This window comes from Alligator mississippiensis, chromosome 1 (genome assembly GCF_030867095.1).
Source record: "Alligator mississippiensis isolate rAllMis1 chromosome 1, rAllMis1, whole genome shotgun sequence".
Classification (NCBI taxonomy): domain Eukaryota; kingdom Metazoa; phylum Chordata; order Crocodylia; family Alligatoridae; genus Alligator; species Alligator mississippiensis.
In genome coordinates, this window is record NC_081824.1 from 24,198,751 (window position 1) to 24,270,839 (window position 72,089).

Here is a 72,089-nt window from a genome sequence, read left to right on the forward strand (position 1 = left end):
GCACAGGTGAAAAGGGGTGAGTGTGCAGTGATGAAGAAAAGAGTGGGACTGGGGCTGGGGCAGGTGCTGAACAACTAAGGTGGGGCATGGGACTGAGCAAAGAGTAGCTTATCTGGGGGGCATGACTCTGACCACTGCACACACCCAGGGAGAGACAAGGGCCGTGTGCCTGGGATCTGTGCTTGGGGTGAGGCGGGCTGTGGCTGTGGGCTGGGGCCAGGGCTGCACCAGGCTCTTCCCAGTGGGCCAGGCTGCACTCAGGGTGGTCAGTGGCGGTGCTCAGAAGGGGATTACCTGGGGGGCTGCGGCCATCCCAAAATTCACTGTAGCCCCCCAAACTGCTCTCTCCCACTCCTGCCACCACCAGCTCTGAGCCCAACCCCAGCCCGCAGCTCGCCCTCACCCCATGCACAGATCCTGGACACGTAGCCCCCATGCCCTTCTGGAGTGCATGCATCAGCAGGAGCCACCACCCCCTCCCCACACTAGGTGTCCCACTGGATGAGCTGCCTCAGCTGTGCACTCCCTCCCTTAGTGCTGTGGTGGGGGGCAGATTGAGGCCCCAGAGGTGAGGGGGCAAGTCGGGCATAGGCAGGAGCAGTGGCTGGGTTGAATCAGTCCTGCCTGTGCCCTGCTTCTTCCCTCACCACTGGGGCCTTGTTCTGCCCTTCTATTGCCCTTCCCCATAGACTTACCTACTGTGGGGGGCATGCATACACATGCTCACATGCACTCAGCCCTCACAAATAATACTCAATATGTAGAACAAACAATTTCAAACTGCTTTTAATTTTTCTAGATGCTGAGATTTTCCAGTGTGGAAGAAAAATAATCCCAGAGGTTGCTATCCTTGCTGATATTTAACTATAAATAACATTACTTAAGACAGGGGTGTGTGTGTGTGTGTGTGTGTGTGTGTGTGTGTGTGTAACATTACAACATAGGCTTTATGAGTAGGTAAGATAAAAGATACTTGTCTAACACACATTCTGGGAGTGCCTTAAGTAAAAAAAATAAAATAAAAAGGTGCCTGGAATGTCAAAAAGGAAGCTTTGAATGAAGATTATAGACCTTGGTTAAGTACAGACAGTCAAAAAATCCAGAGGCTGAATTGATTCAATCTTTGCAGGTTAGTCCAAACTGAGTAGATTGAGCCAAAAAGAAAGTGAACAAACATTCATTTCCAATTCCAGAAATGCAGCCACATGCCTGCAGTGGCTCAGGCCAGAAATTGGGGGGCACTAGAGCATGCCTTCAAGCCACTGTCAAAGGGAAAGAAGGAGAGAAGCCCTCCAAGGCTTTCCCCCACTCCATGGGCAACTGGTGCCTCCTGAGTCGGGGGAGGCATCAGTGGCCGGTCACCAACCAGTGGCCAGTTGCTGAGTGTAACAGGAGGCCTACTCAGGGCCGCTTCCCCTGCGGCCCCCCAACCTGTTTGAGCTAACCACCCACCTTCTCGCCCACCACGCCTTGATGGCAATTAATTAATAGATGTTACTAAGTGGGAGGCTGCCCATTTCCTGCCCTGATGCCAGAGGGTGCTATCTGTGGCTCCTTTCCTCCCCTACACTGCAGCCCAAGCCTCACAGATGGCATCTAGCTGTTATCACAATCACCAGCCCCCACACTAAGCCCCAGAATCCTCCTGATTGAACCCCTCCTGGATTCCTCCCCTCAGGAGGTCTCATCCACCTTCGTACTAGGCAACATAGCTCCCTGAACTGGCTCCCCTTCAGGTGTGGTCCCCCCCCTGGGACCTTTGGCTCCTCTAGCCTTGGCCCACGTCCAGGCCAGTCAGAACCCCAGACATGCAGCTCTTGGGCATTCCTCATGGTGGGCCCCTGGCCCTTCAACCCTTCCGGTCCTGGTCCCAGCATGGACCAGTCAGGGGAAGTTCAGACACACCTGAGTCTATGGCCTTTTCTCTCCGAGGGTCCACCCTCCAGGCCCTCCAAACAAAAAGTAACCCACCCAGTCATGGGGGCTAGGAGTTAAGGCACCCTGACCCACCTTTCACTGGGGTGGTAACTGGCCTGGCATTTCCTGGGGACTCCTATGCACTGAGAGCCCCACCAGGCCACCCACTCCCAGCAGGATGCTGTTTTAGGTCGTACCCAGGACCAGGAGCCTCCTTTCCATCCATCCCCTACAGCTCCTCCCTTATCTCCAGATGATACTAGCAGCTCTCCAGCCTGGCAATATTGTTGCCTAGCCCCTGCAGCAGAACTGCCCTGTTTATATGGGCAGCTCCAGTTCCAAAATGGCTGCCCCCATCAGGCACCTGTCAGCTGCTAGCTCTAGGCCCTTAAAGTGGTAGGCACAGCCAGTGCTCTGCCACACTAACCCCTGAAGTGCTAGCGGCAAAACAGAAAGTGCTGCTGGTGCTTCTCTCATTGCCTCTATTCACTGGCCAGTGAGGGCCAATATCAGGGGGGAGGGAGGCATGTGCACCCCTGTGCACTCCCTATGCATCACCTATGCCCCACTCTCTGCTTGAATGGAGGGGGCATGGCCAAGGCCCAGCCTGGGGCCAGCATGCTGAGTCCAGGGGGAGGGGAGCTTGAAACCCTCCTCCCTGGCCTGTATGGGACTCCAGCCTGGATCTGTCTCACGAGGGGCACCTCTGCCACACTTATCCCCCACTCCCTGCTCCTGGCCCAGGCCACCATGCTGAGGGAGAGAAGGGGGTTTTAAATCTCATCCCTGGCCCACAGTGTAACCCAGCCAAGGTCTGATGGGAGCAGCCCCTGCCAGGCTTTTGCCTTTCAGCTCTAAGGCAGGAGGAGTGGGATTTAAACCCCTTCCTAGGCCACACACGGGACCCCAGCCCTGGTTTGCCTGGAGGCGCAGGCCCTGACAGACTTCTGTTCCCAACTCCCTGCTTGGGAGGGGGCAGTCCCTTCCAGGGTTTTGCCCCCCCCCCTCGAGCAGAGAGTGGGGGGGTATCACCACACTCCACCCAGGGCCTCACAAGCTTAGGTGGGGAAGGAGGTATTAACCAATTAGTTCAAAATAAAGAGCAAGACCTTTGTAAGAGGGGGCAAGTCACCACATTTATTGATTAAGCGCTTAGTACAAACACACATATACACCTATTTCTGTTCTGTGCTGGTATATATTACCAGTTTCATTGGTGCTCAAGTCAACTTAGTGGCCAGCTAAGTTGATCACTAGTGGGAGTCAGGCTTCTGTCAATCTGTCTTGTCAGGTGAACCGATGCTCCATAATGATATGCAGAACAAGACCCAAAATCAACATGTCTCACCCCATCTTTTATAGTCTTGTCAATTCATGCAGTCCTCTGGGCATTTGCTGTATTATCACTGTGTTCCTCCTTGAAGGTTGATTGATGTTATTTTCTCACTGTTCTAGGGTGAATTCTTCTTGTTTTGGTCTTCCATCTTTTTGCTTTCTTCAGCTAGTCACCAACTGGTATTTTCCTTTTCCACAAACACACTCTCACCCATTCCCTCACACATGCAGCATACAAAGGAGCAAAAGGTTGAGCACTTATGTCAAGCTACAGAGCAATACAAAATGGAGTTTCTTAAGGCAATGTAAAATTCAAGAAAATACACACAAAAAAGCATCAAGATAATATACAAGATTAAGGCAACAGGCAAAAGTCTATCTACATGTTATTTACCTAATGTAAAGTTGGTATTTATGCCATTTGCATAACAGAGGGGATTTATACCACTTCCTGGCTGCACAGGAGCACAGCCCGGGTCTGCCTCAGGGAGGAGGGAAACAGCCCCTGCCAGACCCTTGCCCCCTACTCAAATAGAGAGTGTGGGGCATGGCCATGCCCCAACTGGGGGCTGCAGGCTGCAGCAGGGATGGAGGGGGTTCAAATCCCCTCCCTGGCCCCTGACCCCAGCCAGGGTCTCCCTGGGGGGACAGTCCCTGCCAGACTTCCCTGCCTCCCCTGCTACTCTACTGGAGGGGGGAGGCATAGCCACACCCCAGCCTGGGGATCACATGCTCAGGCGGGGGTGGTTTCAATCCCCCTCCCTCTCCCCTCTGCCTCAGTGTGCCAGCCTGGCTGGCATCTGACCATGCCCCCTGCCCCTCCACTCAAGGAGGGAACAGGGGAAAAGACGGTGAGGGGCTGCTCCACCCCTGCCAGGTAGGCCCCAGCTGTGGTTTGAAGACAGGTTTCCCACTCCCTTCTCAGCCATCCAGAACAGTGATAGTGCTCCAGCTAGGGAGCAGAGTGGTGGAGCCAACCCTGCTGGCTTGAAGCAGACAGCACAGCCCAGGGCTGCAAGGCATCCTGGGATGCTGGGGTACTGTGAGTTAACTCGAACTGGGAAGGAATGTGGGACAGTTCCGTAAACTAGTTTGACCTAAATCAGGTAAGTCTGATACTACATCCTACCAGGTTTATCTTAAACCAGTTTTGGCCATTTTGAAAGTGGTTTAAGTGCATTGAATTTCTGTTCTGTTACAGTTGAAACCAGTTTCTGATCACTTGAACCACTGTATGTGTAACTTACGTTCCTAACCCTTACCTAGCTAGTTACAAATGAAAGTCATTGTATAATGACGGATGTATATGCATCTCTTTTTTGTGGTTGTTTTGAAGTTACCATAGCTGCACAAATCTGGACTTGGTATTACTGGCATATTAGAAATGGAGGAAAACTGTTAGCCACAGTCAATGGAAAGCACCATTATTCATGAAGTGTACAAACTAATTAATAAGGTAAAAAAGCACAATCAGCATTTTCAGTAGGAAACAAAAAATTAGATGGAGCTTTTCAAAGCAAGACACAGGCTGGATACTTTGAGCATAGCAGTTTCCTACACAATACAAAATACATACAGTAACTAAATGTGCCATTTAAGAATGATCATAATAAGAAAAAGAAAAATATTTTTTTCATTAACTAATGGGTTTAGAGTCATCTTAATTTAATTTATAATTGAATTTAAAACTAGCCATGTTCAACAGGTGCTAAAAGGTCAAGGATTCTCTTACCTCCTTTTAAGATTCAGTTTTTCTTTAACTTAAATTCCTTAGGAAATGTTTAAGCTATATCAAAATAGTCTGACTCTCTATTTATGGAGGAGCATTACATTAAGCCACAGATAATAATAAGGAACACTGAAGGTGTAACATTTTAATCAACATATTTATAACAACAAGATATGCCTTTTTGCATCTCCACAAAGTAGACAGCAGGTGATTCTCGACCAAAGTGCCTTGGCAGCCTGGGGTGCTGCAAGATCCTTTTTAGGGTGTTGTGCAATATTAGCAGTTAGTTGGGCAAACACCCACCTGATTCACAAGATAAATTCAGAGATTCCAAATAGGAATCCATAGTGTCAAAAACACTTGTGGTCTTTCTGAGTTGTTTGCAACAGACAAATTGCTCTGCTATGTTCCTGTAGCCAAAAAAAATAAAGCTAGGAGATGGCATTCTTAAGGGGGTGCCTTGAGTCTAACAAAGGATACCTTGAATCTCAAAGGGTTGAGAACCACTGGATTGGTCCTTACTCAGACAGAACTCCCATTAAAAAGTTGATAGTTTTCCAAGAGTAAGGGCAAGAGAAAAAGTAAGCCTGGTTCCTCCAAATACTTACACAGGTGGTTAAGTTTAAGTAAGGAGGAGGTCAATGTGTTCAAGCTTAAGAACACAAAGTGTGCCATGGAGCAAAAGGGGGCAATTTACATGCATGAAGATATGAACATGGTTAAATCTTCACAGCATCAGGGTGTAATGAACATGAATCCTATACAGGGCCTATACAGAAATCGTTGTAAGCCTTTGTGCAAGTATGCTGATTCTGTATTTATGCAGCTGCATAAATCAGTGTTTCATTGACTATAACAAGTTGTCAATGTGAAAGTCAAATGATTAAAAATGCCAAGCCCTTTTGCGTTCATGGTTCTCAAATCTGGTCCATAATTTAATATAATGTTTCACAGTAATCTGTATACATGTATATGCACAGGCATGTACATATATCATTTATATAATATTTAAATGTAATTGATACATACTAAGGTATACTTATAACTATCTTATGATGAATATATCATTAAAATGTGAGGTGAATACCAGATACAAGATATGCAATACACAATATATCTTATACAATATGTAAGATATCAAAAATAGATCACTGTACAATTATTTCTATTTTATATATAGAAACACGCACACATATATATACACACATACATATGAATCTGTGTGTTTATATTCTAGATTTAAAGATGATCTCTCTAAATTATCTTAGTAGAATAACCATGTATATCTGGGGGTTTTAAAAAGCATCATTTACTCTTCTAGATTTTAATAATTTTACAGCAAAGTTGCTGTTTGTTGCCATTTACCTGATTAGCTTTTAACTGTGCTGACGTGTACTGGATGGTCAGAAAAAGAAAACAGAGTGGAAATGACAAAACTGCCCATGTTTTGCAGAAGTTCATATTCAGTGCATGCAATCTGCAGTCCCCAGAGACAAGAAGAGAAAAGAGCAGGTCTGTAATGCAGCTGCCAATTTAGTGATCAAACCCATCTGATAGCAGTCTGGCCAGATCTGGTGTCCAGATAAAAATGGTATTCATGCTAACCATCTGCCTACAGGTCAATAGGGACAAAAATTAAAAATAATTACCTCGAATGAATGAATATACAATGACAGTCCTGTGTGAGGTATGATATCATCACTGCACACACATATATTAATAAAAAGCAGTTGTGCTTTCACAAGAATGCTGTCAGCTCCTTTTTTCAAATTATTAGCTCTAATTCTTTTGTTACCTGTATGATCCACAAAGCAGTTTAAAAATACGGGTGCTAACAGATTTTTTCTCTCAGAATTATATCTTTTGTTTGTCAAACTTATAATTATTAATAATCATCCCTTTTCCTTACCATAGTGGCTTTTATTCAAGGATGTTGATGTGTTTTTAAAGCATGGCAGGCATCATTATTATGTTCTTAAGAATTGTTAACAAGAGATTTATTTGGCACTTTAAATAATTATTGGCTCCTCATAGTTATAGCATGGGCAGTGTCATGAACTTTAGTGCAATATACCCTCGGAGCAGCGCTGAGGCTGGGAAGTATTATCCAGATTTACAGATAAAGCAATGAAGCACCAGAAGATGACAGGCTGGTCTAACTTTGTATTGAAACCAATGCATTCAAACTAGTACAAAACCTTGTGAGGAATTCTTCATTAGGTATAAAAGTGCTCTCATAAAGTTTTAATTTAAGTTTATTTTAATGGAAAAAATAAAAAAAATAAATAGTAAAATGATTTAGTTAAATCCATGTCAGACTGTTGGTGAACTACCCCTAAGACCAATATCTCTAGAGGATTTTAGGAATCAACATCTCATTGGTTTTACATATCAGTAGGAGTTAGGTGCCTGAATACCTGAGAGAATTTTAGTCTAGGGATTCAATTAAATAAAAGACTTACATTATCTATAAGTTAGAAGTGGCAGGAAATAACTAGGCAGTACCTGGGTCCAGCCTCTAAAAGGAAACTATAATCAGAATGATGTTATGAATTGCCTTATCTAACATTTAGATGTCTCTGCCTAATAGTCTCAGGGGTATTCGTTGTAGCCATGTTGGTCTATGGGCATATGCAGACAAGGTTCTTTGGGAAATCCAATATCTTTAATTAGACCAACTAATGATGGTATTAAAAAAAAAACAGTGCCTGCCTAATAGTGGTATTCAGAAAATGAATCCAGTTTCTTGGTTCTCCATGTCTTGAATGGAGCCACCTAAGAACCATGTGGTCTGGATTCACAGCAGCCAGCATGCTAGCCAACAGATTGTATGGAAGAAGAATCTACCCTTTTCTACTGGATGTAAGCAGCATTTAGGGTATTTCCTGAAGCTCCAAACTCGGGGTTTTTCTTAATGTGGAATTCACATTTCAAAACCCACCATGTAGCTTAATCCCCTAAATTCATGGCCTAATTGGGCTCATCTACACATCCATTAATATGCTTTTGCTAATGCACATTAAATCTGGTACCTCCATTGTTACGTACCAGAAGAAGGCACGTTAGCTTATTTTAATGTGCATTAGCAAAAGTGCACTTTTTGTGATTCTAATGCACATAAGCTAATGCACATTAAAGCACATGTGTAGATGCACCCATTGAATGGCAACTGGAGAAGGGACCACCTGCCTTTTTTGAGCCCAGTGGTCACTTGTTGAAGAAAGGGAGAGCTAGTTTCTAGGCCCAATCAGCTAGAGAAGGTTTGAACCCAGAGCCCCCATTTCCACAGGAAAATACTGTAACCACCCTGCTGTGGCTTAGATTGGGCTAATGGAACCCTGTATCGCTCCTGTTGAAACTAAACCACTGTTCACAACTACAAGAATCCTGGATCCAGAAGGACAGTAGTCAAGAGGGAGTTTGACTCTGTAATCCAGTGAGGGGGCCTTCTCTGGTGAGGGACTGGGGTCTGCACTTTGGTCCCTGGGACCAAGTACAATTACAAATTGTGCATTAAATAGTTATGGATAAAATGGCTAAACAAAATTTTAAAATTGCCAAACAGGAGTCTCCCTTCAGGGGAACAGCCTTCTCACTTAGTTACAAAGCGAAATGCTGCTTTGTTTGCTGTCATGCTTAGCTGCCCAGCCTCCTTAAGCCAGTGATTAATGCACTCTTCTTATAAAAGCAGGATATGGATTCAAACCTCCTCAGGCTGAGGACAACTAGAACCCAGATTTCTGAATTGTAAGCCAAGCACACCAAATTTGAAGCTGCCAGGTAGATGGGTCCTCCCTTTTCTTTAATGTGTATATCTCACATGATCTCATTCAAATAGCAAACATACTAAGCTTGCTCAGTAGCTATGTTTTCAAATGTCTAGGTCCATTCTCATTTCAACACTAGAATGGCTGGGTTTGTGCTTATGTAGCTAAGACTTAACATATAGTTGAACATTTAGGAAGGATTTTGCTGAACTGTACTGTATAGAAACATGCGTAAATCCAGAACTCTTCCGGGTATATTCAACTTCAGCCAGTGCCCACTGTAAAAACCAATGTCTAAAACACTTACAGTCTGAGTATGTTTTCTAAGCATTAGAAAATGGATGAACTGCAGAACATTTGCTTTTCTAAGTTTTCAAAGTATCCAGCAGATAGAGATGCTTATTTGAAAGGATATTTTCCTTCATATATTTGTTAGCCTGCAAATACTTTCGTCCGAGCTGATAAATAAATAAATAAATATATGATGCCTTAAAATGGCCTGCAAAATTGGGGCCAAAATTTAATCGCAACCATTTTTCTTGTGAAATGCCCTCCCCCCCACCAACTCCCATCAAAATGCTAGTAGTGTATCCCTTGGTATTTGCTGGACAGAGCCAGGAACCTCAGAAATAAACAAGAACACTAAGCCATCTTAACCAAATATTTCAAGTTTCTGAGAGGTTTCACTTTGAGCTGTAAAGGGACTGGATTGACTTGTTTCTTCTTATATGAGATTTAGATTTGGTTCCAGAGGTGGAGTGAGCTCCTGCAGCACCCTGGGCTGAGTGCAAGCACTAAGGAGGGAGGGGAGGGAAAGGGTCTTACCTTGCCTGACTCTCTCTACACTGTGATGGCAACTCCTGCAGCTGTCTTAGCATGTGCTCATGCTGTTGCTTCTCTCAGATGCAGGCTTATCAGGGATAACCAGAATGCTCCTCCAGAAGTCTTTGCTACAGCAGGTGCAGTCCTGAGCCACACAGCCAAAGAAGTCAGGTAGCCCTGTGCCCTATAGAATATGGGAGGTGAGGGGCTGAGTTGAATATCATCCCTTCTCCAGATTTATGCCACAGTAGGTACAGCTCCAGACCCAGTAGAGTGTCTTGATAGGCGGACAGCGAACAGAACACTATGAACAATACTTGAGAATTGCACTTCAGAGCTGGTGCTGTCAGTATGAAATGAGCTTGCCTCTCAGGCACAAGAGTACAACTGCAGCCCCATACACTATGGACCTCAGGACTGCCCAGCTTCTATATGGCTGAGTTGGGCATCTTGGGGCTGAGTCTACCATACCAAAGGCTCCTGGTGTGGGGGAGAGTGGTTGATTCTGGCAGCCCCTCTAAGGCTTGACTCTGCTATGAGGACGATTAAGTTATCTTCTGTTTTTATCCTTAAAATAAAAAAGTAAGCTGAAAACCTTTTGTAGTATGGGATCTCTGTTTTCATAGTCACCAAGCCACTAACCATATAGTCACTCATTCTTTGGTTGGCTGTAATTATTTTTCAGGAAATGGAAATCAGGAAGTTTTGACTCTGCTAGATTTAATGGGCTAAATTCTACTCCTCCTACTAGATAACTAGTATCTTGGCTTACGTGATAATAATGGCTAGAGAGGCATTCAGCTTCATCTGGAGACACCTAGGGCATTTACACACATACATTTGTCTGCTTCAACATGCTGGAGATCCAGTGCATCAGAGTAGATTCGATTAATCAAGTCTGCTCTGTATGCCAGCTAACCACCTAGCACTGTATTGCATACATTTGTATAAATGTCAAAATGCATATTAGCACTGAGAAAATGGCAGTGGTGCGCTTTTGAACTAAAACACTTTTGATGTGTTTCAGTTCAACACCACCCCATTTTCTCAATGCTGACATGCATTTCACCATTTATACAAATGCATGCACCACAGCGCCAGGTGCTTTTAACTGCGGCACAAACATGTACAAAGGTCTCTAGTTTTCTTAAACTTTCAGTGAAGAACTAATATTGAGCTAGTACATACCCAGAGATGCATTCTACTTTGCCCTCCAGAACCATTCAGTTCTCCCAGTTACTGGACGGTGCTTAGAGAGATCCAGATACAGTGGGGACTTAGCTGCAATGGGGAGGACTGCACCCTTTTGTGAAACTGGATATATGCTGAGAGGTATCATAAGAGAATGTGATTTCATGAGAGACTGGATAGTAAAGTGAGCTAGTGTCACAGAAGGCTTGGTGGGCTAGAGGCTGGAAAAGGCCTTGTGTGTGAACTTGAATGAGTATATACAATTTTCCAAAAATTCTGTAATTCAAATTGCACAAACAACATTGGAAACAAGGGCTTGGCCCCCAGGGCAACATTTACCTCCCTGAGCTGCCCACCCTCTTGATTTCTTCTTCTATCCCATCATGCTTTTCCTCTTGGCAGCTGAGCAGACTAACCTTGATGTTGTTCTCATTCCTGGTTGGCTTGTAGCCTGATGACTAGGATGTTGTTCTGTGATGCAAGAGGTTAAGGTTATAATCCATAGAGGGGGAGGTGGCACTAGAATTGGAGTCTTCCATGTGTTAAGTAGGTGCTTTAACTACTGGGCAGAAGGTAAGCACTAATACCAATTTATTATTAAACAATTGTTAATTGTGGTACTTGGCCATCCACAAGTCTGATCATTTGAACAGAATTCTGTGTTCCTGCATCAAAGATGAGTTGTGACACACCATAAATGGAGTTAGATGCCTCTAGGGCACCACTGAATTGCTCTTGAGTGTACGCACTAGAGACATACTTAGTTACATAGTGCAACAAATGCAGCTGCATGAAGAATTTAGATATAAAAGTACAGTTCAGGATGCTAGACGTGTGATACAGAATGTCACTGAGAGCTTAGATGCCAAATATTTGTGTGTCTCTTATACACATTGGCAGTGAAACTTCTGTTCGTTATTTATACTGTAGACTGTCCAACTGTGATTACTTAGCTAGGGTTTACCTGGGCAAATGGTTCCTGGAACCATCATTTTCCTGTCCCATACAGTATAGCATTCCTAATCAGAATATCGGAATAATATAACCTATCTGTTTAGCAGCCAGTAGTGACAGCAGGTGCTTCTTACTTTTGGGGGCTCAAATGGAGACTTTTTAAGTTCTTTACAATTTGGAGGACTCGGCAGCATCAAAATGATATGAGATATTTGTGGCCAACCTTCCATTGTTTAATTGCTGGCATAGAAGAGAATCTGAAGATATTTTTATTCAGTGTTACAGTCTACCCATCTACACCCATTATTGCTCAATACCAATGCCCAAGGCACCATTTTTGGCTAGCTAATGCATGGGCATCCCGCCATCCCAACAGATGGGTATGAGTGTAGACAATCAAGAAAGTATGTTTTTTCATCAAATAAGGTTGTTTGGGCCATTTTCTCCAGCTGACATTTTCAAAACAGCTGTAATCCACAAGTATGTGTGTTTCTGATTAAGAGCTCTGTAATATTAGCAGCTAGAATCTCTGAACTACACAAATTGTCCATAAATGGAAGACCAGCCACTGCCATCAGCTTATGTGTATTATAATTTGGGTAACTTTACATTACATGTAAAATTGAGTGGTCTCATGAAAAATGAAAAGTTCCCAATTTTGCCTCTGGGAAAGAGGCTGTAGTGGAAGAAGGTAAAATGAGAATCTGGATCCTGAGTTACAAATTGAACCTGACTGTCTTTTACACACCAGACAGGTATGAAATGGAGAACCACTTAACTTCTTCTGGTTAAAGAAGGAGTTCAAAGGTCATGATACCTGGCTTATGTTCCAACTCTGCCACTGACTCACGCTGCAACCTTGTCTGAGTCACTCAGTTATTGTGCCTCTATTTGTCCCAGATGTGAAAGTGAAATTAAAAAAAAACCCAAAACCTCCCTCTACTTTCTAATGAAGGTAGCTTCAAGATTTAATTCACAAACATCAGTCAAGTCCTTTGAGATCTTTGGGTGATTTTCAGTCAGTCCTTTCCTGTTAAACCAAATCACATTCCTGTTAAACCAGTATGGCATTTGGATCTGCACATAGAACCATGTGACAATTATATTCCTGGGAAAGGACTGTACCCAACACCAGGAGGGAATGAAATGCATGGCACTGACTCAGCTGCCAGGATAACAGAACTAGTTATGCTGTTTTGTAAGGTAATAATGTGCCATAAGAAGTTTTATGCTCTAGATTGTTACTGTATACTGCAATGATTCTGTGTTATGGATGATAAAAATAATATTTTATGTCACTACAAGTACGGTGTAATCTCCCAGCCACCTCAAAGGTTGGGAGAAAATTGAGATTTTCTCAATGTTTTGTTTTCCTTTCTTTCCCTCCATTTCTATTTCCCCTTTCCCTTTTTCTGCTTTCTCATGAAATAGATAAGTTAAATTTACCCCTTTTGCAAAGTAGTATAGTTTTACTTCAGTAACAGATTTTCTTAACTTTCCCCATTAATTCATATTCCAGGACTGATTCAAGTTTTCTTTCTGCAAGCATAGGGTCTGAAAAGAGTGCTCTTACATTTCCAAGTTTCTAAATCCCCACAGTGCTTGGTCATATGTTCCTGCCTTAGTTAAGTTCTGGAACATGAATACATATTAATCAAGAGTCATAGAATAATAGAATTATAGAAAATGAGGGTTGGAAGGGACATCAGGAGGTCATCTAGTTCAGCTCCCTGCTCAAAGCAGGACCATCCCCAACTACATCATCCCAGCTAAGGCTTTGTCTGTCTAGATCCAGTGCTTTACCACTCTCTTGGTGAGAACATGTTTGCTAATATCAAACCTAAACTTCCCTTTCTGCAACTTGAGACTGTTGCTCCTTGTTCTGTCATCTGTCACCACTGACAACAATCTAGCTCCCTCCTCTTTGGAACTACCCAACAGGTAGCTGAAGGCTGCTGTTAAATCTTCCCGCAATCTTCTCTTCTGCAGACTGAACAAACTCAGTTCTCCGAGCCTCTCCTCACAAGTCCTGTGTCCCAGCCCCCTTACCATTTCCATTGTCCTCTGCTGGACTTTCCAATTTGTCCACATCTTTTCTGTAGTGGGGGCCCAAAAGACACAGTATTCCACATGTGGCCTCACCAGAGCTGAATAGGGGAAAATAATCACTTCCCTCAATCTGCTGGCAATACTTCTGCTAATACAGCCCAAAATACTGTTGGCCTTCTTCACAACAAAAACACACTGTTGACTCATATTCAGCATATAGTCCACTGTAACCTCCAGGCCCTTTCTGCTGAGCTGCTGCTTAGCTAGTCAGTTCCCAGCCTGTACTGGTACATGGGATTTTTCCAGCATAACTGCAGGACTTTGCACACTTCATTATTGAACCTTATGAGGTTTATTTTGGTACAATCCTTCAATTTGTCTAGGTCTCTCTGAATCCTAGCCCTGCCCTCCAGTGTGTCTACTACTGCCTCCAGCTCCATGTCATCTGCAAACTTGCGGTGGGTACACTCCATCCCATCTTCCAGGTCGTTAATGAAGAGATTGAACAAAATCAACTCTGGGACCAATGCCTGGGGCACTCCATTCGATACTGGCTGCCAACTAGACATTGAGCCATTGACTGTTACCGTCTAAGCCAGATGATCCAGCCAGTTTTCTATCTTACAGTCCATTCTTTTACTCCATACTTCCTTAGCTTGCTTGGTTAGCTAGCTTGGTTTTGAGAGACCATACTAAAAACCATGCAAAAACCATACTAAAATCAAGGTATATCACATCCATTGGTCTTCCCACATCCACAGGGCTAGTCATGCAATCATAGAAGGCAATCAGGTTTGTTAGGTTTGCCACTGTTGGCTGATCATCTCCTCCCCAAGTCATCAGGCATAATTTGCCCTTGCTGAATCCATGCTGACTGTTCCTAATCACCTTCTCCTTCTCCAAGTGCTTAGAAATGGATTCCTTGTAGACCTGCTCCATGATTTTTCCAGGGACTGAGGTGAGGCTGACCAGACTGTAGTTCCCTGGATTCTCCTTTTTCTCTTTCTTAAAGATGAGCACTATATTTGCCCTTTCCCTATCATACAGGACCTCCCTCAATCACTGTGAGTCTTCAAAGATGATGGCCAGTGGCTCTGCCATCACATTGGCCAACTATCTTGGCACACTTCTGGCCCCATAGATGTGTGCACTTCCAGATTTTCTAAATAGTCCCTTACCTGTTCTTTTGCCATTGTTGGATGCTTACCTCTTCCCAAGGTCAAACTGTGACTTGTCATTAATGGTATGCTTTTTAGGGTCAAGCTACAGACCTTAAACTCACATTGTAGGGTAGTACTAGTGAAGTTGCTGGAGTTCACCATTAGTGAATCTGACTACATTGAATAATTGCATGAAAAAAACACTTTTTTTTGCTTTAACAGACCTGACAGAAATGAAATATGCAAACTAATAGTTAATATCATAATGAAGCACAAAGAATTGTAGTTCAAATATTAAATGATGTGGTAGGCAGTGTTCCCTCTAAGCTGTGTGGTGTGTGTGGCCGCGCAGGTGCATCTGGCAGCGTGGCATAAGCATGCTGGTGCGGCCCTGCATGCCACACAGCTTAGAGGGAACGCTGGTAGTAAGACTAGTAAAGTAGTTACGGTTTAGTTCACAGCTGTTTTTTCTGGTCCAGAATTTTTACTTGGCAGCTTACACAATTCATTACAGAAAATACTGCAAAATTTAGTTTTGTAATTTTTTTTTAAGTTCCAACACTTTTAATGTCTCTATTTCTTATGAATATTATGGTCTAACAAATGTTCTTACTAATCTTCATTTTTCTGTTTAAAATTTTCAGGTATTAAACTAGAACAGTAACTCTTGTAAGCTCATCGGACAGAAACTACACTGAGCCTTATGCAATAAGACCTTGACCCCAGAATTTAGATCTTACAACATCATATTATAGTCTTGTTATTGAATCACATTTGCCCTCTTTTAAAAAGAGGGGAGGAGTTTGCTGAAGGAATATAACTGCAAGTGTTAACAAAAATGTAAAAATCATCCAAAAGCTCAGGTTCTGCTCATAATAACCTGTCACTAGGTATCTATTTAATTCCAGCTGAGGCAAGGGAAAAATTGTGGGCCATTCATGGAAGCCCATGCTAACTTTGTGCTCTTTCTGTAAAGCCCCCCTCTCCGCTGATTAGTTGAGGGGCCCCAGCAGTCCCTCTCCTTGCTGGTGATTGTCCAAGGGGCCAAACCCATGGTATAATTAAACAGAAAACCTGTGGAAACCTTTAATGCATTAATCTAAGCAATCAATTAAATCTACATTGAAATATTTTATGAAAATAAAGCTATGCACAATGTCAGTTGAAACTAATGTCATCTTAACTTTATTGGCATTCTGCAACAAGTTTAGGAAGTAGTTTTAGGAAATGCATGTTTAATCACAAGCGATATTGGTAGCTGAATGTTTGAAAATATTAAATACATTTGTGAGTGTGGGTGAAAAAAAAGAAGATAAAAGGTGCTCAATGCAATGAATGTTAAGAAGATCTAACAATGAAGTGATTAATATTTTTATAAATAAAATTAACCATGCATTAACTCTGCAGCTCAATACATCTGAAGGCCAAATGTTGCACAGGAGCCCTTTTCCCCAAACCCAAGGATTTTGAATGCAGTATTGACCCACATCATACTAAATAATGCTAACCTTGATAGAAAGAATCCATCATATTACTTGTTAATACTAGCATGCAGCATTCACTGTCAGTTGCAGCTGACATCTTCTGTCTCTGCAGTGTGAACACTTGTCTGTACATTGAGATCTCACTGAATTGATTGGAAAGGTAAGGCAGCATCTTGTCAGGTTGTAGAGATGTGGAAAGCGGTCACAAACAGAATCCCAAAACACAGTCCCAGTCCCAGGCATCTGGCACTCTAACAAAGTTCACATAAGCAGCATGTTCATTGTCATGCTATTTCCCCCATCTATGGACTGATTTCACTAGCTGAGGGTCAAAACTCAGAACAGGCACCTAGTTTGGGTCCAAAATCCAAACAGAACTAACAAAGGAAGCAGACAGTTGTTTAAACCATGGTGTATGTGATAGATTGTACTTGTAATACTGATTCAACTTCACAACCATTGCCTGGAACAGTTTTCATCTCCTCTGGTTTTCATGTTGACTGTTTGAAAGCAGTTGTGATGCCATGTCTTCAACCCAAATTGTAAAATCCATCAATTTGTTGTGTGCATGGTACCGGCCTACAAGCCATTTTAGAAGCTCCAAGATCACATTTCCAGCCACAAACATCACTTGATTTTCAGTGTCTCCCCATCTTAACATCACATAGTTTAAGCATGAACTGTGTGTTGGGTGTAATTTCCAGCTCCTCACTTACAAGTTGTGCGTAGTACCTCATATCCTTGGCCTGGTAACAAACAGCATTAAACCATGAATTCCACCTTGTAACCACTGGCTCTGGTGGAAATGGCACATTCTCATGCAGATGCCTGCTTCAATAGGCAACAGAATCCTTGTACCAGAGCTTACAGCCTGGACAATGTTTGTAGACTTTGTTAAAGAAGGAAACCAGGCTATCCACATCAGGAAACTGCATGCAGCAGATGTCACTTACTAAAAACAGAATGTGTGCATTGCAGGTGACATGAATTGCATAGGGCAGCATTCCTTGGAGCACACTGGAGAAAGCTTTGCACATATACATGGCATTGTCAGACAGAAATGGTGAGATCTTGTAAAAATCTAAGCCATAGTTTGCAACAGCTTTCACTACAGCTTGCACTACAGTAGAAAAATTGACAGCTGTGAGGTGAACTGACTCTGCTTGAAACACAGGCGGGTCACATTTTGTAGGCCCCAAAAGGGCCTCCAAGAAGCCCAGAGGCCTTTGGGTCTGGGTTTTGAGCTTTCCACATAGTATAAATTGCAGACAGCTGCTAACTTGGCATGAGTAAAAAATATATATATATATATATGTTGTGTCCATGACCATGACTTGTTCATGGCACAAAGAGGAAGTCTGAAAATACCTTGTCCAGGTGACCATAACCAAAACAAGAAGTTGACCAACTAAAATAAAGAATTTTGGTTTGGGAAATGAAGAACAGTCAATTGCAAAGCTTACCCCCACCTAAAAATGATAATATTACCTAAGAATAGAAAATTAAGGTTAAGGTTAACCATATATAGCAAGTGGAAGCAAGCTTATTAATATGCATTAAAAAGTTGCTAAACTAATTATATGATAAGAAATGCAGTAACAATAAGGTATATAAGAAGAAGAATTGGATAATCCTGCCTAAGGCAGAGAATTGGATGAGATGGCCTATGGAGGTCCCTTTCAGCCGTAGTTCAATAAGGTATATAAGAAGAAGAATTGGAATCTCACCTTGGAATACGCACTCCTGAAGACCAGAAGAAATCTGGTCATCAATTCATGATTTTACAATGTGCAGAACTCAGACATAGGAGTCAAAAGCAGTGAACAAGACTGCTGGCCTGATCACCCAGTCACGTTGCATTTGTAATACCTTGGGGTGGTAAGTATGTTGTATTGTTTTTGCCTAACTACAGTAATAGAATTGTAACTACTGCAGCTATTTTGTTTTTTCCTTGGCGTTGTATAGTAGGGTTCAATAAAGTTGCTTATAGTTAAAAATAAACTTGCTTAGTCCCTATACCTGGTACGAAACCCATAATAGTGTCACTGGAAGCATCAGTCTGTTCAGGTCCCATGCACAAATAAAATGGACGGGACATAGTCATCTTGAGAATCTGTGGCTTCATTTGCTACAATCAAGATGACTTCACATTCTGCCAATGCAGCTTTTGTAGACTGTACATGCAAAGTAATGATGGCCAGTAGATAGCCTTGGAGAAGCCTGTTCTCACATGGAAAACATCAACCATTTGGCACGTTTGTCTTCAAGTATTCACTTCATTTAAGATTATCAATTTTCTGCAGAGGGAAGTCTGTGGTCATCAGTGTTTCAATTAGTGCAAATGTAGCCTCTCATCTTGTCAGACTGCTTTCATTAGCCCTTTTAAACATCAAGGACATGGTCATTTATATCTTGCTCTGTCCTTCACCCCTGCAGCAGCCTTTGTTTCACATGTAATTTGAACAGTAAATGGCGATCATTACTGGTTTGCCTTGCCAGAACTAGTCACATTGCATGATGATTCGAACAGTTTGCCACCATCTGCATGCAAGCTTCCTGCAGTGTACTGCCTTACATGATCCATAGCTGAAATATTCCTAGCTTTATGGAAGTTTCTTTCACTCATCATCTTCAGACAGCATTGATTGCAGTGCCCCTAGCTGTTTGAAAGATGGCGCCGAAACCCTCTCACTTCCCTGGCTCGTGCCTTTACAGAGCTCATGTCACTGGCTCAGTGCCTCATTAACTCTCTTGGTGAAACCAGGTGCTCTGAGTGCAGGGATTGCTGCCCTTTCCTTTGTGCTTTGTTTTTTTTTTTTCCTGGTGATTCTGCACCAGAATCCTGGGGATCACTGTTTTAATGGGGTTCACAGAAACCGATTTTTTTGTGGTTTCTGCAAAAAAATCATTTTTCTGTGAAATTTTCTGTGAAATCATGAACAGGGTAGATCTCTACGTATCAGACACTAACAATTATTAAAAATAGAAAAGATAAAGAAAAATAACAAACCTGATGACACTTTCTCAACACCCATTTTCTTCAGTAGAACCTAAAAATGCTCATCTCTCAGCAGAAGCAGGCCCTCCTTGGACAGCAAATGAACAACCTGGACATTGTTTAAGCTTTTCAGTAAGTTCTTATAAATACATAAATACATTCTTGTTCATATGTACAATGTGGGGGCCGAGAGGGGACCGAGGATGGGGAATCCTCAGGAACGCTAGCTGGGGTTGCGGCTGCGATCCCGTGACGGGCAGATGGGTACTCTGTATCACCGGAGCGGAATTAGGCACAGACGGGACACGTATCAGTTGGAAAAAACAGAGATGGCTTTACTTACACTGTAGAGTCATATGCAGCGCAGGCAAGAAGTGACTTCACACTTCTATCGTAGTTGCAACAATTCTAATCTCTAGTCATTAATCGAGGAGCTCTTGTAGACCGGGTAGCTCGGGTCTAACTCGGGCATGCAACACAGAGGATACGTCGTAAGGCTTCGATGACGGGGAGTCGTTGGCAGGTGATCAAACTGCCGGAGTTCCACTCCAGGGGGAATCGCGGAGTTCTCTAACTAGGGCGGAAACGTCCCTCACCTTTTATACGGCTAGCGAGCCAATTGCCAGCCGCCACGTGGGAATAATTTAACATCGGCCAATCGTGTTATGCAAATCTGCATATCCTCGGCGGGAACTCTATCCACGCCGGAACTCTTCACCATGCCGAGAATTCCCCTGCCTTACCGTGCCTTGTGCTGGAAAGTTCCACTGTGTCGAGGCACTGATCCAAATCAGCTCTGACATGCCCCCTTGCCGAAGACACAGCTGGGACTTGAAGCACGTGCACGCCGTCCAAATTATCGCTCCTTTCTAAAGATAACCAGCTATATACAAAAGTATACAACGACAGTAGTTCGTCCTCTACGGATCAAACCAAATAGTAACCAACACACATACACATACACATCAATATATTGGTCACAAAAAGTTCAATGACGAGGAGTTCAATAGGTGTCATGGAGGAGTCACATGTCAGACGACCTCTGCATCTCTCTTTCTCTCTCTGGATCCGCTTCTGACACGTATCTCGAACCTCGGGTAAACACTGTAGAAAAAAGAATTCTTAGACACTGTTAATCAACCTATATAACACTATCCATATGGAGAGGTAATCAGATCTCTTCTCTCGGTTCCCCACTCTCCTTCAAGCACATGACATAGGTGCTCGAACTCGACTCAGCTCCGGACGGCTCTTGCACGCCCGCAGATGCACCGTCACGAATGACGATCCACACACGGACGCTGAGTGGTCTTGTCCTAACACGATGAGGACGTTCCGGAGTTGCCGTCTGGATCCTTCGAACACTGGAAACCCAGCTCATGGTCCAACTGCCATTGACCCTTGTCTCCCAGGATCCACAGCTGTCACTTCATGAGTCTGGAGTGGTGTAACAGGAAACCAAACATAATCCTCTCCTCTTTCATCCTCTGCGGCGGTTGCCACACTCGCTCTGGGTCATTCGAAGTCCCTGTGTCTGACTTCATGAGCGCTTGCAATCGCGGAAGCTGTTGCAGAAGGTTGCAGGCCGGTTGGCTGGCTAACGGGTTGAGGAGGACTCAAAGGACGGTGGCATTCCTCCCTCCATACACCTCAACGCAAGCCTCTATGCTGTCAAAAGTCACCGGAACAGTTCCAGGGTTTCGTAGGTGGCGATGCAGCCAAGGTCTCTGCTGCTGGGTCGGTGTCAGTCCCAGCGCATGCTCCCTGGGGTTCCAGGAACCGTACAAGCTTCCTATCACCGCCAGTAGGATCTGCTCTGCGCTGATCCTCGCTGGACGACCCTCATGCCAGATGTGGGGCTTGTGATCCACTTGACCCGCGATGAGTGCTGGGAGTGGAACAGGCCAGTGAATATTATACGTTAGCCAATCTATATCGGTGGCGTGTCCTCCACTCCACAAGGCTTGTCGAGTGAAGAAACTAGCCTCCTCCAGATCAAGCACATCAGATCCAAACTCCACGACCAGACGTCCTAACCATACAGCCAAGGTCTCATCGGGCTTGATCCTCGACTCTTTGCACAGTTCCTGTAGCTCAGTCCAGATTCTAGTGTAATGGGTAGTGTAGATTATCTCCCTCACTCGGCTGCTTGCTGCTGCAGAACACGTAGCCGCTGTTGAGGCTGCCGCTGCATCCGTGGAGAGGGGCGGATGTCCTCCACTCACTGCCCCCTCCCCGTGGAAAGGAGGCAGGGCTGCCGGACATCACGTCACGTCAGTGGGCAGGGTCGCCGGCCGGGTTCCCGCCGATTCTCCCGAAGCTCCTCCCTTCTCTTCCAGTTCCATGCAGCTCGCTCCTTCCTCGGCGCCATCTTGGAGTGGCGTCGACTCGGGGCTTCTCTCCTCTGCCACTTCTCATGCCGCCGGAACAGCCGCAAGCAGTCGGGCTTCCAGGTCTGCATTCTTCCGCAGCAAAATTGTCACAGCGCGGAACAACACATCTAACATTCTCTCTTTTTTATCCCTCGGGGCTACACACGTATCCAGCGGGGGGCTGAACCGGTTAGCCATCGTTGGCTCTTCACCCTCCCATGCGAGCTGCACACAGCGAGCGAACTCTTGGCTGAGAGCCAGGCTCACGTCTCCCGATCCCCATTTGGCAAGGGGTGCGGTGTTCCCTCTCTCCTGGGGCCTGAACAGGACTCTCTCGCTGCCCATCACACACCCGAATGCCTCGGGGTGCAGATGTGCCTCCCATACTTCCGATGCCTCTTCTCCTTTTTCCTTCAGTGAAAGGTAGCCATTGATAAACCTCTCACCCACTCCGCCCGCCTGGTGATACGCGATGTAGGCGCCTAGTTCCTCGGAGCTGGCCACGTGGCATCTCCCGCTACTCTAGGGGCAACTTCTCACTAGCACCTGCTCCATTAGATCTTCCCCAAATCCTGACTTCAATACTATCGATCCTAATTCCGATCCCGCTGATCCTGTCCGTGACGCCAGTCCGGACCAGGATCCTGTTCGTGACGCCATGTGGGGGCCGAGAGGGGACCGAAGATCGGGAATCCTCGGGAACGTTTGCTGGGGTTGCGGCTGTGATCCCGTGATGGGCAGATGGGTACTCTCTATCACCGGAGCGGAATTAGGCACAGACGGGACACGTATCAGTTGGAAAAAACAGAGATGGCTTTACTTACACTGTAGAGTCGTATACAGTGCAGGCAAGAAGTGACTTCACACTTCTATCGTAGTTGCAACAATTCTAATCTCTAGTCATTAATCGAGGAGCTCTTGTAGACCGGGTAGCTCTGGTCTAACTTGGGCATGCAACACGGAGGATATGTCGTAAGGCTTCGACGACGGGGAGTCGTTGGCAGGTGATCAAACTGCCGGAGTTCCACTCCAGGGGGAATCGCGGAGTTCTCCAACTAGGGCGGAAACGCCCCTCACCTTTTATATGGCTAGCGAGCCAATTGCCAGCCACCACGTGGGAATAATTTAACATCGGCCAATCGTGTTATGCAAATCTGCATATCCTCGGTGGGAACTCTATCCACGCTGGAACTCTTCACCATGCCGAGAATTCCCCTGCCTTACTGTGCCTTGTGCTGGAAAGTTCCACTGTGTCGAGGCACTGATCCAAATCAGCTCTGACATACAATACATGTGAGGAAAGCAGCATCCATCTACTTATTATTACTTTACTTCTGACTTCTGTTGATGGTGCTGAATATCCTTGGTGAAATTCATAGAATCATAGAGAAATAGGGCTGAAAAGGACCTCCATAGGCCATCTCATCCAACTCTCTGCCTGAGGCAGGATTATCCCTAACCAAATCATCCTTTAAAAATCCATCATTTAACTTCATCATAAAGCTACAGCCAACCATGACCCAAACAAAAGACATAACACCCTAACCAGCCACAGGTCAAGCAGGGGGACCATGGTGGCCAATGGCCAGCTTCTGTAAAGTTTGCTAATATATGCTCAAGAGACCATGGGTAGAGGGCCATGCCACAGAGGAAGACAAAAAACCCCCAGTCCCATGTCTTTACTAACTTTTTCACCTAAATTGTGTTCTCTTCTCCTTCACAACTACCCTTGTCCTTGCTAACAGTATTTTTTTGCCATTTTCAATGAATCCCCAAGTCCAAAACCATTAACACATTTGCTATCCCCAGATCCCCTTAGGGCCACTCTCCCTCTATTATCCTTTTTCTCTCTGTTTTGCCAGAGTGGGGAGTACATGAATTGTTTTGTGATGAGAATAGAGGGAATATATTATTTAAAAAATGTGAGAATTTCTGATAGCAGTATTTTGGATGAAATGTATAGAACTGAAACTAGTACCAGAAAGGAGGGAGAGTGACAAAATGGAACATTTAAAAGTAATGTTAGGGTAGGGATTCTCAGTTCCTTTTCAGACTACCTACAGGACTGCTTTACAGGTGGTTTCATGCAGGTAGAACCATACATATACACAGAGCTCTCTTGTGTGTGATTCTGCAAAGGTGGAGGGGTTTACCTGTGAAGTGCAGCCCACTGGACTATGGCAATTAGGCTGATAATACTTAATATAACAGCTTACTATGCCAAGGATGGAAAGCTGTCAGGAATGAGTGTCAGGATTTACTTTTATCATGTTAATGTTTATGTGCAGGAAGAATTGATCAAACATAAAATCAAAAACTTCAAAAATAAACTTCAGGAAAGGCTTGGCTTTTGTTTTTTCTGCTGACTGAGAAGATGGCTGAGTGAAGAATCTGGTTTGTTTGATCATGTATGGACACATAATGCTTGTAACTAAAAAAGGCCACAGACAAAGGCTGAGAAGCTATTTATAATATTTTTACAGATTTTTTTCCATATATAGTTATACAGGATTTTTCAGGAGGCCACTGAAACACAAACACACTCAAACTTCTCCCCCATCACTGCTTCTAGCTTTATTTAGTCACTAATATAGAAAGATATACCGCTGTGTATGTAGATATACACACCCTTCTTCAGGCATAGGGAGAGTCTGTGGTGTTACATGTTCTCCATGGTGGAATAGAAGCCAGTATGCAAAATGCAGGTCTGTGAAAATGCAAATGTGTGGTAGTGAGGATCGGAGGGAATGGGAGACAATAGGTAGGAGACAGGTAGGTGGTGGGAGGAAGTGGGGAATATTGAACTGGTGATAGAATATAGCTGGTAAAATTCTCACACTTATTGTCTCCTATTCCCTCTGATCCTCATTACCACACATCGTCAGTGACTTGGATGAGGGAGTGAAGTGTGCTCTGTCCAAGTTTGTGGATGACAAAACTGGGGAGAAGTGGACAAGCCGGAGGGCAGGGAACAGCTGCAAGCAGACCTGGATAGGTTGGACAAGTGGGCAGAAAACAACAGAATGCAATTCAACAAGGAGAAATGCAGAGTGCTGCAGATCATGCAAACATGGCAAGATCTTAATCCATTTGGTGTGTTCTGGGCCTGAGGAACTTTGCTTCTGGTGAAGTTTGTAAGGTTCAGTGCTTGTTTGAAGGCTAGGATGGGTGGTTCTGGGAAGACCGCCTTAAAAACAGGGTCTCTTTAGTATAGGTTGCAATTGTTTGAGGATTTTCTGTACGGGTTCAAGGGAGAGGTGTTATGTCATAACTAGTGGTGTGAAATTCATGGCGGGTTTTCTTCTGTACTGCAGCAATTCTTCAGTGCAGCAATTCTTCATGTGTTATCCGGGTGGTTCTTTCAAACATATGATCTATCTCTCTGGAAGAGTGTCCTTGTTGGGTGAAAGCCATTTTAAGATTGGTGAGGTGGTAATCCTGGGTGTTCTCCTCAGTGCAAATTCGGTGGTATCTGAGGGCTTGGCTGTATATCACAGCTTTCTTGGTGTGTTTGGGGTGATTGCTGGTTCTGTGAAGATAGTTACGTTGGTCTGTGGTTTCTTGTATAATGTCAGTCTGTATTTTACCATTGTGGATACTGATCATTGTGTCTAAAAAGGAGATGCTGGCGCTGGAGTATTCAAGAGATAGTCGGATGAAGGGATGATGACTGTTGAATTTCTGATGGAACTGAATCAGGGATTGCAGGTTTTCAGTGCAAAAAATGAAGATGTCATCAATATATCTTAAGTATAGCAAGGGTTTGATGGTGTAGTCCTTGAGGAATTGTTCTTCAAGGTGGTTCATAAAAAGGTTGGCATACTGTGGGGCCACTTTGGTGCCCATAGCTGTGCACGTGGTCTGGAGGAAGTGTTGGTTATTAAAAGTGAAATTGTTGTGTGTGAGGATGAAGTGTATAAGGTCAGTAATATCTTTGAATCTGTACTCTGAGTTGTAATCTTGGTCTTGTAGATATATAAGGCAGGCTTGGATGCCATCCTGGTGTGAGATGTTGGTATATAGGCTGGTAACATCCATGGTGGCTAGGAGGGTGTTGCTGGGAAGGGGGTCTATGTTTTCAAGTTTCTGTAGAAAGTCCGTAGTGTCTTGGAGAGAACTTGCTGTTTGGGTGACAAGCGGTTTTAAGATTGGTTCAACTTGTATTTATAAGTACTATCCTGCTGCAGAGTTAATTCTTTTCCTGCAACCTAATAGGGGCACACGTGTAGATGCAACATGTTTACTATGAAGCTAATTAGTCCACTCCACAGTAAATATCTCATGTACACACACACACTTTTGGAGTACCTGGTGTTGGTCATTATCAAAAAGAAGAGTCGAATAGATGGACCAATAGTCTGGTAGAGTACAGAAACAATAGGCATTGCTGTATGTGATAGCAAAACACATTATCATTTTATAAAGTTGCAGTTATGTGAGTGGTGGACTGCACAGTTGTTACTGCATAGTACCATTGCTGCACAGTTTTTTTCTGATGCAACTGCACAGTAGCGATGAGCTACTGTTTAGTACCTCATTACTACTACACAGTATAATCCCTGCATGGCTAGTGTCCGGCAATGCTACTGTGCAGTAGCTTGTTGCTATTGTGAAGTAGCGTTTCATATAAACAAACCCTAAAAGAGGGAAATATGGATTAAACGAGGCATTTTCATGGCCCCTATCACTCTATCTTTGAGTGGCAAGAGCTCAGGTTCAAAGAGATTAGGCAACAGATCTATGGTTCCATAACAAATACCTGACAAAACTGGAAGGAAACCAAGATTTTCTGCTTCTCAGTTGTCGTCCTTTTACATGCACAGTCTAGAGATTCAGTTCTGCTAGCTACATAAACAGCAGCTGGTAAGTACTTTAGGTGAAAGTTTAATTAAAAACTCATTCAGAACGAATACAGGGAGAAATTGGCAAAACATGTTCTCAAAATTGTCCCCCAGTGCTTAAATTCTGAAAAAAAACCCCAGTAAAATAATGTAAATCATAATTAACTATAGCAGAAGGATAATGTACAAGACAATTTCTAATTTAAATCTGTCCTGAGTGGGCCATAAAAGAGTCAACTATATATTAGCATAGGAAAAGTCTGAAGAGTTGTGGGTGGAAGAGAGACATGTGTCCTCTTGTGGGAGAGGTGTCTGTGTTCCAAACCAAAGGAGCAATGTGCATGAATCAAGAATATTCTAGAAGCTGAGTTAAGCCATAAAATGAGAACTCACATTTAAACTCCATATGGCTGAGTGCAGGTTGTGATACTTAAAGTTCAGTACACAAAAGCTTTATAACAGCCCCCATGGTTGCATCTACACTGATAAAAAGGGGATTTGTTAGCAAATGATTCACTGAGAATTAAATTAACCAGGAATATCATGCAATGTAAATAGTTCAAGCAGCTATAGGGATACATATGCTACATTGACAAGGAAGGAAGAGAAAGGGACCCACTTGTCAAGTTCTTATGGCCATATGAGGACATATATGGAGTAGTTCTAACTTTCAGGTTGATTTCACAATCCAGGTCCTCCTATCTATTTTACCAGGAAAAGACATTTTTTAGAATCTTTCTTGCCAATACAAAAGGCGGCCTCACCAGAACAACTAAGGATTGAAAGGAGAAACTGTCTTCTCTTTTCTGGAGGCTGGTGCTTCTAGTTTAGGTGAAAGTTGAAGCACATTGTCTATGCCATGAGGGCATGGTCAGATCCAGGATTTTTTGAAGAGGAGATGTGGGAGCAGAGAACAGTGATGAACAGGGCTAATGGGTCTAAGGCTGCGACTAACGGGGCTTAGGCCCCCCAGATGCAGGCAGCCCGGACTTCTGGGTGGCTGCAGCAGGGTGGGAAGGGTGCACACAGACAGAGATGAGCAGCTAGAACCCGCAGGCAGCCAGGAACTCAGCCTAGCCCGGCTGTGTGTGGAGTAGCACCCAGCAGGTAAATGTGTGGACGGGAAGAGGTGTGGGAGAGGGAAGGGGCGTGGGAGGGCCAATCAAGGCCCCCATGGGGGGTGGTGAATAGGGCCCTAGGGTGGGTTGTGGGATGCTCGGAGCCTGGGCAGCTCAGCCAGGGACGTGGGGGGGTGGAGGAGGTTCCTGGCGCTGAGTGCACCCCTGGGGCAGGCACAGGGGGCACGTGCCCCCCAGATCTGTGGGGTGGGCTGCCACTGTGGGATGGGCTCTGCACTCTGCTTCCCATGCCCCAAGAGTGGCACAATGCCACATGCTCCTGTGCAATGGTTGCACCACCTGTCCAGCAGTGGGAGGAACATGGCATCACGGGCTTCTTGGTGCACTGGCAGCAGGGTGCAGACCTCAGTCCACAACAATAACCCACCTCCACTCCACAAACAGATCTGGGGGGCATGTGCACTGTGCCTGCCCTGGGGGTGCATGCAGTGGTGAGAGCCTCCCCACCCCCACCCCTGGTTGAGACTCCCAGGCACCGAGTGTCCCATGACCTGCCCTGGGGCCCTGCTCACCCCAGCCCCTGTCCCTGCCTCTTCTCCACTCCCACCCTCACTACAGGGGCCTCGATCTGCACCCCCAGCCCTTCCCCACAACAGGCTTAGCTGGTGGGGCAGGGTGCATGCACGCGCATACAAAAGCACACACTCACCCAGCCCCCTCCCCACCAAATCATATTTTCTTCCTCTGCCTATGTGCAGGGGTGGCTGCACCCCAGTCCCGCTTCCCTGCCTCAATTGGGACAGGTAGACCATGCTGAGGGAGCAGCAGCTAGGGACTTTTTTATAGTCCCCGAATCAGGTAAGAACTTCCTTTCTGCTCGCCCTCCTTCCCCTGCATGTTCAGCAGCACATGCCCTCCCCACTTTTACCCTCCTGCTTCTCCCTTCTTACTCCCACTTTCACTGCTGCCACTGTCTCTGCTCTCTCCAGCTGCTCTGGAAGCAGAAAGAAGCTCCTGTTCTACTCTAGCCAAAGTATGCAGGGAGCTGGGGTCAATCCAGGGTGGCAGCAACCATGGCAGCAGGCAGGCTCTCACCCCCTGCACCTTCTCCCAGACTAGTGGGAAAGACCCCGGGTAGGCTGAACAGGGAGGGGGAATATGCCTGCTGCTGCTGTTGCTGTCCTGAGCTGATCCTGACTTCCCACACAGTCTGACTTCTCACACAGCCTGGTTCAAGCAGGACAGGAATGACTCTGGACCTCCCCGGGGGCAGCTGGAAACAGTGTGGACAATGCCAGCAGCAGGAGGGGGAAGGAGGAACGGGAGAGGATTGGAGGGGATCTGCCTTTGAGCATAGAGGAGGCGGGAGGGGGGAAAATTCCAACCTGATTCAAGGACTTGGAATCCATGGCTACTGGTCCCACAGCATTGTTTGAAAGAGGGATTGTGACCACACCACTGCACCCTCTCTGGATCCAACCCTGAATAGGAGCAAACTTATATTACTGCTCCCAGCCCTGCCTGTCTACCCTAGGCTTATAACAATGTCATTATATATTGTCATATTATATAGTGTCATAAATGGACCAGCAGAACATTGCACCTTATCATTGTTTATAAGTTTGCCATATTTGCTTGAATACAAGAAGAAAATTCCCCCTTCCCCAAACAGCATAGGGGAAAAAGCCCCTCATCTTACATTCGCATACAAAGAAGTCTCATTAAATACACTGCCTATCATTAAACTGATGCCAAAAGCAGCATGTGCTCAGAAGTGGAAATCAACTATAAAGTTGATTAAATGCAGCATATGCTGAACATGACTATAAAACATATGGTCCATATTAAGCAAATATACTGGACACCTATACACATACTGGACATCAACTCTGACGTGTGCTACTTAGCATGCATCAGAGCAGACTCCAGTTAACTGAGTCTGCTGGAGAATGCTTCAGCAACCTTTGCATCATGTGTACTCAGTGTCCCTGAGCTTTAAAATGGTGGCAGAGGTACATTAACTAAACTGTACTGAATGAGCTTTAGTTAAAGCACTCCCACTGCCTTTTGAAGTACAGGACACCGAATACATGTGACACTACAAGTACTTTAATTAAAGTGACTCTTAGAGTGCCCCCCTCACCCCCCTCCACACCAGAGTACCAGAGTATGTGTAAAAACACCCACTGATTTTTTTTGTTTTTTGAAATGCCATGTCTTGGGCCAAATCAGCCAAATCAATTACAAATTCTATTGACTGAGCAGAGCTCAATCATTCAAATCTGTGTGGCACTACCACCAGCAAGTATCCTGCCTCCCAGACTCTTCAGTTTGGGGCTTCAGATATTCCAGAATCCATGGCAGGTGCTCTATATACAAGCCCCAAGCCCAGAAGCCTTGGAGACCTTGGAAGCCAGATGTCCCCTTGTCTTACTTGCCCCTGGTGAAAAGGCCAAAGGATCAAGCTAAAGGGATAGGCCAAGAGTAATCCCCTATCACCATAAAATGTGTACTCAAGATCTTCACATTTGGAGGCATTTGTAGACTCTTGCAGGGGTCTCAGGTCTCCACTCTCTATTACACCAAGTCATTTAAAGCTGAGAAGAAGGGTATCGTCCCTTCCAATAAAGTAAAACAACCCAGGCCAAAAATCACCTCATGGTGGTATCTCCCTTGCCAGGTAAGTATACTGATGGGAACTTTTTTAAAAAATTAATTTTTATTAAAAACACATGTATCACCCTAACTTACAAAGATTCACATATTGAGCATCCTTGTTTTACCAAGACTTCATAGCACAGAAACTACATATCAAAAACATACAAATACATATATTAAATCCTACATATATTAAGTAACATACATCAACCTCCCACAAAAACCAAACCCTTACAGAAATCTTTTTCTTCCTAGTGAACCCCATGAAACAACTGTTATCACAGCAGCACCTGAAACTTTCTTCCCATCCCATCAGTCTCTTTGCTGGTTTAGTGAAACAAGTACATCTCATCCTTTTTCCTCCACTGCTTCTCCACCTCTACCTCTCCAATTTCTCTCTCATCTTGATTGATGTAGATTTTCAGTTCATGCAGCATCAGCTTCAGACACACTTTCAGTAAAAGCTAACCCCATCAATGCCCAGAGGTTTATTACTTTCCATAAACTAGTTTTAACACATGCTAATAAAGTCTTTAATAATGTTTCCTCCAGTCCACCTGGTATGAATTCATATAGTACCATCTCACACACTTCTTTCTTTTTTTCACATGGCTTTAGGAGAAAGAGCTATCTATGGTCACAGTTTTAATTCCAAATTCCTCAACCAGACCAATGCCCTTCTGGAAAGCAAGTGTAACTCCAGGATGTTGCCTTCAAACTTGTATCTGGGGCAGGATGTTATTATGTGCTCCATGGTTTGGTGAGGGTTTCCACAGTCACAGCCAGGCAAGGTGTTTAGATGCCATTTGTACATCAGGTAACCACACCGGCCAAGTCCAGCGTGTATCCTATTAAGAGTTGTCCACATGTTCTGTGGAAGGTTGAAGCCCGGTTGTTGCATTGTTGGGTCAGAAACAAGGTTTTTATTTTGGAAAGTGTTTTCCACCCACGCTTTCCTTTTCTCCCACACTAATGACAGGTTTATTTTAGTGACGCACAGAAAGCAGCAGACCCTTTCCCACACCTGCTTTGCATATGTACACTCCCAAAACATGTCCCACTGTTTCTTCTTCCCTGCACTTCTCCCTTGGGCACCTTGATGAGCCTGTCAAGCCCTGTGTTGAACTTCTTTTACTGGCAAGATACATCTTACAACCCCCCACTCTTGGTCAGCAAGTTTGTATTTTAGTTGTTTACCTGCCACCACTTCTGACACCTTCACTTGTCCTTCTGTGAAGTTTCTCATCAGTGTCATTCTGTGTCTTTTCCTTACTGCTTTCATCAGTTTCTTATGATCGTTCAGGACCTCCAGCCCTACCTTCCCTATTTTGTTCCTTTGTATGAATCTTTCCACCTGATATAATGAATCAGCAGTGACCACATCCATGATCAAAAAGGTCTAATATACTCCCCATTTCCTCAAAATTGCAGCTGCATAAAATTGGGTGATATCCACTGCTGTCCTGTTTCCCTTTGTTACCAACTTGCATATTGCACTTACATGTTTTGCAGAGACAAACAATCCCAAGTCTGGTAGCCCCCTTCTCTCTTGCTTTGTATAAGGCAACATTTCTCTTTTGGCATTCCAGAAAAATATCCATATTTCCCTGTGTGTCTGTTGCCACATCAGTGGGAATACAATTCCCGTATATAGAATAATCAGCAGTAGCACAACCTTAAATGCCACCACGTTTGTGGCAAAGGACAGTGTCATTCTGGACCATAATCAAAGTATTTGCTGTAGCCTTGCTCTCACCTTTTCCTATGTCTTATTACCTTTTCCTTTCATGTCCATTGTGGTCCCAAGCACCCTGATTTCTCTCTCTGTTATTTGAAGGCCCAACTTCTTCAAGTACCTACAATACCCTACTCCCATTATCATGTTTTTTGATCTATGATTTATTTAGTTTAGCCCCTGTCGCTTCTCCATGCTCTGACCTAGGCTTTAGCCCCCTTTCCTTTGAAAGTCTATCATGAACGACGTATGCCCCCAGAGGCTGGGGGGCATGGCAAGTGCTCACAGATGATGGTGGTGGTGGCAGAGGCGGCAGCAGGGGCGTGGTGGCGGCGAGTGGGTAGCTCCAACAGACTCCCATGGCAGTGGTGGAGGGGGAGGGGTGAATTCTGACTGGCAGTCGGCAACCACCTGTAGACACTGCCAACAGCACTGGCACCGGCAATGGCAGCAGCGGCCAGTGGTGAGCGGAGACTGCCTGCAGGCACCACCAGCAGCATTGGCGACGCTGTTCCAGGGGGTGCACGGTCAATATCAGGGGGTGCGCGTGCACCCACGTTAATACCATCTCTAACTACTACATACTACTAACTACTACATTTATATCATTCATGTATATTATGTATTTTACCAGATTGCCTTCAGGTATCTTTAGTCTGTGCACACCTTGTCTCTTCTTTTTCTTGGTGCTAACAGTTCCATGCTGCACACAAATAGTAGTGGTGAGAGGGGGCGCCCTTATCTCATCCCATATGGATTTTAAAGGCCTTGCTAATGTGCCCATTAATTTGGACTTGACTTTCTGCTTCTCTATATAATAACCTTATCCAACATATACATTTCTCTGGGATCCCTATTTTTCCTAGTACTTTGGATATGTAATTATGGTCCACTCTGTCACACTTTTTCTAAATCTAAGTTTGCTATAACTGTGTTTGTTTTCATCTTTTGGATGTCGGACAGTGTATCCCTGATCACCGTGATTGCTTCAGAGATCTTTCTACATGATACTACACATACTTGATCTTCATGTATTATCTTCATGTATTATCCTCAAAAGTAGTGTCTCATCCATTAACTTACAGTCCGTATTAAGGAGCATAATAGATCTCCAGTTTTTCAGGAGTTCCTTCTCCCCTTTCTTGAAGAGTAAGATCACAATGCCTTTTGTAAAAACTTCTCCCTACTTCTCCTGTTCCCACTATTTCCTCAAACACTTCTACTATATCCCTCCTGACCCGTGCCCAAAATTTCTCATAAAATTCCATAGGCAGTCCTGGTGATTTCCCTCTTTTAAAGGTTTTTAAACACTCCTCAACTTCCTTTAAGCTTATCTTTTCTTCCATCTTCTTTGCTTCCCCCTAATCTACTTTCTCCTTAATATTTTCCAAGAAATCCTTCAACTTCTTCCTGTCTGTTTCCTTCTTCTGGTATAGCTTTTCATAAAATCTTCTCATCACCTCCACAACTTCTCCTGCTCTTCCCATGCTGCTTTAAGCTTTTCCTTTTGCTGCCTTCACTCTGACCAAAAAGTATTGGAACCACTCTGTTTTATTCCACCCAGTGTGCTTGTGCTAAAAACATTTTCTCTCTCACCTCTTTTAAACTAGGTTTCTAACTCTTGCCTTGTTTATTCTAGCTCTTCTCATACCTGTCTTCCTTCTCCAGCTTCCTCGAGCAGCTCCTACATCTTTCCTTGCAGCTCTCTTAGCTCTTTCATTCATTTCCCTGTGTATCTTTGGCCTTCCTTCCTGAAGAATTCTCCCATCCTCTTCTTCACCATCATACACCGTTCTCTGGTACTCCCAAAATATTTCATAAGTGTTCACCATCCTTCATACTGTCTTGTGTACGCTTGACATATCTTCATCTTGTAACAGCCGCAAATTTAAGTTCCACAGTTCCTTCCCTCTCATGGGGCTCTTACCAAGATTCATTTCCACCATCATTATTCAGTGAGGCACCTATGATACCCCTGCCTCTGTCCTACAAATAATGCATTTTAGGGACTCCTGGCACTCTGCTGCTCTGTGCCTCATCCCTTCACATCTGTAGCATACTGTGAGACGGAAGTGTGCAGGCAGGTGCCACACCCTTCCACATTTGCTGCACCATTTTGATTGCCTATTGTACATCATAAAACTCCAGTGTACCCCAATTTGGATCACTGACAGGCTCCACTTGCCTGTTTATAACACTACTTGCACCCTCCAAGACCCCAGCCAGATACCATATTTGTCCCTTACTTTCTCTAACTTGACCCATTGGAAGTACTTGTTTATCCATCTGTATATTTCTTCTGCCTCTGGGAAATCCATGTACATTTGAACTATCATCACTCTTTCTCTTGACTTTTCCCCTGCTATGAACTGTATCCCTCTTAATTCCTTCCTCCCACATTTCTCTGCATATCTCTTCCAAAAGTTCTCATACCCTTCTCCATCCCAGTCAGTCTGTTCCCAACTCTTTCAGTTTGAGACAGCAATCAGACTGGTGAAATGCTCTCCAAAATCTCAAACTGTACCTTTTCCAGGAAATCATATCTGTTCATTGTCGATCCTATTCATAGCCTCCCATCACCAGTTAAATTTGCCTTTATCCACAGCCTCCACTCCTCTCTAGTTTGTCTCAATGTCTATTCCATGTTTTCCCACTGTGCCATTCCTGGTGGGCTGCCCTGCTTTTGTACTTCTGCTGTCCTCTGCTTTCACCCAGCATACCTTCTCCTGCTGCTTCTACTCTGCCTCCTACTCTCCTCAACTCCTGTCTTTCTTCCGCTGTTGTCATTCTCATCATTGCTGCCTCCACCATTGCTCCCAGTGTCACCTTCTTTCTTCCTTTCTTCTCCACCTTCATCCACTCTTCATTTGTGTCCAGATATTCATTTCTGCTCTTCAGCTGTTTTTCTACCTTATGCTTACTTGCCATGACTACCATTATTTTGAATTTTGAGTCTCTCTTCTCACACGCCAATGATCAATCAATCCTTTTCTCTGCTTTTAAGGCATAGATCAGACTTTTAATTCTGATGGGAACCTACAAGGATGGATTAGGGTAGCCCATCTTAATAAGATATACAGTAGTGCCCATTGTGCTCAGTTCCAACTATTTTTCAAGTCATGGTGAGCCACCACATTAATACATTTCAACTTCCTATTCACTCCCACAGTTGAGTTGCACCTTACTTTCCCATTTCCAATCATTCCTGTTTCTTGACTAGTCTTAAATATCTGTCATACATCACCAAATGAGGATCCAATCTGTGCACCCAGACTCCCTCTGCCGCTCTCTCAGTCGGTTGCATATGATTAGTGTGGCCTTGCTGTCCAGGGACACATTCAGATGAGCCTGGCTGTGCAGTATGTGATGCCACAAACATGTCTGTAGCACCACATGCTGCACAGTCTGGTGTTCTATGCACTGCAAAGGTGTGCTCCTATGCGTGCACTGCTTTGGGGGGGGTTTTCTGTGGGGTTTTTTTTTTTTTTTGATCCCTGGATATTCAGGAGGAGTATCCAGGGGTAAAAAAAAAAAAAACCCACAGAAAAAAAAAAAAAACATGAGCAGTGCATGCTGAGGCAGTGCATGCTGCTGAAAAGTGGAGCTGGGCCTCCTGAACCCATGCTGTGACTGCCAGCCAGGCTCCACCCAGGAGGATCATCATAGCTGCAAGCCTGGGAGTTCCCCAGGACTCCAGATAAGGCATCTGGGGCTAGCACAGTGCTGGCCCCAGCTTCCCCTACCACCCCTGGGGTCACTTGCCATGTACAAAAGTGCACATGGCATGGCCATTCCCCAGGTACAGGTAGCCGTGGCACAAGGTGCACCACTGCTACTTGTCCCCATCCATGCTCATCTGGATACACCCCATGATTTGGAGCCAAACCAGGTTGCCCTGTGCCTCATCTCCATATAAATTTCTGGAGGATCTCAGGACTTGTAACAAGAAAACCCAGTTCCAATCATGAGTGGAGGGCTAATTAGCTCTTGGATTCTTTGTGGGGCTATCTGGAGTACACACATATATTGAGTAGTGTTGAGTGGTGGAGTCAATATGGCTTGAAAAACTGTTGACTCTTCTGGGATCCAGCCCAATGAACTGTATTGTAATCCTGAGCCTTTCGGCTTTGAACTAATATAGTAAATAATTTATACTGTATATAAGTAGGTGCCAAAGTGCTGCTAAAAAGTGTGCTTTGGAGTACATTTACTGAATCTTGTAGCAGTTTCAAAAAAGGTAAACTGCAACAATTCTGGATGAACTAAGTATATTTCCCTCTATGCAAATTACTACAGGTATGTTTATTTCCATGTCAATGTTTTCAAATTTTCATCTCACTTCCATGTGCACAGGGAGAGCAGGCTCTGAAAGTAAGGGGGGGAGAAGTGGCCACAGGAGGAAGAAGCTGGGAGAGCAGAGGGAAAGGGGGCTAGCTGACCCCCCAGATTTTTATTCCCTGCTGCAGCAGCTGGAGTGGGACAAATTCTAGGCAAAACTCCAATAATTAGATTACAAACCTGGAAAATTATTTTTAAAAATATAGTTTTCCTATATATAAAATGTAATTATTGGAAAGTCATCTTATATTCAAGTAAATATGGTATCACCAGAACATCCCTGGGAAGTAGAGAACTACCATTATCTCCATGCTACAGATGGGAAGTGGAAGCAGAAAGAGTTTGAAAGCTCTGCCCAGAGGCACACAGGAAATTCAAGAAACTGGACCCAGTTCTCTTGTTTCACAGCCATGTGCCATAATAAAAAGTCATAGGATCATAGAATCATACAAAATTAGATTTGGAAGAGACATCAGGAAGTCATCTAGTCCAACCTTCTGTTCAAAGCAAGACCATCCCCAGAGGAATTTATGTCTTTTGGTGGGTCCAGGTTTTGTTCAAAAGTTCTAATAACAGAGAAAATAATTGAGGAAGAAGAAAAGAGAGACTGTGTTTAACCTTGTTTGAAAATAACCAGCATACCCCAATCCTGCCTCCTACATCCATTTAAATCAGGAATATTGTTCTCAAAAACTCATTGAATTTTAAATAATTCCACTCTAGATTTACTCTGTAATATGAACTCTCCTTATCTTTTGACCTTATTAATGCTTTCTTTTTGGTAGAAGAATGTCCTTGCTTCTAATCTTTCTTATCATAAAGGCAACCCCCTTAAGATTTCCTGCCTCTTTTTTCTCTCTGCAATCTTTTCTCTCTAGATATCACCGGAGAGCTCACCCCTGAGACATTCCCATTATTGCTGAGAACGGAGGAGGGGGTGCTGTCCAACTCCGCCCACTTCCAGAGGAAATGTCATGAGAAAATACTTTCTTGAGGTCTTTCCCGTTAACATACTCTGAGAATGCTTGCTATCAATTGTGCATTTTTATGGCATTTTGACTGGAAGTAATGTGAGAATGTTCTTTCTCACATTATTTCCAGTAGAAATACCCTGAGAATATTGTTTCTTGTGAAATTTCTGCAATGAGTGTTCCAGATTGGATATGTTTTTAACTACTAAAATGATTGGTTTTTATTCTCACTCCAGCTGAAATCTGAGACATGCTTAATGTAACTGTTTTTAAACTTTTCTTTAATCTTACTCTCATTCACATTTGAGTCAAATGAAGCTTTAATTGAAATAGCCAATTCATTTCCTTTGTACCCTCAGCCCTATCCAAACTAATTCAAAGGTTAAGAAACCTGACAAAAAGCCATTGCAGTTGCAGTACTTCTATGATTTCACTATGAGACTGAGTTGTTTCGGCTGCCCTTTCTGTTTCAAAGCAGACCTACAGTGGGGTTGAATAAAACTATGGAGGAGTAGAGACCTGACAGAACAAAGACCACATACTGTAAAAAGCCATTCTAATTAAAGCTGAATGAAAACAAGAATACCATTTCTTTCAAAGTAAACTAAGCAGGCAGTTTACAGAATGCTACGACTTGGCAGTCTATAGATTATTTTTAAAACTACTAGTTTAAAGGGAAATAACTCTTGGAAAGAATTATAAGATGTGTCAAGTAGCTCATCTATTTATGCCAGTTCCCCCGATGTTGATGTTTCCCTCATGAATTATGCACTTTCAGCTGCCACTACTTACGTATGTGGGCCTTCATGGCATGTTTCCCAGGACCAGCATGTGATCATAAAAAATGAACATACACATTGCACCTTAAAAAAAGGGATGAACAAACCCAATGCCTGTGAGTGTGTCTCCATTATATTTAAAAAAATAACAGCTGTTACAAAAGAAAGACATTTATGGAAATAATATCTGCAGCCATGAAAAATCATCATCATATTTTTATTTGGAATTGCTCAACAACAGAGGAATTAGGAAACAGATTTCTATTTGAAAAAAAAATGAAATATTCACTCAGAGCTCTTTGGTAGCCAGAAGGTGGTGCTGCATTGTAATATAGTTACAGCTAGTCTGAAGGTTTGGGTCTTTGATAAACTATTCTGTTTCATTTTTTTTAAAGTAAAACAGTAGGAAAGATTAAACTATCAGGGTTGCGCTGCAGAGATGTGATCAACATTGGTTAAAAAAAAAGGTGAGAATTCAATTGGTTATATAAAGCAATGCATGGTAGATAGCAATATAAACTGGTATCTTTGAGTGAAACATTTTGTTCTCATGTTTCATGTTTCTTAGCTGTTGTTTGCCTTAAGCAATTTGGTCCCCTCCACTCTCCCGTACCATCTCGATTACATAAAAGGTGGTCAAAAATCATCTGTATGATCCTTCTAAGAGTGGTTCCTTCTTATAGCTTTCCACTGAGCTTTTATTGGTATTTTTTTCTGCCATTTTCATTTGTTGTATAATAGATGATTAATGACCCAGATCCCCAATTTTGTTAAACCTTAAATTGACTGTCATGGAGCTGTGCCAATTTATAACACCTGAATAGCTTCTTGGTATTTTCAGGGATAGACTTGGTAGAAGTCAAGGAGTTGTTGGTAGGTTGTGTGCTGTGATGAGACAAATAATTATTTGGTTCATGTCAACATACTACAGAAAAGGGTTTTATGCATCACAGAAACTCCTGGATATGGGAGAACTCATTGGTAAATATTTTGAATGAGGTAACAATGATCTAGACCATTGGTACATATTCATCACAGGTCAGTGATCATTGGAAGTTCTTACCAAGTGCTGGCATTATTATTTTTATATGATAGCACCCTGAAGCTCCAGCACTGGGTGCTATCATGTATGAATGGGCTCCAGGGGGTGGTGGGGAGCTGTCCCTGGCTCCAGGGACAGCCAGGACAGTTCCCTCTGCGCTCCCCTCCTTCCCCCTCCCAGCTCAGGGACAAGCCTGAGCCCTGGACAGCTGGGAGCTACCCCTACCCCAAGCTCCAGGGCTTGAAGCTGCCCCCAGAGCCAAGGACAGCTGCCCTTCACCCTCCCAGCTCACGGGGACCCCTGTGCTGCCTTGGCTGACTGGTCAGCATCTACACACGTGCTTCAGTGCATTAGTTTAAAGCACCATTTTCTAGTACCTGTTTCTTTCGGTATTAGCAAATGGTACTTTAAATTAATCTACTGCACAGTAATTACTGCACACATGTAAATGGTGACAATTTACTGTGCATTTGATTAGTCTAATGTACAGTAAAGGATCTCATGTAGACGCACCCTGGTTCTGACAATAGCACTCCCAGAGAAAGAGATAGCATTGAAGGAAATACTGCATTTGTTCCGTATTAGAAATTCATACATTTTAAGACTAGTACAGACTATTTTGATCATCTGATCTGATTTTTTTAACACAGAACATATAAGATCACCCACTAAATCCTGGGAAGTTATGGTTTCCCGCTGAATTATAAGCATTTGGAGGGAAAAACATTTTTGCTTTTAAAAAAAATCCAGCATTTTAAAAGATTAAAATAATTGGCCACGGGCTCTAAAATCCTAAGGAATTTTTTTTAGTGGTGCTCTGTATTATCAAAGTGGTAATAAAGCAGATGGGTTTTACTGTGAATCTCCAAAGGATGAAATTCAATTGCCGTGGGAAAGTACCTTTTTGGGAACTAAGAGAAAAAAAAAAAAAGAGATTTATTTTTAAATGAACAATAGCCAAGGAATTTAGGTAAAATATTGATTAAAAAAGTAATCTAACTCAAAGCTGTATTAGCAGGGATCATATGCGGTGTGCAAAATATCAGCTTGGGATAAATGCTTATGAGAGATTTACGTATTGTTGAAAACACCATCCCATAATGGAAGTGGTGACAGACCTTGAATTAGTGCAGTGCTACTGTACAATAATATATGCTCATGATACCATATGGTTGTGATATGCAGCACTTTTCTTATGTTGATTATAAATTTGAGCTGTCTGACAGAAATTAGAGAAGGAAAAGACATCATTGGTCATTGTGTCTATCCACTTGGGGCCAGTGCAGGATTGTTTCTGACATTTTCAATTTTTATTCTTTAATGATTTGCATTGCAATAGTGGCAGAAGTCTCAATCAGGATTTGTGTCCCCTTGTGCTGTGTGTTGTATGAATATAAAGGAAGATGTGGTCCCTGCTTCAGAGTTACCATGCAATTAGGCACAACACATGAGTGAAACAAACAGGAGAAGGGAAGTGGGGACTGAGAACAGGGGTGATGATAGTGAAGCCAGAGTTAACTGAATTTAGCAACAGGTGTTTGTTTCATTTTTTTTTTAAAGTAAAACAGTAGGAAAGATTAAATTATCAGGGTTTCGTTGCAGAGATGTGATCATCATTGGTTAAAAAAAAAGGTGAGAACAGTCAATCTGATCCACTTCTTAAACCAGGTCAAATCATTAATCCTTTTTAACATTTCACTTATCTTATTTTCAGTATAAATAAGAATGTCACCAACTTGCACTCCTCAACCTAGCTATTTTTAGATGGATAAATTCTTGTGAGCAGATGTGGGCCTTTAGGTGTGATCTGAAAGGAAAATATATATGGATAAGAACAGGTAGGGCTTTCTATGAGTATGGATCATCACAGAAAATTAGCCCACCTGTAGAGAGGCTATACTGTGGCTATACAGCTTTTGATTCAGCCTGTGAGCACCTGTTTTGGTTCAGCCTGTGAGCTCCTCAAACAGCACAGGATGTTTGAGGGTGCCATTACCCAACATGGTCACTTTGTTGTATAGGCATGCCTTACGTTTCACTTTGAATGGTTCAAATGATGAGAACTGCATCACTTGCCTTGTCAGGATAATCCTGAGTTTAACAATGTCTATTCTCTGGAAGTTGTTTTTGCAGGTCTGACAATGTATTCCTCTTCTTAATTTCATCCCATCATAAGTTAATTACTGTTCAAAAATTGAACAGATTCTTTTGAAAAAGAGCCCAATGGCTGTATTCTCTGTTTTGGCAGGCCCAATGGCTGTATTCTCTGCTGTGACTTGGGTTGAAGTCCCAGTCTTGGTTATTTTTCTCCTCTGAGGAAGGAAGTTATCTCATGTGACAAAACAGCAACCCCTTCAGACAGGAGCCATTAAAGAGTGGCATGATGGGCCCTGTAAGGAATCCTATTCAGCATTCCTTAGCTGGCAGCATGATGTCAATGAAGCGGGCGGCAAACCATGAGTTTGCTTTGATGGTATTTGTGCTCTTTTTATTCATTTTTTCACGAATGAGTGATTCATTTATTTGAAACAATGTGTTTGAAAAGCCTGCCCCTACTAAAGAATTGTCTCCGCAGTGGGGAAGGCTTGGGACATTGTATGTCTTCATGGAAGGGCCAGCACAGATTGCGCCAGAGCTCCACTGTGAGACATGCTAGTGCCAGAGGTGCTAGTGTTCAAGCCAGAGGTTTGTCAATCAGAGGTGCCAACTCTCAGGAATCAGTGTCAGCCTGGCTGCAGACGAGTTCGACTCTGCTAAGAGACCCTACCCCTGCTGAAGGAGGGCCAGAGGAGTATTCCAAGCCAGTCCTGTGAGTTTTGAGGCAGCTAAACATGTTGCCAGGGAGTTAGTGAAGCAAACATCTGAACATATTCGATAACTCATAAATGTTAACACCAGATATGACCGTTATGCAAAACACAGGTAAAATGCCCTGAGTAACTCCTGCAGCAAACATCTGAATATGGGTGACGTATAGCATGTCATAGAATTGATAACTGCTCTTTATTTAAAGACATAAGATAATGGAGAAGCTATGACATCCCTAGATCATTTTTGCCAGCAGTGTATTACTCTTAGGCTATAGAGACATCACATTTATCAAATCAAATCTTTCAGACATCTATGTCCATTGTCCTAGGAATTATCCCATAAAGGTTCATAAGGGAAAAAGTACTAATAGTTTATTCTGGGACATTATAAAGTGCATCTGAACGGTTATCCTGGAACTGCATCATTGAATCAATGACAGAAAAGCAGCAGTACATTCAGCTGCTCACTAAAATCTGAATAGAAGGGTGATGTGTGGACATGCCAATCCCAGGATATTTCTGTTTTGGGACAAACCCAGGCATACCTTGTCCAAAGGACAAATGCAATGTCTGGTCCTAGCTTCACTGTTAAAAATGTGCACCTTATTTTTGGTCTCAACTAGTCTAGTTTCAGCTTCCAGCCAGTGGATTTTGTTGTGCTTTTATTTCATGGACTAAAGAGCTAACTATAATAAATCTCTTCCCAAGTAGGAATTAAATCACCTCTTAACTGTCTCCTGCATAAACAAATAGATTGATTCACCTAAGTCTCAGTATAATAGGGATCTTTCTAGACTTCAGGTTATACTTGGAGCTCTTTTTTGAACCTTTTATAAATGTTAACATTCTGTTTGAAGTGTTGATCTATGGACTAAATCCTATTTTATTTTACACACCTAATGGCATTTAGAAAGCCATGGAAGTGCAGGTTTTGGCAATTACACACAGTTTGGGGTTCAGCTGTGGGCGTGGAAGCAACCAGCATCCACCGCTCAATATGCTTTGGCTGTGCAAGTATGTGGTGACATTAACTTGCTAGGTAAACCTTAAGTTTATAGCCAGGTACCGATGACCAACAAGTATAAGGAGAAGGGCTACCTTCCTAAGTTTCAGCCTCATAGCCTAGTGGTTAAGGCCTTTGGCTGTCAATCAAGAAACTAAACTCAAGTTCTAGGCTGCCTTTACCTGCAGGGCGTTTGAACCTGCACCTCTTGGTTTTAAATAACATGGTCTAATCACAAGGTATTTTCCAGATTCCTCAAAGTCCTCCTCTTAAAGTTGACTATTTCAATTTCCATTTAATATACATGGGAGAAAATGGATGAAGGACCCCTCTCATCCAGGGTAATACCCATTTCACTGAGCCACACACCCTATGGTTTGTTTGCTTTCTTTTGCCCCTACAAACAGCATTTCTTGGCTGCTCGGGGAGTCATGTGTTTCTCAAACATTTTCCAGGGCCTAGATCAACAAGGGACCTATTCAACTAAGTGCTGAATATTGCTGAGCTTAAACTGCCTAGTAGAATTCACATCATTCAAGTTAGACACCCAAACTCTATGTAAAGTACATGAGGATAATTAGGCACCTAAGACAAGGATCACAAAAACTAGTGGCTGAGCAGGGGGGCTAAGAAAATGATTGTGAGTTAAAATTCACCTCTGTCTCAGACACCCAAATCCCAGCTGCAGACAAGCATAAGGGTGCCTTTTAACTAGCAGCTCACTGTTTAAATCGTTCACCCTATGACGTGGGAAACAGGGGTTCAGTTCCCTTTTTCACATGATGGGATTTGATCCCACTTCCCAAGAGAGTGCCCTAGCCATGAGGCTGCAGTCATTTTGGAGAAGGGGCAAGTGGAATTCTCTCTCCTTCCATTGAAGCTCTTATATTTTGAATGGAATAATTAAATATTAACAGAAAGCTTTTTTTTTTTTTACAGAAAGCTTGAGCATGATTCTCTAAACTAATGTTGAAGACAGTTGCCTAGGAGATCAGGGACTTGGGTTCCAGACCTACCAATAAACAATAATTATAAGTTAGTGATGACACTTTCCTTCCCCCATCTACCTTCTGGGTAACCACCACAGAAAGGTGAATGCTGTGTGAAACCTAAGCTTCTTTGTGGGTGAGGCTAGCACACAGCTGATTGATGCCACATCAATGCTGTTACTCACTTTCAGAATCCATGACCATGGGCAGGAGGACTGAGGAGGAATCTGGAAAATGCCTAACCTGTAGCCTCATGATTAGACCATGTTACTTAGAAGCAAGAGATGCAGGTTCAAAGGATCATAGGAAAGTAGGGCTGGAAAAGACCTCACAAAGTCATCTAGCCCAGCCTCCTGCTAAAGGCAGGGTCATATATGACTAAACCATCCCAGCCAAGTATCTGTCTAAACTGATCTTGAAAACTTCCAACAATGGAGACTCTATAATGTCTCTAGGTAGCCTGTTCTGGTGCTTGGCCAGCATCATAGTCAGAAAATTCCTCCTTATCTCCAACCTAAATTCCCCCTGCTGCAACATGAGGCCATTGCCCCTACTCCTCTCACCTATGGGCATAGAGAAAAGACCATCTCCAGCCTTTCTATAATTGCCCTTCAGGTATTTCCAGATGGTTATCAAATCTCTCAGTCTTCTCTTCTCCAGGTGAAATAAGCCTAGCTCTTTCAGTGTGGAAGGATCACTTCCCTTGACTTGCACATGATACCAGATCAGTGATACCAGTGACACTGTTATTTCAGCCCAGCATGCTTTTAGCTCATATTCATCTTATGATCTACTGCAGGGATGCTTCACCTCTGGCCTCCAGGCCTTACCTGCCCCATGTGTCTGGAAATTTGGTGGCAGGGGAGTGGTGGCAGCACTCCCCTGCCACTAAGTCTCCAGACCCAAGGGGAGCCCCTAGCCCTGTGCGCTGAATCCAGCACTGACTCCAACATGCAGGGTCAAATGGGGGTGGCACCAGCCCCAGGGCCCAATCTCAGTATGGGGGAGCCAGGCAGGGTGGTGCTGGGTCCTTGGGACCCAATACCAGAGCACAGGAGGTAGAAGGGGGAGGTGCTGGCCCCGTGGTACCCAAACCAGGGTACACAGATGGCAGGAAGGAGCAGTGATGAGCTCCCAGTGACCCAATCCCAGTGTGGTGATGGGCTCCCAGGACCCAGCCCCAGTGCACAGGGCAAGAAGGTGGCAGTGCCAGGCCTCAGGATCCAATCTGGCCTACAGACAGCATGATCTGGCCTGCAGTTTGGCTCCACACCTACCTGATCTGGCCCATGGGGCTAAAAAGTTAAGCACCACTGATTTACTGTATCCCAGCTCCTTCTCTGCATTACTGTCAACCATTTCCCACTTTCTGCATGTAATTATTCTGTCCCATGTGCAGGGCTTAACAGTCGTCCTTATTGAATCTCATCTGCTGAACTGAAGATCATTTCTCCAGTCTATTCGTGTCATTCTGGATCCAAGCCTTACTCTCCAGATTATCTGCAACTTCGTCCAAATTGGTATTGTCCAGAAATTCACTGAATGTGTATTCAATCCCATCATGCAAATCATAAATGAAGATATTAAACAATACCAGACCCAGGACAGACCCCTGGTGGCTTGGTTGTTCTCCTTGTGAATTTAGCATTCCTCAGAACTTCATCATTTTCCCTCAGCTCTATAGCAACATTAAATTTAACTTTAGTCCAAAAAGAAAAGGATCATTTTTATTTCAACTCCTTGTTTAAACAACTTTCATGTACCTCTAGTTCTGACACCTATTAATTTTCCGTACTAGAAATCTGATATCTTCAAGATTCCTAATGTTCTAAGCTAAGCAATAGAAACAAAAATAATTCTGCTCTTTTCTGTCTTAGGCTTTTCCCTGCATATGGCTTTGCAGTTAGCCTATCCTTATTCTTTAAGGACCTTTGGAACAAATGGTCTTTGCTTTTGAAGGCCTCTTTAGCAGTGACAAACTAGGACTCCGCATCCAGTTTTCTTCCCCATTCTCTAGCTGCTTGGCATGGAGTCTCTCCTATCTCATCCCTAGGAAGTCATGCTTCTCACTTCTACTGAACTACCCGTGCTGTAGAAAGCACAGACAGTTCCGTGAAAACACTGTAAAAAGCAAGAGTGTGACCAAAAACAGAGAAAGAGAGTGGCTTAAAAGGGTTGTGAGGTATGAGATGTGCCTGAGTACGATTGAGTAAGAAAGACTGTAGCCCTCCTGGGCAGGAGTGGTGGGACAGGCTGCCGCCCATTCCCCCTCCCCTGGCATGGACAGCACCAATCTAGGGCATCTTCTCTGTGATGATTGAACAGGGATCCCACACGGAGAGGGGAGGGGGGATGGGGTTGCGGGGAGTGGTGCCTGTGATGCAGGGCCAGAGGAGCCTGGGGCTGGAGACCCATGGTTTGGTGCCATGGTGGGAGCACTTGAAGCCCTCTAGCTGTATCTGTCTGGGCCGGGCTCCTGGTCCATGCACTTGAGGAGCTAGTCAGCTAGGGCTTTGCAGATCCAGACAGCCTGCTGCTGTGCAGTGTCAAGGACACCAGAATCAACAGTGGGGTTGGTGATGTAGGCATCCAAGGCATGCTCGCACACACGCGCACACGCACACACACATGCACACAGAACCCAGGTTGTACAGAACAACCCCTTGCTCAATGCAGGACCATTCTCAACTACATCATCTCAGCCAAGGCTTTCTTTACCTGGGTCTTCAAAACCTCCAAGGATAACGATTCTACTACCTCTGTAAGTAACCTGTTCCAGTGCTTTCCTACCCACCTCACGAGAGAGTTGTTTCCCAATATCTAACCTAAACTTTGCTTGATGCAACTTAAGACCACTGCTCTTTGTTCTGTCATTTGCCACCACCAAGAACAGTCTCGCTCCATCCTCTTTGGAACCACCCTGCAGGTAGTTGAAGGCTACTATTAAATCCCGCCTCAGTCTTCTCTTCTGCAGACTAAATAAGATCAGCTCCATCTGTCTCTCCTCAGAAGTCACATACCCCAGCTTCCTAACCATTTGTTGATTTTGCTGGACTCTTCAATTTGTCTACATTTTACCTGTGGTGAGGGGCTCAAAACTGGACACAGTACTCCAGATGTGGCCTCACCAGTGCCAAATACAGGGGAAGAATCACTTCACTTGCCCTGCTGGCAACACTCCTATTAATGCAGCCCGGTATGCTGTTAGTCTTCTTTGCAACAAGGGCACACTGCTGACTCATATTCAGCTTATTGTTCATTTGGACCCCCATGTCCATTTCTGCAGAGCTGCTGCTTTGCAAATCAGTCCCCAGCCTGTACTGGTGCATGAGATTGTCCCATCCTAAGTGCAGGACCTTGCACTTGTCCTTATTGAACCTCGCGAGATTTCTTTTGGTCCAGTCCTCCAATTTGTTGTGGTCTCTCTAAATCCTAGCCTTCCTGGGATGCACACACATACAGAACCCAGGTGTCTGAGATCCTTCTCCCTAACAAGAGCTAACGTATTCTTCTTGCTCCTGACCTAACCTTGGGTACTTAGAGCAAAGCTTGAAAGTTAGAGCATTTCCTCTTCAGGGCTTCTTGAACACCTGTACTTAGCCAGAGGTTTTAAACTACATGAACCACTTCTCAAAGCCCATCTCTGCAGTATGGGCCAAAGTCTTGAAACATACAGTCCCCTGAAATCTGTGTAATTCCCAGAGCATGAGAAGTTCCTGATAAATTTATATTTCTTCCCTTAAATGAAGAGCAAGAACAATGAAGAGCATGTAGATGTAGCACCCATTGAATCTATGGAGCCTGCTTCCCATTTGTCACGTGGCTATGCATGGTCTGTGCTAAATGGTGAAGAAGGACAGGGGTAGCTAGCATAGTCGAGAGGTAGCCCCATCTCATTGTGGTTTGGAGAAGAAATTCCATCCTGATGAATGTTTTGTCACAACAGAGTTGCAGCTTTGACAAATCAGCATTCTCCAACGCAAATGTGTTTTCTCAGAAAATTTCTTCACAGCTGTAGTTTTTTTTAAACTGAACAGCACATTAATAATTTGCAAAGAAAGTAAATGTTCCATTTATATGGTTTAATAAACATTTGTTTGATTTTGCTTCACAAATGAGGAAGAAGTTAAAAGCTTCTGGAAGGAATGTAGAATTTCCATTCCATAAACTGCATTACTTCACTGTCTGTTTTAATTTCAGGGAGAAAAGGGCAAAAATGTCAATTCGCAGACAGCAAAATTATTTTAAGCATGTTGAAACATTCTACATCCTTTGCTACCTATATATAATGTAGGTTATACTAAATGCAATATATAAATATAATATCACAAGTCATTTAAATTATTATAGTTGTAACACTATTGACATTCATATTTTAATATAAATGGTAACGGAATGAAATTGAACAACCAAGTCACACTGAAAGCATTTTAGACTTATTGAATGGATACATTGCAATATAATCATGGGAAAAAATGAGAAAGTTGGAACAATATCTTCTGAAATGTCTCCATTTTTTGTCAAGAATGATAGATTCTTGTAAAGTGTTGATTTTGACACAATATTGTTTCTGACTGAAAAATACTCCCATGGTTTTTATTATTAACTCCAGAGTTAAACATGAAGAAAGGATTACTATGGAGACTGGGATTTTCAGAGGAGAAGCAAAGAAGATAAACACTCATATCTCACTCATATTGGTCACATAGCTCTCTTTGACTCCTTTGAAAATCCCAGTCTAAGAACCTTCTTTGGAATCAGAATGGTTCAGCATGCAGTTATGGCAAGTTACTTGATAAATATAGCTGTCTGATGTGTATGTTTAGGAAGGTTTAAAGCACAGCATACATCAAAATGGGCTTAATATTTCCAGGTACCTGCAGGGCAAAAAAAAAACCCCACTGTATTTTTTTTTATTCTGCTTAATATGATATTTAATGCTAGTGTACACTGATTCAGAGGCTTTCTGAATTTCATTAATTATTCATTTCAAGAAATAATCTAGACTGCCTAATATTTAAGCAAAGAGAAAATAGGATCTGAAACAGAACTACATCAAACTTCACATAAAATCATAACATGCTATCCAGAAATTGGCATTAACTCATCTAATGAGATTTCCTGCATTAATTTAATTGACTACAATTCATTTTAAACTTCAACTTTGTCTCTGTGAATACCAACTTCACAAACACAAAACTTCCCACTGGACTTTTATTCATAGACTTGTCAATCAGATGCTCACCGTTCCTTTAAAGTTTAAGCCTTATTAACCTACACACTAGTTTTGACTGATGATAGGCCACAACAAACAAAGAAAACCCACTCTCAGGTTCCAAATCCTGTCATCCTAGTTCAGAGAGTCCCTGCAAACCCCCTGGAAGAGATGAAAGGATCACTCAAATGTCTGATTATTCAAATACACAAGCAATGAGGGCACATTGTAAAAGTTAGCAGAGTCCCCTGCTGATTGAGATATCTTTAAAAAAAAAAAACTCAGTACCAATCTTTGTACAAGGCTAGCATCAGTTTTTAGCCCAGGTCTTCATGGGCTATGTCAAATGCTTGCTGGGAGCACCATGTGCAAGATCTGGATTTAACATATATTTGGCAAACGTAGTAAAATTGAAATTGTACCGTGCCAGGGTTGCCCAGATACAGTAGAAAGCTAGCATGCTTCTAGAGGACAACAGAGAATTCTGAGCAACTAAGCATCAGCACAGATTTGCCAAGGGTAATTTTTATTTCAGTAATTTTCCTATGAGATTTCAAAGAAGTAGTGGAATAGTGCGGGGCAGGCATCTATATCTATATCTATACACAACTGAGGTTTATAACAACGATTATGTTATTATAACTTTGCTAACTCTGAGCCTGACACAAGAGATATTCTGGGTCTTGACTGACAGTGGTGGGTCCTCAGTACCTGTAAGCATTACCGTTACTTTTACTTTTTCTTACACTTTTGCCGAGATGTCCCAGTCAGATATTGTGGCAGACATTCTACAAATATGAAATAAAAGTATCCCTAAACAGGGGAAAAAACATTGCAGAACACAGACGTATACAGTGATCGAATGAATGAATAAATAAAATGGAAATAAATAAAAGTTGAATAAATAAATAAAACATATGCACTGTGGTAAGAAGAGCAAAAAAATCAAGGTTGCGTATATTAACTATAGGAGCAATTGGGAAGATTTTTATTTTTGCTTTTTTGCTTTAATTAATAAATAAGGAACATGAATAAGCGGCAGAAAAGATCAGGCTATCTGACATGAAGACAGAGGGTAAAATAGACATGACTTCCCTCAATTTGTTTTTTCAAATGCTGTGTCTTTTGCAACATTTTGTACAAAAATCCATAACAAAAAATTTTGAAGGAAAAAAATAGCAAATTCTAACTTAAAGCAGAAAAATTTCCTGTGTTAGCCTATCTTTGGTCTTGCACTTAAAGCTACTTCACTATTTGGATTACCAAGAACTATAAAGGTGACCAAGGAGAGAATATGGGTTTAGACTATCAACTCATCCCAGAAATGATACAATAGCTAACTTTTTTCATTAGCTGACATTTAGTAAAAGAAAAAAAAAATCAGTGAACTGGTTTAAAAATGCTGAGAGAAGCAGGGCATTAATAATACAACAACTTTAATCAAACTCTATTAAATTTGGGAATCGGAGGAGGAGGAAAAAATACAATTAAAGGTATAAATCTGGGAATATGGAAAATATCATCAATTATTAATCTTTCCTTGCTATGATTCAGTTTGTATTTTAAAGAATGGATTGAACTGGTAAAAAAAGTTATACCCAGTAAAATAATCCTTAGCAGAAATGACAAAGTAAATCAAACAGTTTCTTTAATCAGCATACATTTCTTTATATTTTACACTAAGATAAATGTTGTACCCAGTTCTGTTCTAAATATTTATTTTCCACTGCATCTATCCTGGAACATTTCCTCAAACTAATTAGCTTCTATGCAATTTAAGTTTACACTTAAATCTAGGAGGGATACAATAATGTAGTGATAGGGCAGTTTTTATTCTATGGAGTTTACTGTAAAAGCCAGCTGGATTTTTCTTCCATATAAAAACTAAACTAAGCTAATCTAAAATATTTTTATTCAGTTTTGTCAGGAAACCAAAAATCCAAAAGCTGAGAAATGTTGATCCAAAACCAAAATACTTGATTGCTTAGTTTTCTGATGAAACAAACATTAGGAAAGATTTCTTTAGGTGCAAACCCAAGATTCCATCAAACAAATGTTAGAATAGAAAAGATCAACTGGCTGTACTCACAACCTTGGAATGCGATAAGACAAAAAAAGTACATGAAAAGTATATGAAACAGGCAAATTGATGTGACTGGTGCAGAGCAAGGCCAGATTTAGTGTAATTACAATTTTTTATTATAGAGAAGCTGTGTGCGCTATTTAGCTTGCTTACTCTTATAAATCCTTTTTTTTCCCCAAACAATAATGTTTGGAAACACACTTTATTTCATCTTCACATCCTAAGGCTTGGTACATCCTTCATGCAGTTGTGTTTCAACACTGAATGCTACCAAATACTACATGCTCCATGCTCATGCATATGCTTGCCCAATTCTTTGTATATCAAATGGGATCAGAAACTAAGAGTGTGATTAGTTTCTCATAATAATTGTACCCCGGGGGCAGATAACTGCACGTTTAATAAGTATGTTAAGTAACTGGTAAACATATGGGTGGACCTGCTCATATGCTCACTATAGAGAAACAACCAGTTATGCACAGCTGATGCCTTGTCTCTGTTGACGAAACACCATTTGCATCATAGCTCTAGGCTTACGTGGCAGGGTTGGCTCCACCCCTGAAGATGAATGTAACAGGAGTATTGTAAGGTCAGTGACTGAGGGTCTGACCAAGGTTAGGCTGATCTAAATGGCCTGTCATGCATATCTTCACAGGGCTTAAATCACCCTAAAAACGGTGCACCCCCTCTAAAGTTAATTTACTATAGAAATGAACTAACTTTAGATCCCTGGGTTAACTCAGTCTAAAATAGGTTAACCTGGACTAGTGAATGCCTGCATGTGCATCAAGCCCAGCTGCTCACCATAGCCCCGAGGCTTTGCTGTTACAACCTCCCATCAACTACCCGCTTTAGACAGGGCAGCCCACCATGCAGACCTGCAAGCCCACCCAGATGAGCCAGCCCCCAATCCTGTCATCTCCTCCCCTCAGCTTACCTCCAGTTGCATATACCTGGACATGCCAGAACTTGACTTATATTTCAGCAGCTCAAAGTAAGCTGCCTAACCTGAATCAGTTTGTTTGTATGCTTGTTTGCACTGAGTTCTTTTTTTGGACTAATCAGCTTCCCTTGTTATCAACCCAGTGTATCACAAGGTTAACCGTTTTGCTACTGCCAAAAACTAGCAGCAATTTCCTATGAAATACATAAATAATTATAACTTTAATTCATTTGGCATGGGTATCTCTTCAAGTGTCCATAGTACTGCCAATAGGTACAGTCACACAGCAACATTTCTGTTCAAAAGAACTAACAGTTGTTGGTTAGAGAAGACTCAACAGTTTGGTAGTTGAATTAACTCAGTATTAGTTTGGCAGCTGCTGAAAGCAGTAGCCAGTAACTTACAAAGAGGAAATGTATTAGGATAGCTCACCAGCTTCTGAGTGATGTGACTTAACACTCAGGTCCAACCTACCAACTGGGCCAGTCACTCCATCAGTTATACTGATCCTCTGTTGGGCTGGATATTTATGTCTTTCTATTGTCTTGCTTTTAATATGTACAGTAACTCCAAAGTTTCCATGTGAACCCCATTTGCTGCCTTAGTACATGGTTTTTAGCATGTCAAACTGGATTTTTCCAATTATCTGACCATATGCTTCATTTTATTCCATTACAATAGTTGTTCACTTGCAGTTTCTTGTGTGCACATAGTTGTGCTTCTGCTAAGTTGTGAGAAAGTTTTCAGCAGCTTTAAATCTGCTAGCTACCAAAGAGCCGTTAGAACACAGGGGCCTCTGTTGGGTTTAAAGATAATGGCACTCGATGAAACCGACAAAGGCAGGTAGAATTCAGAACAAGAAGGGCACGAGGTCCTCACAGCTAGAAGGCTTCATGGTGGAAGATTTCACCATCCTAACACTTAGAAAGTTTTCCTAACTCTAGCCTAAATCTTTGCTGTTATGTAGCACTCTTGGTCATCCCTAAGACAACAAATATTCGCTGTTATTTTTTTCTTACTCTTCTCTTTTCTATATTGAACAACCCAATTTTTTCCAGTCTTTTCTCATAGATTATATATTCTAAACCTTTTATCACTGTTGTTGCTCTCCCCTGGACTTTCTCTACATCTGCCTTAAAAGCAGTGCCCAATATTGGATCCAGCTTTCTAACTGAGGTCTCACCAACTTGGAGCAGAGAGAAATTATTAATGTTTATCTTAGGGCTCTCAATTAATCATGATTAATGCCCACAGTTAATGCTTTAATTTGATTTTCTGTTAATTTTCTTAATGCATGTTAATTGCTGCTAGTGATCTAGTGATGGGGGGGAAAGCGGCCCCTCCCCCCTTGCTGCTGCCCACCCACACACACACACACAACCCAGCCAGTAGACACGCAAACACACACATACATATGCACTTGCCAGGTAGGCAGGCAGACACACACATACACACACACACACGCATGCATGCGCATGCGCATACCAGCCAGATAGACAAAGACACACACATAGACACACCAGCCAGGCAGGGTCCTGGAAGCAGACTTAGCAGCTGGATGCAAGTAAGTGTATGGGGGGATCAGGGATTGGAGGGCCAGGTCTTAGGGAATGTCTAGGGCAGTGGCTCCCAACCTCGGGTCGTGACCCAAATCAGGGTCGCTGGAGGTCTGCCCCTTGCTCCACCCTTCCTGCACGCAGGGCTCTCCCAGCTCAGGGTCTGCATGGCTGTCACTGCCGCTGCTCTCCATGATCCGGGCCTGGCCCAGGCTATGCTGGCACCCCTGGGCATGAGTGAATCGGTGGCAGGTGACCTGGATTTAGGGTCACAGCAAAAAAAAGTTGAGAGCCACTGGTCTAGGGTTTTTGTACGTGTGTGTACATCAAACAATATTTATAATAAATTGGGATTCTATTATCGTTTAACTGAGTGATTAAAATTCTGATTAATCACAACTTTTTTATCTCACAATTAATTATAATTATTTTTTTAATAGTTCAACAGTCCTAGTTCACATATCTTGCATATGACAGTTCCATCAGTAATTATTAGAATGAGTTGTGCCTTTTTGCAACAGATTCACATTGCTGATTTATATTTCTTTTGTGAAGCGCTATAAACACCAGACCTATTTTTCCCTATTTTGTAGTTGTGGATTTACTGTATTTACTTGCATAATACATGCACACTTTTCTTAAAAAATGGCATTTCCTAAAACACTGGCGTTTCTGTTTAGGCAGCTGAAGGAGTCATTGACTTCACGTCTCATTTTTCTTCACTCCTCAGGTGTTAATGATTACCTATACTTTTTATGGTCTTGATGATCCACTAATCCAGCTAAGCTTTCTTCTGGCAATATTACTATTTTATAGTTATTCCTGGTTTCTTTTCTTCTGTTTCTTCTGTTTCACAGAATATTTTTAACTCTTTGCAAAATCATAGATCCACCCATGGAGATCAGACTTCAGCAGCATCTAGTGTTTTAGCTCTTAGTTAAGCATGAAAGGGAGGGTGAGTGAGCTGAAGATTAAGCACTCTTTTTGCAGACATAAGTTTGGAATATAAATCTTTTTCTCTTCATTCTGCCTTCCCAAAAACAAGGTCTGTGTCCTTTTTGAGGTTTGTGCTATGCTAGAAAATACAGTGATTTCTTCCTAAGTGTAGCATTTTGCACTTATTTTTCCTTACAGATTTCAGATCACCCCTCAATTTTTTCCCTGAAAGCACTTGTAAATTCTGCTCTGTTCCTCCAGTTTGGGGTCATCCCCATGTTTTATAAATATATTCTATAGTCCATCATCTAATGAAATTGTATTGCATAGTGTTTGGCACATGCCAGATGTTGCCAGGAATGACCCTTAGGAAATTACAGTTTACTATGTGGCTCTGGGCAGGAAACTGTCTGGTGCACCATTCACATTTTTGTCAGTCCTCCCTATTGAATTTAAAGGCCCAAGCAGGAGCCACTGCATCATGGAAGCAATCAGATATTCATGAATGTGGTATCAGAGACAATCAGTATCCATCTGTGTCCTTGACAATCCATGGGAGTTCCAGTAAAGAGGATTTCTCTAGGGAAAGAAGCCATCTAACTCAAATTTCAAAAAACATCGTCAGACTTCTGACTTTGGACTTTGAACTAAATCCTATGGTGAGAAAAACCCACTAAATAATACCCAATTAATGCACCTTTTGTCTGCACGCTGCACATGTGATAGAATTACAAACTATGCATAAGTGTAAAAAATTACAATCATAAAGCAGGAACACTATCATTTGGGCACATAAAGTGACATCAGATTCTGCTAGTAATATCCAGCAAATATCTTATCTAATTTAGAAGGCAAACTTCTGTTTCAGGAAGTTGAGAAAAGAACTAAGGAGTCCTCTGTCTAGAAACTTGTTCTGACCAATTCAAATCACAGAATCATAGAAAATGAGGGTTGGAAGGGACTTCAGGAGGTCACATCTAGTCCAACCACCTGCTCAAAGCAGGACCATTCCTAACTAGATCATCTCAGCCAAAGCTTTGTCTAGCAGGGTCTTTAAAACCTCCAAGGATGGAGATTCCACCACTTCTCTGGGTAACCTGTTCCAGCGCTTTACAGCCATCCTAGTGAGAACATTCTTCCTAACATCTAACCTTTCCTTGCTGCAACTTGAGACCGTCGCTCCTTGTTCTGTCATCTGCCACCATTGAAAACAGTTTAGTTCCATTCTCTTTGTAATGCCTCATCAGGTAGTTGAAGGCTGCTATTAAATCCCCTGAGTCTTCTCTTCTCTAGACTAAATAAGCCCAGTTCCTTCCACATCGTTTTTGTAGTGTGGGGCCCAAAACTGAACACAGTACTCCAGATGTGGCCTCACCACTGCTGAATAGAGCGGACAAATCGCTTCCCTTGCCCTGCTGGTAACACACCTACCAATGCAGCCCAGTATGCTGTTAGCCTTCTTGGCAACTATGGCACGCTGCTGGCTCATATTCAGCTTGTTGTCCACTGTAACCCCTAGATCCTTTTCTGCAGAGCTGTTGCCCAGCCAGTCAGCCCCTGGCCTGTAGTGGTGCATGGGATTTTTCCATCCTAAGTTTCAGACTTTGTACTTGTTGAACCTCATGAGCTTCCTTTTGGCCCCTACCCTCCAATTTGTCTAGGTCACTCTGAAGTTGGGATAACTGGTTGTGAATGTGAAGGGAATTGGAAAGTAAGGGATGATTTTATGATAGAATTCATGATTTCACTTGACAGGAAGACATGAAAACAGCAAAACAAGAAAAATAATTTTAAAAAGGGAGATGTCAACCATTTAGAAAAATAGGATTGACTCATTAAAAAGGAGCTGAAGATGGCTGACCTTTCCTGTAGGACATAATATGAAATGTTATCAAACTATTCCAACAAAGATGCAAGTTAAAAAGAGCCACAAGCGATTGGTAAGGCTACACTAAAAGATTTTTAGCTATCTGAAAACTAAAACCATTCAGGTAATGAAAGACATAATAATGTTAATATAAATAAAACAAGGAAGGTATCATAATTTCTCTGTTTCTCTATTTTGTTCCACATATAAACTTGGTTCTACTGCAGGAAAAACATGTTCCCGTGTTTGTTTTGTGTGATAAAATTTCCTGTGAGTCCCTTTGTATTGATGCTAAGTATCTCAGACTGTGATGTTTCAGACACAGAATTAATGTAATTCTATTTGTTCTCCTTTTGGAAGATTTTCTATTCCCTAACCCCTAAACCCCAAAATCAAGGTTCAAGAAATTCTTAACCAAGTTTGGTCTCCATTGTCTTGGGTCTGGATGATAGGTGACACAGCCATTATAGTATATTGCTGACTCCCATACTCTGAAGTTTTTGAGGATAAAATTCTTTCTTAACCTCAACCAGAGTTCATAGTGGTATCAAGCCTGGCAAAATATCAAACACTAAAGAGAAAAAACCAGCCCCAAAAGAAGTCCAAGTCTTGCAAATGAAAAGATTTATTTAACCTTTCCAGAAAAATGTTACCTTTGTCCTGGACAGTATAAAGAGTATTTTTTCCCAGGATAATCACCAAAAATAGAATTATAGGGTGATATTCCATCTCAGATCTGAAAGAAAAGGAGTGGTCAGATCTATTAGAGTGCACATGGAAAAGCCTGCTGGGTGCAGTAATGAAAGCCCCATCACTTAGGTCATTTAAAAGTAGACTGGGGGGCAATACAATAAAACATGTTGGAGGAGACAATGTTTAATTGACAAGGAAATAAAGTAGATCTCTGTCCTTGTTTCCACTGGAAAGAAGTAAAATAAGAAAAACCATTGACTTGAATGGCAACAATCTAACACTTATGAAGTTGAATAAAGTTTTCTCTAGATAACCTCTCTGTTCTCTCTGATTTTCTTTATAGCAATGCCAACCAAATTCTGTTAACAGCATGTCAGCAAAGCTTTTGATCAGACTAAACTTAATTTTCACCATTAAGATTATCTTTAAATTAGATGCAAACACAAAATGTGAGTGACAAATATGAAACATCCTTTTCATGTAGGTTCCTATAGTCAAAAATCTCATTCATGAGGTCTTTAGTTGTGTAAATAGCTCCCATTGCTTTCAACAGGCAAGTGAACTTGTTAGGGGTAGGAAAAATAAGAAAAAATGTGTCTCAGAAGGCCTGTATGAAGTCAAGAAGAGGATATTGAGGTCAGACAGAAAACAGAACAAAATGGGTACCATGGGAACAGAACAAAAGGCTTCATGGAGGGCAGGAGGATTCTGTTAGGGAAAAATGACAAAAAGTGTAAATATGCAAAAGGATTCAGAGGGTTCAGATCAGAATCGGATAAACATCTACATAACTTATCAAACTCAAATTAATCCATTATACTTATTGAGATCCATTGGTTACTAACTGGAATCAATTCTCCACAACCTATAAATGCCACTGGTTCCCACTGGTTTTGAATGCCTCATTTTTGTGAGTCTCTCTCTTTACCTGGAGGGACTGGTTTTCAAGCTGAAATTAATGTGAGTTGCAGGTGCTCAGCATCTCAAAACACAAGACTTAGTCTGTCTCAGTTTATGCCCCCAAAACTTTAGGCCTTACTGTTTAGATTTAAATGGATGGCATTTATAACAATTATGTGTAGAATTATGTGTAATTATAATTAAACCCTGATTCTCTTCAATTAGTGGCATAAATCAGGCTTACTTAATCAGATTTAACAGATTTACATCACTGTAAAACTAGTATGAGAATAAATCAAAATCTAGAGTGAAACATAGCATTCTATATATACCACAGTCAAAGCAATAAGAAATGGAGATGTTGTATTCTGTAGTGACTGCATTGCCCAATACACATAAGCACTGCATATTGTTTGCATTACTTTCAAAAAGTATAGTTCAGAAGGAAAAACAAAAATCATTTTGGAAACACCGCAGTCTAAGAGGATTTGAAGTCTTGCATTTAAGGAAAACACTTACTCCAAGGTCTGAAATAAAGGTTACCTCTGTAGGAAAAAATATCAAAAGAAAATCCATTCCCTGGGGCATTTTAAATGTATTTGATAGAAGTACTTACATCCAGATGCTAATTTTCCTAGCTGACCAGGAGTGGCCCTAGAAGGGGTGGTTAGAGAAATGATCCTTTACAGAGCATGGGATACAAAGCTTATGTTGTTGAAAGGAGAGGCATGTAATCAGCTAAAGAATGCCTGAGAAAGACTAAGGGCAGCAGATACAGAACCTTGAACTTCCTTGCTTCAATGCATTTTTCGCATGCTTCCTGGAGAAAGTAGCAACCAAGGGAATTTATTAACTTTTAACTTAATTAGGTAGATGCCAAAAAGTGTTCATTCCTGGAATAGCCTTTTTAGATGCTGCAGCCTCAAGAAAACTGTAACTCCAAGCTGGGACTCCAGTGGAGATTTTACACAGAGGTTATGTGAACCTTCTTATCTTCTAAACATAGCACAAGAGATGTTTTAAAAACTACTGTTGACAATGAGATTGTGTTGAGGACCTATCTGGGCCATTAATGCATGTGACATGTACACATGTTGGTATGCTTAATTAAGAGATTCTTTGGAAATTAATAATAAAGCTTTACAAATTAAAACCATAATATACTTTCTGTGAAATCAGCCAGATCTGAACACAAAAGCTCTTTTCTTTGATTCCTTTTCAATCTCCTCTCTGAACTTTATGCATACATTTTCTCCACCTCTCTCCAGCTAGACAGGGCCAGATGTAAAATATGCTTTCAGGCCAGATCCTGCTTGGTGAACTTATGCAAAATCCATGTAGATATTAAATGCCAGTTTGTATGGGTGAGCATTTTATTCTTACTGATCACGTAAGACAGTGGGGCCAACCTTTTTGGAATGTGTGCCACAATTTAAGCCCTGTCCCTTCCCCAAGCGCCAACCTGATCTCCTCACTCTGCCCATGCTGCCACTCTGCTGTCCTGGGTTCCTTGGCTGATTTGCTGCTTTGCTTTCTGCTTCCTACCTTATGTTCTCTATCCATTTGCTCTGCATTTTGCTTTCTGCTCTATCTGTCCTGTGCTGCCTGCTGCCTTCCTGATGTACCTGCATGCCACATACAAGGTTACCTATGCCATTTGTGGCATATATGCTGTAGGTTTGCCACCCTCAGCTTAAGAAGAGAGTCAAAAAGTGACTGAGGCATAGCAATGCTATGTTTCCAAGTCTAAAAACAAGGCATTTGGCTCCACAAGTGGACTTTACAAACCAAAGTTAAGCACCTCATTTTTCTATACTTTAAATTTAGAAAGTTGGTATTTAAGATTCACAGGGCGCATCTACATGTGCACATTTACTGTGCAGTAACCAAAACTATTGCTCAGTCCAGGTGCGTGTCTACTAGGGCTGTGAGAATCTTGGGTAGGTGATTTGATTCAGAGGAGATTCAGTCTGATTCAGCAGCCAAATCATCTAATTCAAATTAAATCAGGAGACCCATTAATCTCTCTGAATTGAATTGAGAGCCTCCAAATTGATCCAGAGAGATTCAGAGATTCATACATAGACTGTACAGGCAAGCACTAGGAAGTGCTGGTGGGAGCAGGTGGGGGAGCAGCCAGATGAGCCCTGACTTGAGCCAACAGCCCTGGGAGAAGCCATGGTTAGCCCAGCTGATTTCCTGGATGTCCTCCCACTACAGCGAAGCAGGCAGTGCTGGCTGCCCTGGGAGAAGCCATGGGGCCTGGGGGGAAAGACTGGGGAGCTGGGGGAGTGATCAGGGAGCTGGGGGATCAAACCAGGAACTAGGGAGAATGAACAGGGGCTGGGGGAATGAACAGGGGTTTCCCTACAGCTCCTGGGTCGACTAACCAGATCCCATTTCGATCCCCCAGCTCCCAAATCATTCCCTCAAGTTCCCTGATCATTCCCCCCAGCCCACGCAGCTTCTCCCAGGGCTGCCAGCACTGCCTGCTTCACCTCAGCAGAGGGGCAGCTGTGGGAGCAGCTAGACGAGCCATGGCTTTTCCCGAGGCTGCCGGCTCAAGCCAGGGCTTGTCCAGCTGCTCCCGCCAGCACTGCCTGCCTGTATAGTCTATCGCTAAATAGGATTTGGTGCTGAGTATCTTTAGATTCGGCCGCATTGAATTGGGACAGACACTCAAATAACCAAATCAAATAATTGTCCCTCCACATCCCCGAATCTGAATCCAAAGCGAATGCTTCCCACTTTACACAGGCCTAATGTCTATATGTGCAAGCCCCTAGCACACAGTAATTATAGTGACTTACGCTGACTTGAGCGTAAATTCAGTACCTGCATAGTTACTGTGCAGTAATGCACGTGTAGATAGGTTACTGTGCAGTAACCAGGGTACCTCCCTGCTGGATCAGCCCAGCCACCAGGGCGCCAACATGAGCCCAGTCCCAGGGCTCCTGACTGGCTCTCTATCCTGGCTTCAGCTTGAAACTAAAGTTAGTCCCAAGTGCTGGCAGCTGGCTCTGGCTTCAGCTTGGGGCTAAATTTGCTGTCAGCCATGCGGCCAGAGACTGAAGCTCCCCCTGGTGATGACAGGGGCACATGGCAGGCTGCTCTGACCTGGGACTATTGACACTAGTTTATTCCCATTTACTACTTACTGTGCAGTAATTTACTAAGCAGTAAATTTAAGGTGGAGTAAATGCACGTGTAGACATGCCCACAGTAGCCAAACCACTGAGAAAGGGATGCATAAGTTAGCTAATAAGAAACACCAAAGTGGAAATGTATCTGATTATGGGGATGTTCTGGATGAGACTGGATTCACAGTCTGAAGCCCCACCTAGACTCAGGCACCTAAGTCATGTATTTAATGTGCTAGTGATTCATTCAATCTCTTATTTTCTAAGTGCATAAATTTCACTGGGAACATGGACTGTTCTCAAAATTTTCAATTTTAACTGTGGAACCAAAAATCCCTTTCCAGTTAACTTTAAAAATAATGCAACAAAAAAACCCCCAAAACAGCCCCCTCCCTGCAAAAAAAACCCCAGTAAAATATTTACAATCTGCTTAATTGACTCTAGATTATCAATACAGTAACAGCCTTATTAGAATGAACTTCCATGGGATGGAAATAAAAGTTTATTAAGGGTATGTACAGGTGTTACTTTTAGATTGAAGTAAACAAGTTTCGGTTGATTTAAATACCCCAGCATGCAGGCATTCATAGGACTTAAATCACCCTAAAATGGCTGACTTAGCTAAAGTTATTTCACCTCAGGGGATGAACTAACTTTAGATTGACCCAGGTTAACCTGGTATAGTGAACACTTATACACATTCACGGCACAGCCCTGGGGCTGGGAAAGCCCAGCTGGTTGCCATAGCCCTTAACCTATACTGTTCCTACTCCCCTAACCTTACATAGGCTGTTTTTAGCCCTCCAGTCCCCCCTACCCCACACACCAAGCAATACTACTCATAGACCCACCAACTCCCCATGGACCTGCCAACCCCAACCCCCCCCTGGGACCCACCAGAACCACCCCCTGATCCTGACAGCCCCTCCCAGCATCCCAAGTTACTTACCACAGGCTGCCCTGAGTTAAGAAGTTAACTTTGAGCTTCCTAAATCTAAACTGGATCCTGGGAATTCTGGTTTGCACCTTAAAAGGTAGAGGTTGCTATAATAGGATTAGTCAAGTAGCTGCATCATAGTAATAAAAAATAGATTCCTGCTTTGGGGGTTATTAAAAATAGGGGATTACTACAGTTTGAGTTTGAGCATTACTAAATCCATTCCACACTATGGCTAGGCACAGATGTTACATTTAAGGTGCATTAAGCATGCAGAAAGTGCTTTAAAGCTGTAACAGAACAGATGTTCATGTCACTTAAAATGCTTTTAAAATGGTAGATTGCAACCCTCGATGGATGTGCTATCAGACTAAAGCACTTTAGGTTAGAGCATCTTTTTGGAATGTCTGTGCCACATCCATCACTTGGAGGAACTGGATGTCTTTAAGTTGGCAGACCCGGATGAGCTCCATCCAAGGATACTGAAGGCACTGGCTGACGTCATTGCACAGCCACTGGCGGTAATATTTGAACACTCGTGGCGCACGGGTCAGGTCCCGGAGGACTGCAAAAGTGCCAATGTGGTCCCCATTTTCAAGAAGGGAAGGAAGGAGGACCCAGGCAACTATAGGCCAGTCAGCCTCACCTCCATCCTAGGCAAAGTCTTCGAAAAAATTATCAAGGCTCACATTTGCGAGAGCCCGGCAGGACAAATTATGCTGAGGGGAAACCAGCACGGGTTCGTAGCAGGTAGATCATGCCTGACCAATCTAGTCTCTTTTTATGACCAGGTTACAAAACACCTGGACGCAGGAGTAGGGGTTGATGTCATATACTTAGACTTCAGGAAGGCCTTCGATACGGTATCCCACACCATACTGGTAAACAAGTTAAGAGGCTGTGACTTAGATGACTACACAGTCCAGTGGGTGGTGAATTGGCTAGAGGGTCGCACCCAGAGAGTCGTAGTGGATGGGCCGGTATCGACCTGGAAGGGTGTGGGCAGTGGGGTCCCGCAGGGCTAGGTCCTTGGACCGATACTCTTCAATATCTTCATCAGTGACTTGGACGAGGGAGTGAAGTGTACTCTGTCCAAGTTTGTGGATGACACAAAACTGTGGGGAGAAGTGGACACGCCAGAGGGCAGGGAACAGCTACAAGCAGACCTGCACAGGTAGGACATATGGGGAGAAAACAACAGAATGCAATTCAACAAGGAGAAGTGCAAAGTGCTGCACCTAGGGAGGAAAAATGTCCAGCATACCTACTGCCTAGGAATTGACTTGCTTGGTGGAGCAGAAGGGGAAAGGGATCTTGGAATCCTAGTGGACTCCAAGATGAACATGAGTCGGCAGTGTGACGAAGTCATCAGAAAAGCTAATGGCACTTTATCGTGCATCAGCAGATGCATGACGAATAGGTCCAAGGAGGTGATACTTCCCCTCTATCGGGCACTGGTCAGACCGCAGTTGGAGTACTGCGTGCAGTTTTGGGCGCCACACTTCAAGAGGGATGTGGATAACCTGGAGAGGGTCTAGAGAAGGGCCACTTGTATGGTTAAGGGCTTGCAGGCCAAGCCCTATGAGGAGAGACTGGGGTACCTGGACCTCTTCAGCCTCTGCAAGAGAAGGTTGAGAGGCAACCTTGTGGCTGCCTATAAGTTCATCACGGGGGCACAGAAGGGAATTGGTGAGGTTTTATTCACCAAGGCGCCCCCGGGGGTTACAAGAAATAATGGCCACAAGCTAGCAGACAGCAGATTTAGACTAGACATCAGGAAGAACTTCTTCACAGTTCGAGTGGCCAAGGTCTGGAACGGGCTCCCAAGGGAGGTGGTGCTCTCCCCTAACCTGGGGGTCTTCAAGAGGAGGTTAGATAAGCATCCAGCTGGGGTCATCTGAACCCAGCACTCTTTCCTGCCTATGCAGAGGGTTGGACTCGATGATCTATTGAGGTCCCTTCCAACCCGAGCATCTATGAATCTATGAATCTATGAATCACATGCTAAGCTAGGTTGCATTTGCTGACATCCCAGAGGCCCCTCACAGGATGGCATGCTTACTTCCAACAGAGCTTGCCTGCACTGAGCTGGCCCTGGCCTATCTGCTGTGTCTGATCTGGAGAGTGAGAAGAGGGATTTCTGTCCTCACAGCTAACCTGGTTCTGCAGTATGCTGCAGCCTGGCCAGGGGAGCTTCTTTTCCCCAGCTATAGCCAACAGAGGCAGTGCGAGTTCCCTGTGCCGCTTTTTGCTGCATGGGGAGCTCTGGTGGTTGGAAGTAGAAAAGGAGCCATCTGGCAATGGGGGAGGGTGGGCAGGGGGGTCCAGCCCTGCCCCCACCAAGACCAAAGCTGGAAAGCTGGGGGGTGTTGGCAGGGGGTCTCCTTTTCTACCCTGCTCCCACCAGAGTTCCATTAACAGTGAAAAGTGGTACAGGGAATTTGTGCTGCTGCTGCTGGCTGCAGCTAGGGAAGGGAACCCCCTGCCATGAGCCCCTCCCCCCCAGTTTTCTGGCTGGGTTTTTGGGGGGGGAGGCTGATCTAGGTCCATGCAGAAGGAGTTTCCCCCTCTCCCCCCCCACCAGCAGTTCCAAGCTCCTGCAGGGTAGGGAGGCTGGGGAGAGACTACTCTGGTAGCCCCCCTGGCCCCCACTGGCCTGGGCCTGTGGTGATAGGCACCAAGCTCCCCTCCCCTCCACCAAATAGTACATCTGTTCAGTTGGAACACACTCTAACTTATAGGACTTTGGCTAGGTACAGACAGTCAAAAAGCCTGAGGTTTTACAGATTAGTCTAAACTGCACAGATTAAATTGAAGCAGACTTGAACAGACATTTACCTTTGATACAGGAAATGCAGTTACATGCCTGCAGTAGCTCAAAACAGAATCCTGGGTGCACTAGAGCAGGGCTCTCTGTCTGTGTTCACTTCCTTTTCCTGCTGCCTCTGAAGTCTCTGGGATTTGCAGTCCAGAATTACAGCAGCAGGACTCTGCAGGGCTGTTCATCACTTCCTCTTCCTGCTTCTAGATACATCTGCGATCTGTAGTCCATAGTTGCAGCCAGCAGTAAGTCTGAGTGGGGAAAGGGTTGTTTAAGCCTTCTCCCTTGCCCCAGACCCCAGCTGGGGTTTGCCTGGGAGGGACAGTCCCCTCCCCCCCTCTGCAAACTGGGCTGCATCCCTAGGCAGGCTTGTCCCTCCTTCCCACCCCCCCCCACCCCCATCAGCCACCCTCACTACTCCAGCTGCAAATCATGCTGGAATGCTGGGGGACTGGGATTTTACTTGAATCAGGAAGGGGCCTGGGACACAAGTTTCATAAACTGGTTTGACCCAAATCAGTTAAGTCTGATACTACATACAACCAGGTTTATCTTAAACCAGTTTTAGCCATTTTGAAACTAGTTTATGTGCACTGAGCCTCTGTTCTGTTACAGGTTTAAACCAGTTTCTGATCCCTTAAACTGGTTTATATGGAAATTCTGTCCCTAGCCTTTAAGTAAAGTGTGATAGAGTGCTTTCTATTGGGGGCTTTTTGAACATCTGTACTTAGCCTATGGCATCTGGAAAGGCCTAACATGGACTCAATCCTATGAAGAACTGCACCTGATGTAGGAGACATTCAGCACCCAGTCATAGGACTTCTTTACATATATTGATAACAAGAAATAACTGTTATCACATTTATGAGACAACTGCTGATGAATGAGGGGTCTTTTTTGGTTAATCCTAATGCAGACATTAAGGGATCCTTTTCACCACTTTGCTTTCTTCACTGTCAGCTTTCACAATTGCACCAGTTCTCATAAGTCTAATACACTGCTAGTTCAATAGCTTTAATCATCTTTAAGGTATGTCATTTATTCATATATATTGCTTAGTGTATCATGACAGAGGAGAATATCAAGAAAATGAAAATGCAGTATTGCTTCTCCAAAATGCTGTCTCTAAAGAAATTTGATGGATTTGCTGTATCATTGGGAGCAATTCAAATATTTCACTAAAAGATTTGATAAATGGGTTTAATACACAAGATATTCCAGACTAATAAAATCTTTTGTGGGAAGGGGGTTAGAATTCATGTACATCATGATTTTTCTTATCTGTGGAAAGGAAGAAATAGGTAGCTCACAGCAAAGGAAAGATAGGAAAGGGTAAATTAATAAAATAGAAACCTTGGAGATAGCCACTGATTAATTTCCTCCATTGTGTCATTAAATATTTCCAAATATTTCCTCTTGCAGTTCAAGCATAAGGTACTTCAGTATCTTACTGATGGTTCCACTGTGACCATCACTGCATGTTATCCTCTATGGAGGATACCCTGACCTTATATCTAGAAGCTTAGAAGTAGAGAAAGGAAACCAGTGCATCCACATAGTTATATCCTGTATCAGGTGAGTAGAAACTGGGGGTGGCCCTTGGTTTCAGCCCCTAATTTTCTGGCTAGCATATCTGGCTAAACATGAGGATCTGAGTGCAACATTGATATGTTGTTTCTATATGGCAGTGGTAAATATGTTCTCTTTGGAAATAAGGATAAAGTAGGTTGGGAGTAATGACTCAGAGATGTTTCTTGAAGGCACAGTGTTTCCTGGGATTCCTGAGGTTGTATGGCTCCTGCACCTTTTGGAGCAATGTGCCTACAGGACACCTTCACATTTCGAACAGATATCTGGACAGAATAGATCTAATTCCTCAGTCTTTGCTCTGGCAAACCTCCCACTTAAAATTAATAGAATTTAATTGGAGTAAGGGCTCCCGGGAGATAGAGAGATATGTGCAAATGTATGGAGCTGAAAGCTTATGTTCCCAATAGATTATGTTTGCTGTAAAGGCAGGTGAAGGAATCAAATTTATGTTGATGTCCTAGGAGTCAAAGCAGCTTCCACCATGTGATTCATCCATCTCTGTTACATTACATAAAACTGAATCAAAACAAGCTTTCGTCTTTTTGCCAGATTGAAGTGTGGGTGTCAGGGGGGCTAAAAGAACAGTTTTTGCTTTTTTTCCCAAACAATTTTTTTCTTCTTCATTGAAAGCCTAATGCCATCAGCTGCCCCTGCCATCTTCCAGTTCCAATTTTTTTCTCTCTGTCTGTGCTCATACATATTTTTTAACTCTTAATCAGGTCCTGCCTTGTCATTGTATCAGAACTGGTTGTCATATGGCACCAATTCAGACATGTAACATGAATAAAGTTTGGTATTTATCATACCTGCTGTAAAGGAAATGCCTTTAAAGGAAAGGGAGCATGTAATTCCCTGCCCTTCACTTTCTCCTCAACCTTTAACCTTTTAATCAGTAGCCATAACCCGCAGAGATCTCACAATGGAAAGTTAATTATGAGGTCATGAAGATGAAAGAGTCTGGCTTGCATTTTCTAAAGGTACTTTACTTTTAAATTATCCATGATTTACCTGCATAAAAGGAAAGGAAGTTCCCAAAGATTATTCTAATTGAGCCAGACTTTTCAAATTGTTCAGATGCCAGCATTTCCAAATGGAAATGCAATTCTCTCAAAATGTTCTTTAAGCAATTCTTATGGAGGAAGGAGTCTTCCATTTACCAGTCTGACCTGATACATGTAAGATATTTAAAGATGTGCTAAAGGACACAAGGGCATGAAGCTCTTCAGGGCAAAGCTCTTTGGTGATTCTATAGCAATAGTTGTAATATATATAATATACATAGAAATCTATGTAAAACTGAAGAGACAGAAAAACTCTGAATGTGTTCTTAAAAAATAGAGCATAATATAGGATTTAAGAAAAATCTACCAGAAGTTATAATTTTCTAAAGAAAAAAAATCTCATTAATACTCAATAGGAAAAAGTTAACATATGGATCCTGTTATTTATAAGGCCCCTGCTACGCGTTACACATATTACACAATTAACTGGTTAATCACGCAATAAATTTAGACCAGCCACATGTGCAAAGTAATTATCACAGGATAAAAATGATTCTCCAGCTATAAAAAAGCCAACCTGCTATGAAGCCAGTGCTTGAAAACGTGTGACAACTCTACAGCTGGTTTCTATCCAGCTTTAATTTGAAAGTGTACCAGGGCCCTAAGAAGCAGATAAATAATATTTGACTTCTTTGAGTGTTTCAGAAATTGTCAGTGTAGTAACAAGGGTTTCACACATGCCATTTCTTTGATTAAGGGACTCCTTCATGAAAGTCATATGGATACGTCATGGAATTGAATAGCAAACAATAACCATCCATAATATTCTTTCCTTTTTTGATGGATTATTTTAGCCATTGTGTAGAATTCTATCCCTTCCACAGAATTTTATGAAAAGGTTAAACCATCCACAAGAAAGACTCATTCCATAATTAATTTTATGGAGCTTTGGAATAATTGACATAGAGACATACTGCTTCTCTATCGAACCCCATTAATTTTATTCCAATTAAATGATATGTCTTCTCCAAAAAGATGGTCTTACTGAAGCAAAACCTGAAGAATGGCTACTGGAATGTAAGAGGAATGGAAAAAGGTAGAGAAACAGAACAATACTTGGAAAAACCCCAGATAAGAGTTTGCATAGTTTACCTCAACCACTTTGGTACTGACAGAAGTTCAAGCCAAACACTTCAGTCACATGTTTTATCATGAGGAGGATTTAGTAAATGAATTACTGGTTCATGTTTATATCCAGCAGAGAGGAACAGTTTTCTGTCACTTTCAATGAACATGAGTCCACTTAGACCAGGGATAAATCTGCCACACCAGTACCCACCTTGTTATTTAACATATAGACATATGTTTAAATCATAGATTCACAGTAAAATAGGGTTGAAAGAGACCTCACAAGATCTTCTAGCCAAGCCCTCTGTTCAGGACAGACAAGTATAGTAATCGTATCATGAGACCTTTCTGTTGAGTCTTTCAGTGCCTACTACATAGTTGGCACTTCTGGAAACGACTGTTTTCAAGATGGCAGGCCTGGACATTTAATCTGGCATAAATTATTCTTTATTTATTTATTCCTTATGGTTTCCTTCACAAAACAAGAAAGTTAACTAGGTAGCTTAGTTATTTTAGCATCTTCCTTTCCTTTTTGGTGTCCTTGTCTGACAAGATATTTAGCAGAATTCATAGACTTGTTGGAATTTAGTAGGCCGTGCTATGAGTGCTTCTGCTCTGGCCTTAAACTTGCAACCTCTGGGCTATCAACAATGCATACCCATGTCAACCTTAGCACCCATACCCTCTCAGCCACCATTCAAGCGTCTTAAAGGTTATGAGTCAGATGTTTGGTATCCAAGGTAATTGTCAGAAAACGGTCTATGAGGAAAAATGTTGTTGTCCTGTAGTCAGTTAAAATGCTTAGCACTGTAAAGGAAAAGTATAAGAAAGAGATGACACAAAACAAAATGACAAGGTAGACCCTTAAAAATCTCTGTAGACTTTTTCCTTATGATGTGTCCACCTCCATGTTCTCTAAAATAAGCAGTGTGTATGCAGCGCACATTGTACATGGATCAACAATCATGGAACTACTCCAGCTATATATATCTAGATGACAGGTGCTGGCATGGACAAATGGCCAGCAACACCCAAAGTTATTTTTTCTAGGGATAAGGAACGTCCATAATCATTGCACAGATATGGAAATTAGTCCATTAATCCTCTTCACTGCCACTTCCTCTAAGAAGTACATTGGAAGGCTGATGGATTCTATAAGGGGGGGATTTTATGTATGTCATTTTAAGGATTTGGCTGTCCTAAGCACAGCTCCCTGCTCTGCCTAATTTTTTTAGTGTCATTTATCATTTCCCTTAAGTGCATGGGGTAACTTTCTGTTATGGGAATAAGCTTACAAAAATGAGGTTTATAGCAGACAGTGTCTGTTCTCACTGGTCTAATATGAATGACAAGCTAAGATGGAACCATATTTTGTGCTCATAAATGGTTCAGATGTACCCTCTGTGCTGTTGTTATTGCCATTGCTGCTCTGTTTCCTACTACTGCATGAAATGGTGCCAACCTGGCTATTACTGTTTCTTTAATTGTTTTTCTTTCCACCTAGGATTGATAAAAAAAAAATCTTTGGACATTATACAACAGTTGGGAGGGAGGATGAAGAGGAAAAGAATAAAGATATGTTATTGGGTTATGTCTTTGGCTTATGGGACCACCATCTGGTGGTTCTGAGTTTGTACAAGGCCAAAATATATTGCCACTACAAATATATAATCCCATCCTGAGGAGAGCTGAAATTAACAGTTAATAGGAAACTCAGAACCTCCCAAAATCAGGCCCAGCATGCCTATATTCTGAATATTATATAGGAAGTTACTGATGATCACTAAAACACATTTATCTATTGCTGTACACAATGAAAGGAATAGGGGTATACAAGTATAAACAAGAACAAAATGGAGTGTTGGAATCATAGGGCTGAAAGGGATCTTCGTCTAGTCCAACCTCCTGAATGAATGCAGGATGTGCTATGCCTAATGCCCATCCAGCTGTCTTTGGAAAACCTCCAGTGAAGAAGATACCACTAATTGTCTAGGCAACTTGCTCCATCACCTTAAAGTTCAAAAGTAAGGAAGTATTTTTTGTCCTTGAGATTTAATCTCAAATGCCTTTGATGCAATATAAAACCATTGCTTCATGCCCTCTTCTTTATTGGCAGCCTTTAAAATATTTAAATAAATTGAATATTTGTGTTCTGCAAATTTCCTTTTCTCCAAGCTAAACATAACTAACTATCTCAGCCTTGGATTCCACTCCCTTGTCATCTTTGTTGCTCACTTCTTCAGGGTCACTGTATCAGGACAGGACTGGACACTGTACTAAGCTGAAGCTTAACCAATTGCAAGCAGAGGTGTGATGTCAACTTGTGGGAGACTGTTGCCCAGGACCACCCCAAAAGGAGGAAGAGTTTGCCACAGGGATATCAGTACTTTGAAACTTCACAACAACAACAGGAGATGGAAAAGCATGAGTGCCAGAAACCATGTCACAGACCAAATCAAGAATCCAGCGCCACCCACCTAACGTGGGAAAACATGTCCGAGCTGCAGTAGAGTCTATCAGTCCCAGATAGACCTCATCAGCTATCTTCAGACACACAGATTAGGCAGTAATGGAAGACAATCATCCTTGACTGTGATGGATTTCTGAAGAAGAAAAAGAGGAGGGGTATGCTGTAACCTGTGTCTTGCATGCAATATTTCTATAATGCAATTTAAAACTGTATTTGCCTTTTGGAGGATAACAACACATTGCTGCCTCATGATGAGTTTGTGATTTACCATAATCTCCATATCCTACTCAGCATCAATACTACCTATTTAGTTATCTCCCATTCCATATTTGGGTGTAGGTTGTAGCTGTGTTGGTCTAAGGGCATAGGCAGACAAGGTTCTTTGGGTGAATCTGATATCTTTTATTAGACCAACTTAAATAGTTGGAAAAAAAAAATCTAAGCAAGGTTTCGGGTTTAAAAACCCTTCATCAGGCTGAGGATGTCTCTGCAGTTGGTGTATGTTCCATATTTGTGCATTTAACTTTTTTTTCTTAAGACATTTACAGACTTCTTTCATAAATTTGTATTTTTTGTTCATTTCTCTTCACCTCCTATTTTTGCGTAACGTAAAGGAAGGTATTATTCTGCTCAGAGTTGACTTCAGAGCTGGGTGAAGTGGGTGACTACCTAGGATGTCATGATCAGGGGGCCACCAGGAGGCGCTTCAGAGGGGCACCACACACACACACACACACACACACACACACACACACACACACACACACACACACAGTGTGGGTGGCT